The sequence below is a fragment of the Misgurnus anguillicaudatus genome, chromosome 22 (assembly GCF_027580225.2).
Source record: "Misgurnus anguillicaudatus chromosome 22, ASM2758022v2, whole genome shotgun sequence".
Lineage (NCBI taxonomy): Eukaryota > Metazoa > Chordata > Actinopteri > Cypriniformes > Cobitidae > Misgurnus > Misgurnus anguillicaudatus.
This window is the reverse complement of record NC_073358.2, coordinates 40,140,279-40,198,656: the sequence shown is the minus strand read 5'-3', so window position 1 is coordinate 40,198,656 and position 58,378 is coordinate 40,140,279. Positions and strand designations below refer to the sequence as shown.

At 37.5% G+C, this 58,378-nt stretch overlaps 3 protein-coding genes across 9 annotated transcripts; all 3 read right to left on the bottom strand.

Moving 5' to 3' along the window:
- Positions 1-789: 789 nt before the first annotated feature.
- Positions 790-53,700, bottom strand: arhgef9a (Cdc42 guanine nucleotide exchange factor (GEF) 9a). Of its 5 annotated transcripts, none has more exons than XM_055198834.2 (11): positions 53,593-53,700; positions 27,236-27,415; positions 26,522-26,605; positions 14,879-15,094; positions 11,317-11,496; positions 11,003-11,235; positions 10,724-10,853; positions 8,327-8,458; positions 5,028-5,271; positions 4,836-4,904; positions 790-2,678 (listed from the first exon to the last, which is right to left on the bottom strand). In XM_055198834.2, the coding sequence occupies exons 2-11, from the start codon at positions 27,359-27,361 to the stop codon at positions 2,512-2,514; spliced, it is 1,581 nt and encodes a 526-aa protein (XP_055054809.1). In that variant the 5' UTR covers positions 27,362-27,415; positions 53,593-53,700; the 3' UTR covers positions 790-2,511. The 5 variants fall into 5 exon arrangements, with proteins under 5 accessions (XP_055054809.1, XP_055054806.1, XP_055054805.1 ...); XM_055198831.2 differs by lacking the exon at positions 53,593-53,700 and adding an exon at positions 42,292-42,480; XM_055198830.2 differs by lacking the exon at positions 53,593-53,700 and adding an exon at positions 41,917-42,012.
- On the bottom strand, positions 47,470-53,729 carry amer1 (APC membrane recruitment protein 1). The gene is made up of 2 exons (XM_055198829.2): positions 53,593-53,729; positions 47,470-51,024 (listed from the first exon to the last, which is right to left on the bottom strand). The coding sequence occupies exon 2, from the start codon at positions 50,917-50,919 to the stop codon at positions 48,088-48,090; it is 2,832 nt and encodes a 943-aa protein (XP_055054804.2). The 5' UTR covers positions 50,920-51,024; positions 53,593-53,729; the 3' UTR covers positions 47,470-48,087.
- Positions 53,730-55,458: 1,729 nt separating this feature from the next.
- asb12a (ankyrin repeat and SOCS box-containing 12a) lies at positions 55,459-58,079 on the bottom strand. Of its 3 annotated transcripts, XM_055198836.2 has the most exons (5): positions 57,938-58,032; positions 57,159-57,210; positions 56,832-57,030; positions 56,180-56,752; positions 55,459-56,095 (listed from the first exon to the last, which is right to left on the bottom strand). In XM_055198836.2, the coding sequence occupies exons 3-5, from the start codon at positions 57,019-57,021 to the stop codon at positions 55,941-55,943; spliced, it is 918 nt and encodes a 305-aa protein (XP_055054811.2). In that variant the 5' UTR covers positions 57,022-57,030; positions 57,159-57,210; positions 57,938-58,032; the 3' UTR covers positions 55,459-55,940. The 3 variants fall into 3 exon arrangements, with proteins under 3 accessions (XP_055054811.2, XP_055054813.2, XP_073716956.1); XM_055198838.2 differs by lacking the exon at positions 57,159-57,210 and having other exon boundaries at positions 57,938-58,079; XM_073860855.1 differs by lacking the exon at positions 57,938-58,032 and having other exon boundaries at positions 57,159-57,237.
- Between the last annotated feature and the right edge of the window lie 299 nt (positions 58,080-58,378).

The window sequence follows — 58,378 nt, the reverse complement described above, 5'->3', positions numbered from 1 at the left end:
CTGAGTCTCAAAACACAAGGTCTGTTTACGCACACACAGAGCTACTGAACTGAACTGCTCTGAGAAACAGCCAATCAGAGCAGAGCTCAACATTATTATTCATGACTCTTTCAAATACGGTAAATTTTTGCACTTAATAAAGCCACAAACCTTCTATGTAGATTATTTTTAAAATATTGTAGGGTGGGGTCCCGGACAGGGATTAGCATAAACCAGGACTAGGCCTTAGTTTAATTAGGAAATAAAACTAGTTTTAACAAACATGCCTTACTAAAAACATTACCTGTGTGCGTTTTAAGGCTAAACAAAGGGTACCGGTGTAAGATATGTCAGTGCAAGGTGTTTTCAGTATGGACAGCTCTTACATTTATTTTAGTCTATGACTAGTCTAATCCCTGTCCGGGAAACCACCCCTATATCAATGCATTCTTTGGCACCCTTAAGGGACAGTCGATTAACAGTATCAAAGGTCTCTCCTTTAATTCAAGACAATGTTCCTAATTTATCACCTAACAGGTGAAAATTGTAGGTCTTATGGCTTAGACAGCATACCATGCCTCAACAAGCCATATGATCTACAACCCGTTTCATTGGCAATTCAGGTTTTTATGCTCTCCTTAATGTGAACATTACTGCAATCAAACTTTAGTTAGACATTTTTATTGTAAATGATTCAGTTAAAGTATCCCCTAAATATATTCATACATAATACCGGCATGATATCCCATTCATTCTGCAAATAGACAGCAGCAATACGATCCGAGAAAGCATATATTCAGTACAACTCTGTTGTATCCATAATGAAGTTTATTATGAAATAATGATATAATGTTCTTATTTTAATCAGATCACCGAATCAAAAATATTAAACTGATATTTTCCTTTGTAACATAATAATAGTTTCATGTGGCACTTAGTACACACGTGTGACATATTTCTTCCATACGGTCCTCTTACATTTTTTTTCTTGCCCTAAAGGGTCTTTAACATCTCAGCAGAAACTCTAAAATATATAAAGAGGATCAAGATGGAAAAAATATCACACTTTAATAGAATAAATAATGTTTTATAGCAATACTTTAAATATTGTGATTGGACTAAATACTATCTTGAATCAGACAAAACCGGAATATACCATAAATTAAATTTTGCACAAAGTCCCTTAAATAAAGTCCCTTAAATAAATACTATATATATATATATATATATATATATATATATAAACCAAACAAAAAAAAATAAACGTTATGTCATGCTAATCTTAGCAGCGATAACCAAATTTGCTGATTTAATTTTCGCCTGAGAAGTCACATGGCGGGGTACCAGCTCATGGGGTTGGCATTAGCACATGCCAGTGTACCTGTTAGAGGACAATTTGGCAACCAGACTATTTTGGCACATTAGAGATTGGCACATCACTAAGAGGTTGATCGGCGGGATTACAGTCATCCTGTTCAATGGATCGTTCCTCGTCCAAACAGCAGATATCCGGAAAAGACAGGGCTTGTTTTCACATTGCCAGAAATAAAATGTAGTACCAGTCATGTAAATGTAAAAAGTAGTACCAGTCTGATCAGGTTCTCAGACTGTACTCCTGATGTCAGTGCGAGAAAGCGGTGGTGACGGAAAGATTAACAAGGGCTCAGTGGTCCGCAACAGGCTACAGTGGTCCACGATCCAATCGACCGTTCTCTTTCCAAGGTGTCTCCAAAGACGTTAAAGCTCTTGGGGACCGAATGACTTTAAGGTTGATTGATTAAAACGGATTGTAAGTTGTTGTGTTAAAATCTCCATATTTCCAGTAGACCGCGATCAGCGTGAGCAACTTGTATTTGTAAAGACTTTGCAGACCGTGATACACTTTGACCCGTACAGATAGAGTAACACAAATAAAAATACCTGTAATGATGACCTGTGCAGAATTACATGCAAAACTCAAGAATGCAGCAAGAGAAATCATCCAGGAAAATGACGACTCGAGGGTTTGCCCAGGCTTGAAATGTAGGAAAATCACATGGAGCATGAGAGAAAAGAGAGATTGGGTGAGACAGAATGCCCTGAATAGTCACAGTGCACGGAGGAACACCAGGGCGGCGCAAGAGAGAGAGCAGAGTCGTTACGGTGTTGTAGTGCTTTGAAAGGTGAAAATTCTCTTTCCGTCGATTTGTGTGTACAGAAGAAGAAACAACAGAAGATTATCCTTATTTTATCATTTAAAACCTCTCTATAAGAAGAGTGCTGAGGAATAAAATATCGGGTTTTCCGCGTGTGTGTGTTTTATTTTTAGTGAATTACAGTATACAGTGTGCAGAATTCAGTGCAACCAGCCCAGCAAGATGTCCTTTGAACCCCAAATACAACTGGTAAACCCCGAGGAAAGCGAGGTCCATCCTCTCTCCGGTAGTTTGTGTCGTGTCGGTCCTCCTAACGTCCGTAGATATAACTTAAGTAGAATAGTGCTTTTTCAGATATACAGAGGCTGGTGTCTTTAACCCCTGGTGGATGTGTGGTCTATTTTTTAAAGGGAGCTAACCGACTGAAGTTCTGCCAAAAGGGAGATGTGCTGCGTTTGGGCTCGTATTCGTATCCGTCGGCCTGTCCGTAGCCGTCAGGGAGGAGGAACTGCCCGGGGTTCATGGGGTCCACAGGAGGGGGGTATGCTGGAGGTACTGACCGACCTGCACCTCAGAAGACAAAAACACACAAGAGCGATGCTTGTGAATTAACACTTTTACAACATGTGTTCATGTAGCTCAATTGGTACAGCAGTGCAAAAGGTCATGGGTTTGATCTCATGCTGATAAAATATGTAAGCACTGGATAAAAACGCCTGCCAAATTGACAAAACGTAATTTAAATCAAAACTCAGATTGTTATGGTCAAGTTTATTATCGACCAAATATACAGAAAAAACTGATTCATTCAATTTACTCATTTTTTTAAGGTAAGTGGTCGCAATCAATTTATTTAAGCTACATTTAAACAAAAAAAGAAGAAAAAAACAACACAAAAAACGTTTGTTTAAATGCAGCTTAAATAAATTGATTGTCATGAGCCCCCAAGGTGACATTGGAGCAAAAAAAATCTAAAGTTTAGTTTTGTGTGCTCACGTGAAACTTTCATGTGCTCACGTGAAACTTTCATGTGCATAATTTTTTTTAAAAGTTTAGTTTCGCGTGCGCACGTGAAACTATTGCGCGCACAAGTGAAACTTTCGAAAACACAAGTTTTACGTGAGCACGCAAAAGTTTCACGTGAGCATGTGAAACTTGTGTTTTCTAAACTAAACTTTATTTAATTTTTGATCCATGTCCCCTTAGAGGCTTCGTATGATTGCAATCACTTACCTTAAAAAATTTTAGTAAATTGAATGAATCACAACTTTCATGGGCTCACGTGAAACTTTCATGTGCTCACGCAAAACCTTCATGTGCATAATTTTTTTTTAAGTTTAGTTTTGCGTGCGCACATGAAACTTTCACGTGAGCACGCAAATGTTTCACGTGAGCACGCGATAGTTTCACGTGCGCATGTGAAACTAAACTTTATTTAATTTTTGCTCCATGTCCCCTTATGGGCTTCATATGATTGCAACCACTTACCTTAAAAAATGTTAGTAAATTGAATGAATAATTTTTTTAAGTGTATCATTTGTGTTTAAGTGTATCATAATGTTGCTGATATATTTCTTTGTGATTTGTGTCATTTTAGAAAAACCTATAAGGAAGACGGTATCATCTTTAGGCAATGACTTTTAAATGCACCATTTACATAAAAAACAAAACTATTTAAATTGAAATCTCACAACTACCGTATTTTTCGGTTTATAAGCCGCGTTTTTTTTCATGACTTGGCTGGTGCTGCGTCTTATAGTCAGGTGCGCCTTGTAAGTCAGTATGAATTCATTTTGACATTTATGAGGCAAGAGACAACATTTTCGTCTACAGCCGTGAGAGTCCACTATATGCTGCTCCTGTATTTATGTAATTCAATGGATTCAGTAATGTAGAATGACGAGTATGCGAACTTCACGCTAGTTGGCTTGTTTGGTTAATTTAGCCTATTCAACCTTCCAGGTAAGTTCTGTATGCTATGGTTTATCGTTTAAATAACTGATAATATTACTTTAACAAACAGACATCTATTCAGCCTGCTGTTCTGTCTGCTATTGTTTAGTTGAATAACTTGCCTTTCCAGATTAAATGTTGGTTCTTCGGCTTGAACTTTGTGAAATAATTTTCGGAATAAACGCGACGTATAGTCTACTGTGACTCATATATGTTATTTGCGGCTTATACTCCGGTGCGGCTTATAGTCCGGGAAGTAGGGTATAAAAGCTTTATTCTAGTTGGCAAGCATGTAGCAACATGGTGCATTAATGTAGAATATGAGAACATAGGTGTGTTTTAGGCACTTTACAATACATCATCCAACCAGGGTGAGTTTAAAACTATCTGTTTTATTATTACCCTTACTGGTTATACTTTGTTTTGATAGTCCACTTTAGACATTTTCCTAACTTTGCATCTACATGTTAACTAACTGTCATTGCAGTATTAGTAGATTGAAATAAGTAAGGTTAGGAAAGGGGTTAAAATTAGTAGAATAAGTTGACATGAAGTTGCAAAGATGCTTATAGTTAATAATAATTTGTTACATTTATATGGCGCTTTTCTGCAGCACTCATATGAATGGGGTAATCTTAACCACCACCATGTGGTTAGTCAAAAGTTAGTCAAATCTATCGAAATAAAGTGTTACCCAATTTTTCGTCAACTGGAATCCACTGCTGTATCATATCAGGTGAAAAGCAACAGGCTTAAAAGATCTCACACCTTTCTGTTTGGTCGCTCTTCTGACGGTCATAGCAGCTTGCCTCTTCTGATACTCCGAGATTTCAAAACCTATTGTGATAAATTGACAGACAAAATTGAAAAAATAAAAAAATTCTGAAGTGGAAAACAAGATTTGGCTATTTCTTGATGACCATGTAATGAAAAAAGAGTTTGTAATATGAAAGTTCTTACCAATCTTCTCATCTTCCTGAACCATTTTCCTTTCCTCCTGGAACGCTCGAAGCCAGCGGATCTTCTCCTCCAGCTTTTTGGGCAGGAACAGATGTATTTCGTCCGTGTCTTTGTTGGCCAGTTTGAAGGCGTTCTTTACGCTGACGTTAAAATCATCATCTCGACCGTCGATTGCGTCGATGACCTCATACCGATCCATTTCAATCCGGCCTTTATAATACAGAATATCACGTCGAATGAGATCCTGTGGAAGGCAGAGACATAGTGAGTAAATGCTCCCTGCCCTGACAAATAATCCAGACAAATTACTACTAATATAGATTAAAGGTGCAGTGTGTACATTTTAGCAGCATCTAGTGGTGGTGAGGCTGCAAATTGCAACCAACGGCTCAGTCCACTGCTGACCCCTTGCTTTTTTAACGCATAGAGAAGCTACGTTAGCCGCCACCGGAAAAACATGTAATCGTCGGAGACAACTTAGTAAAAAAGTTTGTCCGAAAAGGGCTTCTGTAGAAACATGCCGTCACAATGGGGCTGTTTACACTTGGTATTAAGATGTGTTTTCATCGATCGGATCACAAGTGGACGAGAGAGACACATTATGTTTACACCTGGTATTTAAATCCGTCTCTTTTGTCCACTTTCGACCGCTTCTGTGCTGAATACTATGAGGGGGTGGTCCGTGAGACGGTGGGCGAGTCTCTCTGCCGTCATTCAAACCCGAACGGGAGTAATTATGAGTTTATATGGACGCAAACTAATATTATGTCGGAGTGCACTGCTTGTTTAGCAAGTAAACATGCTGCACAGTGTTTTGCACATGAGTATGTAAGAGCTTTCTTTGAATTTTCAGCGCAATTGATGAAATAGGATCGCGTAACTTTCACGCTTTCAAAGCGAAACTACGGAGATCAGCCGCTTAGTTTTATCAAGGCTAAAAATAGCGCTGTTCACCGAATGTTCACGCCAGATGTCAAAGAAGACGTAAAACTTGTGTTTAATACCTCAGATTAGATAAATGGGCGGAGAGAAGGCGGTCGCGTGTGGCTGTTCAAACGCATTCAACCACATGTGCATTCCGCAACTCCAAAGCGATCTGATCGAAAGTGGTTTCGACCACCTCTGGATGTGGTTGAAAGTGGTCGAAAGTGGACGAGCTCAAAACGTTTTGAACACCGTTTACACCTGGCATTAACGTCGTCCACTTGTGATCCGATCGACGAAAACACATGTTAATGCCAAGTGTAAACAGCCTCAAAATGGCGACTTCCACATAAGGGTGGATGTAGATAAAAACGTCTCATTCTAATGTAATAAACACATAATGGTTCATTATAAAAAGGTCTTTATCCACACCTGATAATATAGTTTTATATATTACTTTGCATTTCTGTCAAGAGATCCTTCTAAAAATTACACACTGCACTTTTAATTGATTTTTAATACAATCTCAGATACAAGCTACGGTGCCTTCACTACCTTCACTATATCACAAACAATGACAATCGCTGCACCAACCCAAACTCACCCTGACCTCTTTAACCCTCTTTGTACATCAAAGGCATTTCAGACCGTGTTAAAGTCTGGATGGTCGTGATCAAAAGATACACACATAAACACAATGTGTGTATATCTATAAATGAACAGTTTGGTTCCAAAACGCAATTAATCCATTTTGACTAATTTGGGTAAAGATATGTTTTCTATACCAAGAAAGTGACAAGATAAAAAACACTTTTTTCCGTTACAAACTTGTACATAGCATCTTTAGGTCATACTAACATTAAAAATTCAAATTCATAATTTGATTTTCGAAGATTTATTATAAAAACAAATTTTTTTTTTCCGCAAAATGCAATAAATCCATGACAAGTGGTTTTTTTTTTCAAAATGCTATAAATTTATTGAATCAATATATAAATGTGCTTTCCTCTTTGCCATGTTATATTCATTTAGTTGACTAGTGGTATACACTGATAAAAAAATAAACAAACATAAATTGCATTAATCAAACACTTACTTTGTCAAATTAAGAACACTGTCATTGCTGTTATCATCCTTGGGACGTCGTCACTTAACCTTTTTGACAGTGATCAGCTGTAAAATGTTTTGGTCCTGCTCGATTTTCGTTCACTTTGCGTAAAATAATGGAAATTTTTCATAAGATCCTCTGGGGTCAATGTGTTAGCATGAGAGAAGCTTAATGTTTTCGTGTGTGAACAAGCAACAGATGACCTGATACAATACTGTTTTTGGTGGTAACGAATTTTTTTAAATGGCGTTTATTGCATTTTGGAACCATATATTTCTATTTATCGCTATATGGCATGGACTGCACAAGCTGATGAAAAATGTTTTCCACCAAGATCTGAAACGCTATTCTAGAACATCTTATGTGCATCAATAAAAGCAAGATAATCAGTGTCAAAACTGTACATATTGTACAAAATAATACAGAATTTTAGTTTTTTTACCTAATTTGTGTATCCTATATTTGTTTTGATATATATTTTAATATATTTTTCTTTCTTTTTTTTACTTATGTGTCTTTAGCTTTTAGTGTGATTTTAAATCATTCCCTGGTAAAGATCTCTGAATTTTACTGTATCTCTATATTGATTTTTTCTGTAAATCATTTCTATGTAAAGCACTCTGAATTACCTTTTGTGTATAAAATGTGCTATAAACTACATAAACCTGCCTTGCCTAATTAGCAGTGTTGTAGTCAAGTCCATCTTATTCGAGTCTGTGTTAAGACCAAGATTTAAAGGTGCAATGTGGGACTTGTAGACAGAAATTCAATATAGTATACATACAGTAACTATATTATCAGTGGTGTAAAAAGAACGTTTGGTCTTGTTCTGGACATAGACTGGAATAAGAAAAACTTGACTACAACACTGCTAATTTGTGTTATGTGATTCCAACATTATGTTCATTACAGAATGTTATGAAACATTTAGCAACCAAGACAAAAATGGGTCACATGCTATGAGGTTAGGGATGTTTAGAGACAAAAACAACCAAGTTATACAGTACTTCCAAATTAAATCTTACACAACATGAATCTCTCTCTCTCTCTCTCTCTCTCTCTCTCTCTCTCTCTCTCTCTCTCTCTCTCTCTCTCTCTCTCTCTCTCTCTCTCTCTCTCTCTCTCTCTCCTTTCTTTTTGCTTTGAGGCTTTACATCACTTATTTCTATTCCCATGTGTCCCACTTAAAACACTCCTGCTTTATCACTTTACCAGCAGTTGTATCTTACAGCACTGCTCCTGCCGTCTCTCTCTCTCTCTCTCTTACCTTCTTGCAGAGTACCATCTGATGATCAAACAGAAAGAAAATTCTGCTTTGGCTGCGCCCGTATGGTTGATATATCCAGGACATCTCCCCAGTGTACACAAGCTCTGAGCTCCTGTCCAGAATATCCTCACCCTGCACGAACACAAACACAGGTGATAACACATTAATCATAACTGAAATCTAAGACCACATACAACAAAATCGTATAAAAGAAACACTTATAAGGTTGTATTTGTTAACATTAGTTAATGCATTAGCTAACATGAATAATGAACAATATAGTTTTCAGCATTTATTAATCTATGTTAAAGAGTTAATGCCAATACCAATTGTTCATGTTAGTTCAGTGTGCGGAAAATTTCAATTTATGTTTCAATTTAACTTTTATGTTTCAAATAACATTAAAGGCAGGGTGCATGATCTCTGAAAGCCAATGTTGATATGACCTTCTATTGATAGACCCACCCCATACATACGCAACCCAGACAACAATGTCAGTTAGTAGACACGCCCCTTACTGCTGATTGGCTACAAGTGTGTTTTGGTACTCAGCTGACTCCCTTTTTCAAAGTGTTTTTCAAAAATCATGCACCCCGCCTTTAACTAATAAATTATATATAATTGGAGTTCATTGTTAACTCATGCAAGCTAATACACTGCAAAAAATGCCTTTTCTTATTTAGTATTTTTTGTCTTGTTTTCAGTAGAAATATCTGAAAATTCTTAAATCAAGATGTATTTTCTTGATGAGCAAATTACCTTAGAAAATAAGTTTCGTTTTCAGACAAAACATATCAAATTTAAGCCAATTTGTGCTTAAAACAAGCAAAAAAAAACTGCCAATGGAATAAGACATTTTTTGCTGAATTTTTCTTGTATTAAGTAAATGTAAGAAAAAATGTCTTATCCAAACACTTATTTTGAATTTGCGCCCCTCGGATGAGCAGTCACGAGCCGCCACTGCTTTTCAGCAATCTCATGAGGTTTCTCCTACCTTATTGGTTGTTGTAAACAACAACGTGTGTTGCTTATTATGTCATCTGGTATAGAAAAGAGACATTAAGATGGTGGGGGCACCGGCCGAAAACATAACTATTTCACATCGTGGAAGCTGACATTTACTTGGGTAAAACACGATGAAAGAAACAGTTTGCCGTCAGTTTACAGGTAAAGCAGAAAAGTCGGGGGCCTTTTTCGTTGGAACATGTCTGTTGTATATGTATACAATTATATTTGACTTTTTAATTATTATTATTTTTTAATAAGTGACAGACACTGAAATCTTTTTTTTAGTGGGGCCAGTGAAAATTTTGGCAGGGCAAGTGAAAACCGACTGGGCCAGTATAAAAAATTCTTTGCGTTGAGCCCTGCAGTACCATATATAACCTGCAGTCCATCCAGATTTAATAACAATTAGCCTAGGTTGTCCATGTCATTGTGGAAAAACACATTATTAATAATTACATAATATCACATTATTATTAAAAACACAGCCTGTTAATATTTCACTAATATTTACATTTTTTAAGTAGTCTGCCTTACTGTAAACGACTGTAGTTTATCAGTTTGCTTCAGTCCGGTGAACTTGTTTGTGTGTATTTGGAGCAACCTACCACACTGGTGTTTTTTATTGACGTAATCGTATATAGAGCTTGAATATAACACGACATTGTTTACTATGAGAGGGATTTCTGTAAAAAAAAATCTTATATTTGGGAAAATACCATACTTAAAGGGACACTCTTTTTTAAAATATGCTCATTTTCCAGCTCCCCTAGAGTTAAACATTTGATTTTTACCGTTTTGGAACTCATTCAGCCGATCTCCGGGGCTGGCGCTACTACTTTTAGCATAGCTTAGCACAATTGCTGTGTAATATCAATGCACCTCCTGCAGCCATGTTACAGCAGCAAAGTCCTTGATTATTACGCCAGAATGAGAGTATAGTTCCTAGCCATATCTGACTAGAAAATCGCAAGTTTTAATTTTCCTTCGGTCTTGGCACACGATGTAACTACAGAAGAGTAAAGTTTTAAATAGGAAAAATATGGAAAACTCTTTTCTTATTTTTGACCGCGATGCTAATGGTCTAATCAGATTCAATGGATTATGCTAAAAGTGGAGATCAGTTGAATGGATTCCAAATATATAAATATTTCAAATAATATTTGAAAAATCAAATATTTAATTCTAGGGGAGCTGGAAAATGAGTATATTTTCAAAAAAAGTGGAGTGTCACTTTAATATCAGCACTGCTGTAAATACCTGTGCCACTCGCATCTCTAAATTGAATACAACAGCTCAATTACAGGTGTGATATTGCTTAATAGTAATCTGTTATTAAACCGACGTTCAATTTTTTCTTGTCTGTTTTATTCTAAAACACCAATTGCATACCTCCCAGTCCAGTACGGAGGCCTGCCACTGGGCGATTTTGTCGATGTTCTCAAGTCTTCGTTTACGTTCGTTGATTTGCTGAGTGACATTTCTCATTACAGCCAGAGCTGCGGCCACATACCGATAATCGCTAAAAGAGACAGAGGAAACAAGGATAAGTGGAAAGCAGATATGTCATGCTATACAAAATTTGTCATTTGTGAAACTACGCCTTATTATCGGATACATCTGGTGTTGTGTATCTGTGTGTCGTGTAGCTGAGCATTTACATGTGTGTACCTGTGTTCTTGTACTGTGTACTTCAGTAACTCCGCCAACTGTAGAGGGTATTTGCAGATTTTCTGGACAGGTGTGAGCAGGTAGCCATCGATGGCGATGTCGATCATTTGCTGGACCAATCGACACGCTTCAAAGAAGTGCTGGTATCGTGCATCTCTCATGAGACGTGTGAGCTCCATGCAGGCGTCGATGTGGTTGTTACAGTATTCCGAGTAGATCCAGAATCCGTCTTGCTGCAAACACACAAAATGTTAAACGTTGACTACGAGATGGTGCTTGTTGAAATTTCTGAACAAGTGCGTTTTTGTACTAACGTGTTCTAAGAAGCAGGGTCCGATCTCGCTGAGATGAGGCTCCTCCGTGTTAAACTGTTTCTCTAGATCTCTGACGAAGCTCAACTGGAATCTGTAAATGTCTTCGATGTTCCCGAAAATCACCTTTAGCTGATCATCATTAAACATGTCTCTTCTTTTTTTACACTGACGGAGATACCCCTAAAACACACACACACACACACACACACACACATAGAGTTGAACTATAAGTCATATTTGACACCATACATCTAATCCATTACGTTTATATGTGCCTTCCCAGGGACCCATCTCATCCAAATTATTAGATTAGATGGACATTAGTTGTATTTGATGTAATAAAAAAATCACAAATAAGATCTCTTAAATATTTTGACAGGAGTGAGATTAAATAGAGGGCAAATTGAAACATTTGTCTTTCGCCTCTTAAAGATCTTTGTAACCTCACAAGCCTCTTCTAGTTTCAAAAGATCACATAACAGCATGTGCTCACGTTTGCAAAGATAAAATCTCATCTGAGAACAAATGAAGAGTTTGGTTCCAAAACGCAATAAATCCATTTTGACAAATTTCGGTAAAAACGTGTTTTCTATACCAAGAAAGTGACAAGATGAAAACCACTATTTTCTGTTACAAACTTTCACATAGCATCTTTAGGTTATAAAAACATAAAAAATTCAAATCCATAACTTGATTTTCAAAGATTTATTATAAAAACGGATTATTTTTTCCACAAAATGCAATAAATTCCATGACAAGTTTTTATTAAAAATGCTATAAATCTATTGAATCAATCGCCTATATAAATGTGCTTTCATCTTTGCCCATGTTATATTCATTTAGTTGACTAGTTGTACACACTAATTAAAAATATAAACATTATTGTCATTAATCAAAATACTTACTTTGTGATATTAAGAAGTCATCGGTTATACTGACGTCCTCGCTTAACGTTTTTCAAAGCGATCAGCCTGTAAAATGTTTTGGTCCTGCTCGATTTTCGTTGACTTTGAGTAAAATTATGGAAAGTTTTTCATAAGATCCCCTGGGGGTCAATGTGTTATCATGACAGTAACTTGATGCTGTCAGCCCGGCCAAACAAGCACCCGTTCTCCCGAGTTCCTCTGCGTAAATTATTACATGTTGATGGCTTACGTTTCTTTCACGTCACAGAAAACCATCACAGGTTTATCAATGCTATTAAAGTATTATTTTGTTTTGTTTGTTTGGTAATCACGAAGTACAAAAGTAGATGAGGAAAACTAGGATTCCGTGTACTCAGCGCACCGCCATTCTTTGTTTACATTGCGTGAGGTGCGCTGTAATCTGTGGAGGAGTGGATTTATGGCATTCTGTAGAAAAGGGGGAGTGGCGTTTATTGCATTTTGGGAAAAAAGGGAGAAAAGATGACAGAATAACACTGCGGAAATTGGATTTTGCATAAAATTAAGAATTTACTTTATAATACTGACCTGATATAATACTGATTCTGGCAGTAACTCATTTTTTTCAAAATGGGCGTTTATTGCGTTTTGGAACCAAACTCTTCAAATATTTCTCATAAATTTTTTCTAGGGCATCACTGACAAACCAACTCCATATAAGGGCTTTCCATTTTGTTTTGCATTTTTTATTTGGGGGGTTTTGCTGTCGCTGGAGGAAGGAAACCAGTGCTGTACATCGACCGGAGTAACATTAAATAGGTATTGGATGCGTTAACAAGTATGACATTTAATTAATATGACAGAGACGCTCATCTGAAATAAAATAAAACAGACAGGAGATCAAGTGATTGACGTTTGGACTTCTCATTACATTTACATGATTTTACATTAGGTATTAAGCAGACGCTTTCATTTAGAGATTTAAATAGTGAGGAAGGAAAGTGTGAAGATTTGTCATTACGCGCATCTTTATATGTGTAGAAAAAATATGTAGGCTATAGTAATGTGTAATATAATGTATATGATTATAATATAAATCATGTATAATAATATATAATACAGAAAATATTATAATATAAAATATAATCATGTAACTTTTATATATCAACATTATAACAGCCTTGTATTTGATTATAGCATACGTAATTGATGCGTACGAGTGGTTTTAGGTTTTCTTGAATTTTTGCGTACATTTAGGAGACATTTTGATATGAAAATTTTTGTTGAATTACGATTTGTTTGTGAAAACATCCGTACGCACATCTCGCGCACAAATTTGTGCGTACGCTGCTGAGTGAATGAGACCTAATGTATAAAAAAACTGAAACGTTTTTCCTATGCATTTTTGACCAATTTCACATACACACAACAATGCTGTCAAATACATCCACATTTACACGGATTCAAAAAACGACTAAAAATGCTGCATTACATGTGCCAGGCAGGTAGATGGCGATGTAACTTCGTAAAGAAGCACTAAACATCTGCACACATATTCTACTACAGAGTGTTAAGTACAAACATTCAAGATGGGAAAGCATCAAGCATTTTTTTAATTAGATAAACAAAGAAATAGGTTTCTTACTACAAATCACCCTGGACCATAAAGTGGCAAAATTTCGTAAAGGTTGTTGAACCTTAAAAAAGTCTCTTGAGCAACACAAACATAGTCCTGTAGGACACTATTTTTGTTTTGGTTATACTTAAGCCTCCTTATCGACTGAATTATTTGGTAATATTGAAGGAAGTTTGAGCGAGAGGGGGAGTAGTCAGAAGTGATGATGTTACTGCGCGCTGAGGTTGAAGTGCTGCAAACTAAGTGCTCTTCCACCATACAATATAGTTCTCATTTTTTATCCATTTAAAAATCGCTTTATCACGTTTTATTTTGTGTCACCATACTTACTCGTGTAACTACTCATGTAACAGTCTTTAAATAGGGAAAACATGGAAGTGTTTGGTGGTTTTTAAATTCATCCCTGTTTGGATCCTATAAGGAATTAATGGGGCTAGCCTAAATGCTAACACATTCAAGACGCGCTGTATAAAGATTAAGTGCACGCATTTAAAAAGAGAGATATGTATTAAATTTGTCTAAGTTAAGGCAAGAACATAGTAAACTATTGAAAAACAGTGGTGTTTTCCTTTAAATGAACCACAAGTGAGAAATCCATCAAATCTCCTAAGCTATGAAACAGCAACAACATCTTCCTCTGGATTGGTTCAAAAATTCCTCATCAAACTTGTGATGGGACATTTTTGTCTTTCTTTTACCAACAGAGATCAGTCTGTTCCTCACACAAAGCTATCATACTGGCCTTGCATCACTTGAAACAGTGACATATGGCTCTCACTCATATGAATCTCTCTATTCCATTTGAAGCTTGAAATCTTCATGCCTTATTCATTACATGTGCTTGAAAAACAGCATCCAGTTTTTGGAATTTCCCCTTCGTGTGTTCCACAGACGAAATGAAGTCAAACAAGTTTGAAATAATATTTCATTTTTGGGCCAACTATTCCGTTAAATGAACCATAACTAAGAACCGATGTCTCCAGAGCTATTACAGGAAAAATATTTCTTCAGATATGCGTGCGTGTGCATGCGAGCTTGTTACCTCACAGATGTCCTTTAAGTGTTTGATGTAATGCCGTTCTGTGCTCATGATCTCATTGATGACATTGGCTCTCATCTGATCTCGGTTCTGGGTGGATTGGCCCAGACACAGGCAGTCGGTGCTGGGGTTCGGACTGGCCTCCGCGTGGCCGTTCTGCACCTCGCTGGAGCTTTCGGCAGCCTCGACCGCGTTGTTTTCCTCTTGATTTACCCATAACTAAAACACAGATTAGGACAAAGATGATTTGATCCACGAGCCCTGCTATTATCAATTCAAGTAATCACAATAATTGTGCTCTCATCTAATGATCATTTGGCTCAGAGCACACCGAGTTAACAGCTTGACTTCATTCATAAAAGGTTATTAAAGTTGAGGTTAAGGCTACATTGCTCTCAACTATAAAGAGTCACAGTGCGCCCTCTGGTGGCCCCAATATGAACTGCGTTTTACCACTTGAGAGGTTTTGCACTTCAATAAATGGTTTTCATACATTAATCTGGGTTTAGACTTGTTATATAGCTGGCAAGATACACACAAATAATCCAGGAGCGCGATACAGATGTGTGTAGTTGCGAGCACAGATTGCATGTATGTATGGTTGGAAGAATCTTATGATTATACTGTTACTGTTGAAGAGCAGATCATTTGCTTTCCCAGGTGACTCAACTGATGTGAGCACACATGCATGCACTAACAGACACTCGCTCAGTCTCTCTCTCTCTCATACACAGCAGCCTTGCGTGTCACGACATAAATACTAAAAGATTAACATGCCCGCAGACCTATACACACAATAAAACACAATAACACACATTAAAATACACATTTGGACTTAGATACGCTGTTGACTAATGTTGTATAATGAGTTATATGAATCTGTTATATATATATTATTAAAGGTGCCAAAGAATGCATTGAGATTATATGTTAAATTGTTTTGTCTATTAAGTAGGGCTTTATTAAGTGCAAAAAAAATCCAGAAATGTTTTTACATGTCCATTTACAACCCTAGGATTTGCCTTTAGAGTGAAATTGTCTATTATTACCTTATTTGAAAGGGTCATGAATAATAATGTTAAGCTCTGCTCTGATTGGCTGTTTATCAAAGCAGTTCATTAAGTAGCTCTGATTGGATGTTTCTTAAAGCAGTTCAGTTGAGTAGCTCTGTGTGTGTGTAAACAGACCTTATATGTTTGAGCCTATTTTAAGAGATACATAAGATACATGATTTGAGGAATAATTAATTGTTTGGAGATTGTTAACTCATTCCCCGCCAGCCCTTTTTTTTTTTAAAGTTGCCCGCTAACATTTTTTTGTGATTTTCATTGTGAATATCATTTTTTGTGATATTCAAACATACACGGAGTGTAAAATTAATTAAAAAAAATTTGCTTCAGTTTTTTATAAATTGGGTAAGTTCGCCATCTAGTAGATAATCATATAATAAGTCAATTGCAGGGAAAGAGTTAAAGTATAAAAATGTTAAGGGCATCTAGTGGTGAGGTTGCGAATTGCAACCAATGGCTCAGTCCACTGCTCATTCCTCGCTTTTGAAACGCATAGAGAAGCTATGGTAGCCCACCACCAAAAAAAAAAGTCATTGACAGAGGCAACTTAGTAAAAAAAGTTTGTCCGTTAAGGGCTTCTGTAGAAACATGGCAGTACAAAATGGCGACTTCCCACGTAAGGGACCCTCGGTGTATGTAGATAAAAAAATGTGTTCATGATAAAAAGGTCTTTATACACCCCTGATGATATAGTTTTGGATATTAGTTTGCATTTCTATCAAGAGATCCTTTTAAAAATTACACACTGCACCTTTAATGGATATTTCTGAGTGGTAAGTCTGTGTTTTTTCAGTAATGACCTGCAAAACAACATCAATAGTTATACTCAGGGCTCTCAAGTCTCCACGCATTCACCGTGAGACTCACGCATTTCAGTCAGTTCACACGCTCACACGCCACACCTTGTATTTCTCACGCTGAAAAAATAAGAAAACTTTTCCCACCTCTATACAATTAATGAACGAGGCACAGGAGAGAAGTTCTCTGCCGAGTTCATATCTGTCGAGCCGCGGACACGGTCACACTAGACATCCTGATATAATTGTCACCTACCAGCCAATCAGAAATCAGAATTTGTTGTTTCTGGGTAAATTTCGTGAATCCTGCTGCAAGCACATTCGTTACTAGGCAACATAGATTCTCACGTCACACAGACGAAGTGGCAGTTGGAAGAGAAGAATCCGATGAAAGCGGTAGGTAACGCATTCTTTTTTATAGGCAATTTGATTTTACGATTCTTAGGATGACATCACAAAAATGTGATCAAAGATAATAAAAACTGTTGTTGGGAAATATAGCCGAGGTAAATTATTATTGATTAAAAAAATCGAACTGCTTTGCAATCAGAATTAGCTTTAACTTTAGGAAAGTACTAAACACTAGAGGCTACCTGAAACAATCCCAGGTGAAAAATATTATAGGAAATTACTATAGTGTTTTTGAACCATACTAATAGTATAGTAAATTTTTAGTATATTATAGTATTTACAACACTTTGTTAATGATTGCTACAGCATACTCTGTATTAACTATAGTAGTGAACTGATAAACTGTAATAAATACTCTAACGTTAGTATTCTTTAGTTTATACTACAGTAATCTGTAGTGTATATTCTAGTATATTATACCCTATAGTTGTAGACAATGTAGTACAGTATTGGATAAAGTAATACGTTTTATATTACTATAGTTTGATGTTATCACAGCAACTATAGAATTACCACAACAAATTAATTCAAGTACATTACTATAGTATGGGTCAAAAACACTATAGTATTTACTAATAAATTACTATAGTATTTTTTTCACCTGGGAATGGAAAGGACAAGATATTTCATTTTCATTTATTTCATTATTTTCAAATTATACTTTATTCATACTCTTTTTAGCTATTCAGCTATACTCTGGCTTTTATTTTAGTAATGTTTATATCCTGCCAATGGTATACACTTAATCATTGCATTTATCTGTTTAAAAGATGTCACACAAACACACCTTGTATTGTAAGTATGCTCAGGGCAAGTTCTGCAATGTTGCTGTTCAGTTGGCTCATTTGGGGCAATTTTTTATATATTTGTATTTTTGAAATAAAACAATGTATTTAATTTCTATGACTTTGTCTTTAATTAGATTTTCCCAACTGTTATAATTTCTATTTGTGCTAATCAATTATAAACAATATATTAAATTTAACTGCTACCAAAAACCTGAGAGAATTGGTTGGGGCCGAGGGGTCGCTGCTGCAAATATTTAAGTGGCTCCTCCCCTAACAGATGGAAATCTCACTCCAAACTTTTGATAAAACTTGAGAGCCCTGGTTATACTTTAGCCTAAACGCTAGCATATAGCATTAACTAGCATATAGCGCTAACTCTGCAGTCACAACTTTGTTTTTAGCATTGTAACCACATTGTCCTTATTTTAATGTGTAATTTAATGTTGGGGTGTACATCGCGACTGTAACATCACAGTCGGTGTTATGTTGAGATTGGCACATGTGTTTTTTGCATGCAAGGTGTACATAAGAACCTTACCTACGAAAATTAACCATGGGTTTTACTACAGTTAAAACCAAAAAAAAACATGGTTACTGTAGTAAAACCATGGTAACCACAAAATAATAATGGTTTTACAAAAAACATAGTTAAACCATGGTTAGTGTAGTAAAACTCAATGCATCAAAAAACCATGGTTACTACAGTTTTTACCACAATAAAACAGTTTTTTCCATTATTTTCATAAGGGAAGAAGGAAACAGTCGTGTTTCAGGCTCACGATAATGTCATTACCATGTACAGAAATCGTATTATTTATCTATGCCTACATAAATACAGTTTTACATTTTACGGAACCTTTAATATATTCTATCTCCAAACCTATTGCTACACCTCAAACAAACCTTTGCATTTTTTATATGAGAAATATGATTTATGTGACATATATTCAAATGAGATGGAAATGGGTTACTGTGGCTTAGTTGGTTGAACAATGACTTGCAACTCAAAGGCTGTGGGTTCGATATGCATAAAATGTAGCCATTGTAAGTCTATTTAAATACAGACATCTGGGTGATTCTCACAAAATTAGACTTATGATGTGTCATGCAACATTTTGATAAAAAAAGTAAATGCAAAGTAAGAGTATCAAAATAAGAAGCATACAGTTACAAACATCTCTTCACATACTGTTTTGATCATACAAACCAATTTTGTTGTTTTTTCCACAGTTAACTTTCATTACCGCAACGTGTCCACTGTCCATGACTGGATTTGGTTTCTTTGACATGGAAATATTTATAATTATAAACCTCTCAAAAATAAAAAGCTTCAGTGCATGTATATACTATAAACATTTACAGTAAAGAAACATGTGGGATTTGGTGATCATTGGTAAATGTAGAGACAATAATAAGGAATATAAATGTGTCCAAAAAAAAAAGTTTCTCATCCTCCACAACAATTTTCAATCATTGTTTTAGCAAACAATGAAACTAACATTTAAAAAAAATATTGCTGGAAGATGGCTACCAGGCAAGCAGTATTTTTTTCTCTCCAGATAAAAGTTGAAATTTTGGTTTTTGTCATAGTACCTAGACAACTTTTTAGTTCTCATTACCGAAACATGAGTTTATAAATGCATATATTTAATGTAATATCATGTTGCGGTAATGATAATTTTTTATAATGATAATCAAAAATGTTTAATAATTCTATACACTATAAAAAATACTTTGCTGCCTCAAAATCCTTCGTTGAATCAACTTGGATTTACAAGTCATTTCAACTTACTCTTATTTATCTTGACTACAGATGAGTTGTTATAACTACAGGTGAGTTGTTATAACTTATAAATTTAAGTTGACTTTTCTCAACTATATTTTATAAGTTGTGACGACTAATTTCTGTTGACATGACTTGTGAATCTGAGTTGATTCAACAAAAAATTTTAAGGCAGGAAAGTTTTTTTACAGTGTAGGAAATATTTTTTAAATCCTAAATTACAGTAAGTTCAGACCTTAATCTTATATGTGCAAAAAAAATTGGCTTCAATGGCTTTTTAAAAAAAATATGATGCTGGACACCTTCTAAGTCTGGATTTCGTGCGAATCACCCATCTGTCAAAAGCATAAATGTAAATGGCCGTTTTGGTAAACCCCCATTACAATTTTGCATACAGAATAAGTTGATAATGGTTGACCATTAACAGCACATTTGCACAACTGTATCAATAAAGGAAAGATATTTGCTTGATGTTACATCTAAGCTGCGAGATGTCAGTGTATGTCCAAGTTGACCGTATTAGTCAAAGCAACATAAACCAAAAATTACATCAAATCAAAATGATTTTGTAAGTTTGTTAAGCCATTTTTTGTTGTTGTTGCAATTTTCATGCTCTTCCTGTTGGTACATTTCACAATGTACCAAATGGCACAAATGCTTGCAAAAAATCATATATACTCTAAATCTCCTCCTCCTCCTCCTCTCTCAGACGCACAGTGTGACTCTCTGTTACTAAATAAAGTGATGGATATGATGTCTAACCTCTTGTAGGATGTTCCTCATATTAAGATCTCATTAAAATCTCAAGTTATAATTGTACACTCAGAAATCTTTGCCTCAGTTGAACTTCTCAGTGCATTAGCCCTGGGCTAGCTGTCCTTCCTCATCCTCATCAAAACAAAGGCTTTGTGCAGTGATCCCGCTCTCCAGGTACACAACGGAGCGTGTGTTTGTGCGCGAGATGCCACGGTTGTCTGTTTCAAGTAGTTGAGGGATTACAAGAACAATAATGACGCAGATGTTGCACAAACGCGCACCTGCGCACACACATATACACACGGATATACACTTCCATCTTCTATTCCCTTCCTCTTAGTGTCCAATCTATTTTAGCCTCTCTCTCTCTCTCTCACCCTCTCTCTGAGAGCAATCTGCTTTTTTGTCTGTTCTTGTCTTCTGTCCCCTAATGAAAAGTGACGTCTCATTTTATGCTTCGTGACTCAACCTCGCAGAGCAGTGAAGAGAAACACAGGACGCAGTGGAAGAGTTTACAGTGTTAAGGTGTCAGTATCTTACAGCAACAATCAGATATCCTCTTGTAGGTTACATAAATACAGCATTTCCTCAACTCTTTTCCTCAACACTGTCAATTTTTTAGGATTGACAAACGCATTTGCTTACAGTATGAGTCTGGAAATGTTAATTCGCAGCTCTTATACTGTCTATATGAAAGTGTATCTGTGTTATATTATTATATAATATATTATACAATTATAACTGTAGTAAAACCTGCATTTTATTTGCATGTCACCTCTGTAACCATAGCAACGGATGTAATGATGAAAAATTGTGCTTTTCTTATCGAAAGAAAGTACTATTTTCACAATAGACTTAATGCTGTACAACAACAAAATGCAGTATTTCTACACAAGAGCGCTGGCGTTGCACTACGGTGTCTATGAACACGTATAAATTATTGCATTACAGTGCAGCCGTCTTGTGTAAGAAGAGCGACTGTGCATAACATTACGAAGCAATTCTGTACTATGGTTTGCCGTCATCTTCATGCACTCTGTATGTTAACACAGTGACAGAAAGTGAACTGTGATGTCACAGACAGTTTCGTTCACACTGCAAGGCTTCTCCATAAATGCGGTCGTGAGACACAACATTTTAGTCTGGGACTAGGATAAGCCCTGTCCGTGAAACAGCACCATACAGTTTTATTTTATAGAAAGTGCAGCATTACATTGAGAGAGGTCAAAACCCACAACCCCTAATGTTACACCATTGTGAAAAAAATTAGTTGCCTTAAATAATAAGTTAAATCAAATTGGCTGTGCAAGTAATTTTTTTACTTACTATTATACATTTTGAGTTTCTGTAGATAAGCAATTTTAAGTATAAGCAATTTTAGCTTGTTTTTATATGTTACAGCAACTCAGAAAACAAGTTAAAATAGCTTACTTTAACCTGACAGGTTAAATTGTAGTTAAAATTTTAAATAAGAAGTTAAAATGAGTCCGACCAATTTGATTAAACTTAAAAAAATGTATATTTTAATTAAGTCAATGTTAAAGAGCAACTATGGTCCGATTCACAATTTTACATTTCCTTTGGTGTGTAAGTGTGTATTAGTACATGTTAACGATATGCAAATGGTTTTTCCCAAAGTAAACGATGATGCGAGTCATCATCTCCAACGTAAAATTATTTTCTTGGACTACAACAAACACACGTATTGGGGATGTAGTAAAGACCGACATTATCATAATTCCTCCCGCTTTGACTCATAGCCTGTAAGTTAACTCCTGTTAGCATTGCATTATAAACAAATCTTTCAAACATGGTAAGGAGAGTCACATTTCCGGGTAACGTCAGAGGTATTCAAGCCAATGATAAATGAAGTACAGATTAGCTGGCCAATCAGGGAAACAGCGTTTTTTTGTACAAATCAGAGCGTTTTAAGGGAGGCAGGATATCTGGAGCTACCAAAATGTACGGTATGTGGAAAATAATGTTTTTTAACCATTAACCACGCGAAATAGTGATGCGCGGGTCGTCTCGTAACCCGCGGGCCCCACGGGTATCCCGCGGGTCGGGTTGGGTCGGGTAAAGAAATTGTAACTTTAACGCGGGGCGGGTTGGGGCGGTTCATTAAAACACTAAAAACTAAATTAAAAAACTGTAGCATATATATTAAATATTTGGGAATATATATTTTTATATTTTATTACGTTCTTTGATAAGGTTAAATTACGTAGGCCTACGTGGCAATGTAACTTCCGCAATGTAAATTGCGCAACGTAACTTGCGCAACATAACTTGATATCCCCAAACCTTTGGCGTCACGTCACGGAAGCGCCAAGCAGCTCCCGCTGCCAGCCACAACAACAAAACACACGGAGAAATAAAAGATGAAAGACAATCTGCGGGAGAAATTAAGTTAGGGAATTTGTGAATAGATAATACAAACGCTGCTTTGTAAATGTTGAAAATGTTTATCATTATCCTATCTATATATTAATATGACCACGCTGGTTTCAATGGTTCATTCGCGTATGTCGTTGCCACTTTACAGGACGATGTAATCTAATGACTGTTTCCAAACACTTTTAGGCTAAAATAAAGCCTCTTTTTATTTACATTACAAATGCCTAGTATGTCTATTTTAATGGTCGCAGACGCGGGGCGGGTTGTAAAAATATAAACAGTGTTGCGGGGCGGTTGGGATGGGCCAAATATTTCATAAAAGCGAGGCCCGCGGGTTGGAAAAAACACAGACCTGCGCATCACTAACGTGAAGACATTGTATTATAGAAAATAAACAAAATAACATTTTTTAGCCATGAAATAGGTGCTCTTTAATGTTAAAAACAGCAACTCACTTTATGTTTACGTCATGTGTGTGGTTCGTAATCTCAAAATATGTGTTTGGCGCGTCGTGTGAACCTGTGTGCATCACGTGTCAAAATAAGTACCTGCTGCAGATGCGTCTAAAAGGTTTATGATAAAAGAGACGCTCATGTTTGCCAGATACTCACATAATTTTATGCGTAATCAGAGTTTACTGTTAAGGGAGTGTCTTGCGTGTATTTTGTGAATGTGAGCGTCTCTTTTATCATAAACGATTTTGACGCGTGTGCAGCAGGCATTTATTTTGAGAAAACACGTGATCCACATGGTTCACATGACGCAACAAACACATATTTTGAAAACACGAGCAACACACATGACACTCCGTACACATATTTGCGCCCCTCGGAAGAGCAGTCACGAGCCGCCACTGTAGTCTACTACCTCTGTATCAATACATTACATAGACTATTAATCCAACGCCAAGCATTAAAAGATCACGTTAAATTATTTGTGCATAATTTAATCCTTTCCATTTCGTAAACCAACAAAGTTACTCAAACAAAGTGATTCCCATAATGACAACTATGTTAACTAGAAATATTTCTAGCTTGCTAGCTGTATCTATGCCGTGTGATGTACCACATTCTCAACAAGATTATCTTGTTTAGGGTTTCCCGCAAGACTGCACCACTACTAAATCTACAACACCCTGCAAGAAATTCAATTTTTCTTGGGGAAGCCTGGGAACTGTGAAATAATACAACAGTAAGGAAACATCCAAATGTGTCGTCTTCACTGGCTGCAAGTAAAAACAACATATAGTCTAATTTACAGACAGACGGCATTGGAATTAGTGGCATAAGTGGCACAAAGTCACTTTGGATGAAAAGAGCGTCAATCTAAATTGTTTACTATTACTCAAGATTCTGTAGCTTTTCATTATAAAAACACCATCGGTCCCGCCGTACGTTGCTGTGTTTCCTGTGTGGGCACAGTTTGTGCTTTGCGTGTGTACTGCGAGTAAACAGTGAGCAATGATTTCTGATGACACGAGAGCTCCACGTCTCAGCAGGAGAGAGATGCCAAACCTGCAGGCCAGCGCCACCAACTGGTGTGACATAACACCCTCAGACACTACTGCTCTCTCTCTCTCTCTCTCTCTCTCTCTCTCTCTCTCTCTCTCTCTCTCTCTCTCTCTCTCTCTTCACACACACACACACACACACACATTGTTTTTCTGACTATTTCCCAAGATACATATTTATACTGACTGTGTATGTGTATGTTAGAGAGAGAGAAAGAGAGAGAGGTGTGGACTGTGTGGACACAGGTGATGTGGACACAGGAGACTTTCTCACACCTGTCATGCCCGAGAGGCTTACACAACCTGTGTGAGTGCGTTTGGAGAGGGACGGAGGAAAGATGACACTTAGCAAAGAAAAAAGTAAATAGAAAAAGCAAAAGAACTGAGGAATGCACTTAGGAAAGCTATATGTATATAACTAAAAGTTACCAAGTTACATAAAAGTCCCATTAAAAAGCACTCCACCTTTACCAACACACTCCTTTCATACACACATCTCTATCTGCTTCTATCTGTGCACCTGTGACCCCAACTAAAAGGGTTTATCTTCATATTTCAATGCTGAAAGTTGGATATATCAGAGAGGAGCAAACTGATGGACCACACAGACTCTATAGCTATTTGCTATTAAAATACTAATATAGATACCTTAACATCCGAAAAAATAACACATAACACCTTTAAAGGGGACATTTCACAAGACTTTTTTAAGATGTCAAATAAATCTTTGGTGTCCCCAGAGTACATATGTGAAGATTTAGCTCAAAATACCATATAGATAATTTATTATAGCATGTTAAAATTGTCACTTTGTAGATGTGAGCAAAAAATCAGGTGTGTCCTTTAACATGCAAATGAGCTGAAATCTGTAATAAATGGCAGTGGCGAGGTTGGATAGTGCCGATTAAGGGGCGGTATTATCCCCCTCTGACATCACAATGGGAGCCAAATTTCAATTAGTTACTTTTCACATGCTTGCAGAGAATTGTTTATCAAAACTAAGTTACTGGGTTGATCTTTTTCACATTGTGTAGGTTGATAAAAGCACCTAGGACTCAATTATATCACTTAAACATGGAAAAAGTCAAATTTTCATGGTATGTCCCCTTTAACAATGTGATAGCGGTTTTAATTCTTAGTTATGTGCAGGGAGTCACCCCAGGTGGCTTGTGGCATATTGCACATAAAAATATTATTACCTGTTCTCACATGATGTTAAAGGTGCAGTGTTACAATTTTTGCAATTTTTAGAACGATCTCTTGACAGAAATCCAAAATAATATAGAAAACTATATTATCAATGGTGTATAAAGACCTTTTATAATGAACCCTTATGTTTTTATTACTTTAAAATGAGACATTTTTATCTACATACTGAGGGTACCCTTACATGGAAGTTGCCATTTTGTGCCGCCATGTTTCTACAGAAGCCCTTAACGAATATGACATGTTTGTCTGGTGGCAGCTACCGTAGCTTCTCTATGCATTTTAAAAGCGAGAGGTGAGCTGTTAACTGAGCCATTGGTTGTGATTCGCAACCTCACCACTAGATGCCACTAAAATTTACACACTGCACCTTTAATATAATGTATTTTTACTGCGCAGTATGTCGATAAAGGTTGTATTACTAATATTTCTAAGCATTTTGATAATTTCATGTCTCTGTTTTGTTAGAATTACAGCATTAATATTCAAAATAGACAGACAATCTTTTCACATGTTTATGTATAAGACAAGCTTCTATCCCACTATTAATTATTGTTATTTTTATAATCGCACAAAACATTTTCATCATATCAATTCATAAAAATTATCCACCTTGTATTATAGAATGAACTCCCGTAAGATCACGCTGTCCCACCACAAACAGTACATCAACATGTCAACAAATACTATCATTGCATGGAAATGCTTATTATTTTATGATTATAAAGAAAGAGTCGTTACATAAATAAATTCAGAATTTTCAGACAGACCTAAACTGTCATCGGCATAGAGAAAAGTTGGCATGGATGCGAAGCTTTGCGACTGTGGCGGGTACGAAACGTTTGAACACAGCGACAGCATGTGAGCAGTAAGCGATGGGATGCATTCGACGGTCAAACGGTAAGCAGTGGTTTTGAAATAAACGCACCTTAGCCGTGGCGTTTGTGAGGCGTGATGCGGCGACAGGGTTGATATAAAAAAGCTGTTTGGTTTGAGGGGGGTGGGACTTCACCTTAGAGAAACAACAACATTAACACAAAAAAGAGTTTGGGTTTAAGCTGAAGAGTTAAAGGGAAGAATGTGACCTCTTCTGACTGATGTGTGAGAATATAAAAGCAACATCTGTTTTAAAAGTGTATTATTAATGTGTCAACTTGAGTATTATTCTTTAACTATAATTGACCTGTATGTCTTATTCATATCAGACTACTATTTAGTTCCTTGGAGACAGTACTACATATAAACAGCTACAGGTGTGATCATGTAGGTGCAGATGTTATACAGGTGAGCATGTTTGTTAGACAGGTATGTGGAGCAGGTGTTTGTTAGACAGGTGGCATATGTTAGATAGGTAAATGTTAAAGGGATAGTTCACCCAAAAAATGAAAATTCTGTCATCATTTACTCACCCTCGCGTTGTTCTTCAATCCATTGACTTCCATAGTATTTGTTTTTCCTATCATGGAAGTCAATGGGTACCGTCAACTGTGTAGTTACCATCATTTATCAAACTACAGTATCTTCTTCTGTGTTCAACAGCATAAAGAAACTTATACAGGTTAAGAACAACATGAGGGTAAGTAAAATTACAAAATTTTTATTTTTGTGTGAACTATCCCTTTAATGCCGAAACTGGACTCACCCTGACAAAGCTGGCAGGAAACCAGCCTTCCTCATCATCGATTTGACCCCACCACCAGTCCTTATTAGAGGCGTCCAAAACCTTGATGACATCACCAGCCTTGAAGGCCAGCTCCCGGTCAGCCATGGTCACATGGTCCCATACTGCCTCAGCATTCACTATAGAGCCCCCACTGACCAACTACAGAAAGAGAGAAGACACGGATAAGATACAGTAAGACATCTGAAACATTTTGAATTAACATCAAATGGTCACATACTGCTTTTAACTTTAGAATCAACTCTCTTAAACCGAAACCGACAGGGGTGTTGAGATATATCACTGCTACGATGCTACAGCGCATTTGGGTTCGCCTTGTTTGTTTAATTGATTTGACTTGGACTTCGGTTTTGAAAATGGCGCAAAAACACTTTGGCACTGTGTAGGCAATGATAAATATTCATTCATTTAGCCCCGCCCCCTGCAGAAGGACATGTTCCAGTTTGGAAAGTCCAGTTCCACGTCCCGGATCTGTGGCTCAGATATTCACTCTTACAGTATTCAAGACAATTGACCAAATTCGAATGCAAATATCAACCTTAGCTAAGTTTTAACCAATTTTTTTTTAACTATACTAATATCTCAAATGTCAATATTTGGTGGCGTAAATACACTGTAAAAAATTATTCACTCAATTTACTCAATTTTTTATGTAAGTGGTTGCAATCAATTTATTTAAGCTACATTCAAACAAAAGTTTTTTATTTTATTTTATTTTACTAATTGTTTTTGTTTAAATGTGGCTTAAATAAATTGATTGCAACCACTTACCTTAAAAAATTAAATTGTAAATTAAATGAATCATTGTCCAAACCAGAGAAATGTCCCATCCAAAGTGCTGTTTTTCCTCATAAATGCACAAACAAAAATGTAAAAAAAAAATATTTTTGTTCTTTAAAGAGTTAACACTTCTCCATTTGTTGAGTATAATTGCTTATGGTTTGTGCATTTTAATTCACAGAATTATTACAAAAATGTCTAAACAGATGGTTCAATATATTGGTAATAAAAACATTCTTTGATTCTCTAATTATATTAGAATTTTTTTGACTAAAAAGCATCACATCCATAACGCTGAATTGCTCAATTGTATTTAGCAAATTACAAAGATGTTTAAATGTCTACCAATATGCTTCTTTTTTAATAACTAAATATCTGTTCCACATACGCAGTCACTAAAATCATCTTCTGAGTAAACATTCATCATTTCTAATGACATGTTTTCATACTGACACGCCCCCAACTCAAAGAAAAGTTTCCCATTCGTAATTACAACTTTGTGCTGGCATTCATGTGCACTCAACTCGTAAATATAATATTACCGACATGACTCGAACGCACTTGAACGCATCACTATAAAAATGTTGCTAAATAGCACTAAAAGTGGTTAATTGGTTCGTAATCAGAGGACACTTTAATTGCTATATTAGCATCACTATAGCACGACTTATGGTTCTACATAGCACTGTGTGACCTAAGATAGGTGCTTATGTGGCCCTGAACCACAAAACCAGTCATAGGGGTAAATTTTCTGAAATTGAGATTTATACATCATATGAAAGCTGAATAAATGTTTTCCATTGATGTATGGTTTGTTAGGATAGGATCATATTTGGCAGATATACAACTATTTAAATATCTGAGTGCAAAATTTTCAAAGTTGTCCAAATGAAGACCTTAGCAAAGACATATTACTAATAAATATATTTTTGATATATTAACGGTAGGAAATTTACAAAAGTTCTTAAAGGAACATGCTGATTTTTGGCACAAATATACCCATGCCACTTATGACCTTTTTTTGGTCCAGGTTCACATATAGCACTTAAAATGGTTCCCTTATGATTACAAGCCAATGAACCACTTTTAGTGCTATTTTGATTCTGATTTTTATATTGAATATATATTAAGTGTATACATGGTTCAACCAACTGAAATCAACATGGTTTCAATGTTTGGTAAGTCAATTAGATTAATTTTATACTGAATATGTCTTGATTCTATAACGTTGTTCTACCTAGCTGAAATCAACATCATTCCTAGTTAGGTACACAAACCAGATGAGAAACATTGATTCTTCACTGATACTATGTCAGTTTGCTTTGGGCAGCTATTAGATATATATCGCCGTTCTTATACAGTATGTGACCCTGGACCACAAAAGCAGTCATAAGTAGCAAGGGTTTATTTGAAGATTTGGTTCCAAAACGCCAAAAACGGCAATTAAAAAAAAATTGTTACCACCAAAATCAGTATTGAATCAGGTCAGTATTAAAAAGTAAATTCTTAATTTTAAACAAAATCCGATATCAACCATGTTATTCTGTCATCTTTTCTCCATTTTTTTACAAAATGAAAAAAATACAAGTCCTCCTTATATGCAGAATGCAATAAATCCGCTCAACAAAACACAGCGCACCATTCTAAAGGTGCATTCATCTTTGCCATGTTATATTCATTTAGTTGACTGGTATACACTGATTAAAAAATAAACATTAATAGCATTAATCAAAACATTTATTAAGAACACTGTCATTGCTGCTGTCATCCTTGGGACGTCGTCGCTGAACTTTTTTGACAGCAATCAGCTGTAAAATGTTTTTGTCCTGCTCTATTTTCATTGACTTTCAGTAAAATAATGTTAGATTTTTCAAAAGATCCCCTGGGGTCAACGTGTTAGCATTTTCTTTCGCCCGAGTGGCTTACGTTTCTTCCCCGTCACAGAAAACCACCACAGGTTTCTCAATTCCATCAAAAGTATTGTTTGTTTGTTGATCACGAAGTACAAAGTAGATGAGGAAAACTGGGATTTCGTATGTATTCAAAGTGCCGCCATTGTTGTTTACATATTGATTCAATAGATTTATAGCACTTTGGAAAAAAAACATGTCATGAATTTATTGCATTTTGCGGAAAAAATAATCAATTTTTATAATAAATCTTTGAAAATCAAATTATGGATTTAAATTTCTAATGTTTTTATAAAAGATGCTATGTGAAAGTTTGTAACAGAAAATAGTGGTTTTCATCTTGTCACTTTCTTTGTATAGAAAACACATCTTTACCGAAATTACTAAAAATGGATTTATGCGTTTTGGAACCAAACTCTTCATTTGTAACAATAGCAAACAATACACTGAATGCAAAATTATATTTTTTTCTGCCAAAAATCATTAGGATATTAAGTAAAGATCTATTTTCTACCGTTAAAAATATAGTTATCATTAGTAATGTGTTGTAAGGACTACATTTGGACAACTTTGAAGGTGATTTTCTTCATTTTCCACCTTCAGATTCCGAATTTACAAATAATTGTATCTGGGCCAAATATTGTCCTATCCTAACCAACCCTACGCCACTAAAAAGATGTATAAAATACAGTTATTGTACTACACAATGATCTATAAAATTATTCATAGCTTGATTTTGATGATTGATTCACCCAACTTTAACAAGAAAGATTCAGAAGAAAGTGCCACGGCTAAGGATGAAGTCACAGAGCGATAGTGAATCTGTGCTCGAGTAACCATATCTTCTACACTCGAGTAATGATGAGCTGTCTTGCTGTGTTGTTTCTTGCTGACTTACACATTCACAAGCCCATGATGGCCGGGTAATCCTCTTCAAAGAAACACTCATACATAATCACTTCCAAGGTTTTACCCCCACAATTTCACACACTCTCTTTCTCTTTACCTCATTCTCTCTAACGTGCTCTTTCTTTCTTGCATTGAAAGGAAAACCCAAAATTTGTTATTTTGAAGAGGCCAATCTGTTCGATTTAAATAAAACAAGTGCCTGTTTTGCACACACTGTGTTGTTATCTTGTCGACTCTGGGAAAACAGAGGACTTTTCTGGCGAACTGATATCTGGACTCAACCTAACATAAACATTTGTGTATGTACATGCTGCCTTAAAGCTTTAAATTATCAATATATCACTGCTTCACTTGTCTACTGTACAGAATCTACACCAGGGGCCATGTGTATCTCAGTGTATAAAATGCATTATCGTTGTGCTGGACACAGATCTGTGTCACTGTAAAAAAAACAGTTTGCCAGAAATGAAAATAGTTCTCTGTGACTTGTAATCTAAAATTGGTTCGCTCAGTGCCCAAGGGCAGGTGAACTTGTGAAAGGTATGTAAGGAATAATTGACGACGGGCCATTGAATTATAAGAAAATAATGCACACCAAGGTGGTAATGCGGCACGACGCGAAGCGGAGTGCCGTTACACCGCAGGTGTGCATTATTTTCAAATAATTCAAAGGACCGGAGTCAATTATTCCGCTTATACCACGGTTACCACAAACATTGCTCTGGTGCCTATTTTTAAGACATTTGAAAAGATAGGTGTGCGGTTTACAGAAAAATAATCAACACCCATAGAACATTTCTCAGCCAATCAGAATGCAGCATGCAACAGACCCGTGGTATAACGTAAAAGTAATCCACATGATCATGTGTGAATGCAATACTGATAAAATGTATACTTTGTAATGTAATTTAATGTAATGTAAGTTCCTTTAGATAAAAGTGTCTGCCAAATGCATACATTTATAAGTAGTATTCAAAAGTTCAAAGCAATTTCGGAAGAGCTAGTAACAGCAAGCTAGCTTTAAAATCATAGGATGTGAACTCTGACCTGCCAATTTGCATCACGTAGAGATACACTCGTAGAAAGGATGTGTCAATTTTTTACACATCATTGTGTGGTAAGCTTTTAACACATAATGTGTAATTTTAACACATAATGTGTCATTTTGTGTTGATTTTGTGTTAAAATATAACACATGTTGTGTTAAAAGTAACACAAAATGTGTTGTTTCAATAATAACACAGAGATGGGTGAGTTCTGGGACAACGCAGTTAATGTGTTGTCCCAGAATCAACACTAATGTGTTGTTATTAACATATTCGTTCTAAGAGTGTATGTGACCGGTAGAAAACCAGTATTTCACGGCGTGACCTTTCACATTTAAAAGAAAAAATGGTCAAGCCAACAAACTTATATTGACAAAGTTCTTCCTGAACATATTCACAATAAAGTCCATAAAATATTTGCATGCCCTAAGTCTAGTGTGACCGCCACTTGATGCCAATACATAGTTGTTACAGACATTAGGATATGAAGATATGAAGGGTTTGGTTCCAAAACGCGATAAACACCTTTTTTTTAAATGAGTTATTACCAAAAACAGTATTGTATCAAGTCAGTATTTCAAAGTAATTTTTTTATTTTACAGAAAATACAATATCCGCCGTGTTATTCTGTCATCTTCTCTCCCTTTTTCCCCAAACGCAATAAATGCCAGTCTTCCTTTTCTGCAGAATGCAATAAATCCGCTCAACAAATCACAGCGCACCATTCCACGCATTGTAAACAAACAATGGCGGCGCGTTGAGTACACGGAATGCTAGTTTTCCTCATCTTGTACTTCGAGATCAACAAACAAACAAAAACAAAATAATACTTTGATGGTATTGATAAACCTGTGGTGGTTTTCTGTGACGGGAAAGAAACGTAAGCCATCAACATCTAATAATTTACGCGAAAATTGCGTTGCTTGTTCCCCTGACAGCATGAAGCTTCTGTCATGCTAACACGTTGACCCCAGAGGATCTTATGAAAAACTTTACATTATTTTACGCGAAGCCAACGAAAATCGAGCAGGACCAAAACATTTTAAAGCTGATCGCTGTGAAAAATGTTAAGCGACGGCATCAAGTATAACCGCAGCAATGACAGTGATCTTAATATGACAAAGTAAGTGTTTTGATTAATGCCATTAACGTTTATTTTTTAATCAGTGTATACTATTAGTCAACTAAATGAATATAACATGGCAAAGATGAATGTACATTTATATATTGATTTAATAGATTTATAGCATTTTGAAAAAAAACTTGTCATGGATTTATTGCATTTTGTGGAAAAATAATTTGTTTTTATAATAAATCTTTTTAAAAGTGTTTAGAACCTAAAGATGCTATGTGAAAGTTTTTAACAGAAAATAGTGTTTTTTATCTTGTCACTTTCATGGTATAGAAAAAAACATTAATACCGAAATTGGTCAAAATGGATTTATTGCGTCATATATATTTATATAAATATGTTTAAAACCACTTTACTTAGTAATTGCTATCAGGATGTGAAGAGATTTTCTGAGAAAAAACACTTACTCTGCCTTTAACATGGCCCTAAGACGCAACCCTCTCTATGAAATATTATTACACTACTCCTATATCGTCCAGAGTCATCATTCAACAAACATATTTCAAAGAACAACTTTTTTGTGAAAACTTTTAATGAGGAAAAATCACTGAGCGGACCTTTAAGGCAGTCTCTCTCTCTCTCTCTCTCTCTCTCTCTCTCTCTCTCTCTCTCTCTCTCTCTCTCTCTCTCTCAGTGTTGCAATGTGCTTCTCTTTCTCTCTCTAAAGGGAACAGTAGGCAGTAGGATTATGCAAATCAGTCAGAAAAACTGCAGTGAAAAACCTGTGTTCCTGTCCCATCCACATCAGATCACACCGAAACAGAAAACACCTGATGAGGATCATGTGCAACCCTTAAACATCACAATTCATCCGCGGCTAATTCTTGTGTGAGACATTAATGCTGAAGGTGGCACTGGATGTACATGAGCTGCAGGCTATCAAGCACAAACTGAAATGATTATACACCACACAAACACAGTTAAAATGATGTAACAGCCCGTGAGATTATCTGATTGGATAAAGATGAATTTAGCGGGATGAAAATGTGTCTCTACCAGCTAAACCAAACCAATCTGTTCATGAACAACAATGTGGTAACACTAGCACTAGAGGTCTGTGCGTGCGTGCGTGTGTGTGTGTGTGTGTGTGTGTGTGTGTGTGTGTGTGTGCGTGTGTGTGCTCCTGCGTATCATTCTTTTTCTTGCCTTTATTCCTGCATGAATGAGCTCATGTACTCAGGAACATTCTTTCTTTTCCTAGTGCTCTTTTGGCTCAGTCACTCTTTCTCCATGTGAATGCCTTGATGCACACATCTACACCACTCTTCTCCTTCAGCCAACAGGCAGATCTCATACTCATTAAATTGATTATGTCTTCTAACAGGTTAATTGAGTGGGCAGCTCTTAAACCTTTGACCCAAATCATTTAGATTTCACTTAAACAGTCATTTGACCAGATTTGACAGGGTTTGAGACTAGATGGACATCTAGAATTAAGGAGCTCGGATGCAAAAGTCATCAAAAATGAGATAATGATATTAACCGAATACTCATGACACCTATTATGCATTTCTTCAAATACTTTAGCTTCAAATCCACTTAATCGCGGCCTCAGGCCATTCAGAGGTACCAGATTGCATGAAACTACCGTGTTTCACATTCAAACGGTGGTCCCTTGAGAGTACTTGGACCTGAATACAACCAGAATGTAGCAGTCACATGCATCACGTGCCCCCTAATGTGTGGTTCAATTTCTTAGTTTTTACATTCTGAATTTCATTATTTGAATTTTTTATAAAGGCGCTCTAAGCGAATCTGTGTGACGTTATACTTTTTGTTGATGTTTGAACTGTTTTTAAACAAACGGAGCGTAGCTAACTCCTCCCCCTCCCTGCCGTGCTTTCATGAACGCCCCCAAATCCTTCTTGTCGTTTATAGGCTAGAACACTTTGTTATCATTTCGTGTTGGTAGGTTTGGACACTTTTTTATTGCAGTTTGTGGAGCCTAGGCTGTCTACAGAGATCGCGTTTTTTTACAGTTTGATCAGCGGACAGGCAGCAAGCAGATAGCAAGGAGATGTTTGCTGTATGTAACAAAAAATGTTTATGGTCTAAAACGCGTGAATTCGCTTAGAGCACCTTTAAGTAGAGGTTTTTGCCAAAAAGGCTTGCATGCACTTAACTCATTCACTGCCAGCCAGTTTTTTTAAAAGTTGCCCGCCATCATTTTTGTGATTTTCACAAACGTTTCACAAAATGCCTTCCAGGAAAATTTTCTTCTAAAGATATATAAACATACAAATATATCAAATGAAAGAACAGACCATCTGCTTTCAAACAAACAATAAACAAACAAACAAAACTGGGGAAAATTTTTTCATCCTATTTATATTTTTTCCTCTGCTTATAAACTCTTAAATATGGGTATTTTTTTTAAAATACCAATTTTTTAGCAAAAAGCTGAAATAATTGCATTTTTATGAAGGAATTTTGTTAGAGATCAGATTCAGAACGATTATCAAAACATATACAGAGTTTAAAATTACTAAATGTTTTGGCTTCAGTTTTATATAAATTGGGTACGTGCATCTAGTGGATAATCACGGTTTTGCAGATTAACATAAAAATTAATCAGGAACACGTTTTTTATGCAAAGGTTTCTTTTAATTGACGAGATAACTTGTCAATGGCGGGGAAAGAGTTAAGAGGGTTTTGCAGAGAAAGAGACAAATATGTTAAATACCAATGAAATGACATTTGTAAAAAATAAGGCATTTTTAGTTAATGACTAATAACCTTTTCATTGCAGTAAAGTGAAATAACTGAAGCTATCTAAGAGCCTGATAAAAAGGCTCATTTACAAGAAAACCTTGCGGACGCACTTAGTGGGTTTTGCATCTGAACTTTTCAATTACACACTGGTACACCATCATGTATGCTCTCAAAGCCCCTAAGATTCTCTTGCAATTTACTCACCCTTGTGCCATCTCAGATGTATATGACTTCCTTTCTTCAGTTGAACACAAATGAATCATTTTATATTGAATTATTTCATTGTTATTTGAAAGCCAACGTGCACATGCATTCATCATTAAAGTAATCCATTTGACTCTATTTGCTTAATAAATGTCTTCTGAGGTGAAGCTTATTTAGCTATCAATATGTCCCGTATCTATGGAAAAATACCTTACATGCCAATTCGCTTAATATATCCTAAAAGTATGTAGCCTGCTGTTTTTGTTATGGGAAAGTATTGACATTTGAGTTCTTCGAAAGAGATGAGACATGCTAAATCTAATTTCGACTACTATTTAGTACTGATAATAAGCAGGATACAGATCAGCAGCACGATAAGTTCAAATAAGGCATGAGATTGACTTGATCAACAAGTACGTCCTGTACACGCCACAACAGCGACATGGCAAAAAAAGTTGAGGCAGAGCGCGAAAGCTATACCATCAATATATCGGCGAACTTATCAACAAGGACGTACCAGCAACAATGAGCAAACTACAAAAAGTTGCCAAAAATCGCAAGGAATGGACAAAATTAGTGACCGACTGTCAACCTACCCTGTTTGCAGCTGATTGATGATGATGATGATAAGTTCAAATATGTAAGCACATCGATAACACTGAATCCCATTGGTTCTCATGACTACCGTATTTTCCAGACTATAAGTCGCTCCGGAGCATAAGTCGCATCAATCAAATATGCATCATGTCATAAAGATGACATAATATATATAAGTCGCAGTGGACTATACGTCGCATTTATTTAGAAAATTATTTCACAAAATCCAACCCAAAGAACAGACATTTAATCTATTCAACTAACAATAGCACACAGAACAGCAGGCTAAATAGGTGTCCGTAAGTTAACGTAATACAAACAGTTATTTACACGATACACAATAGCATACAGAATATACGACTGAATGAACAGAACAAGCCAACGCGCATCAAGTTCGCAGGCTCATCATTTCACATCACTGAATTCATTGAATTACATAAATACAGGAGCAGCATATATCCGACCCTCGCGACTGTAGGCGATAATGTTGTCTCTTGGTTCATATATCTCAAAATTAATTCCTACTGACTTACAAGTTGCACCTGACTATAAGTCGCAGGACCAGCCAAACTATGATAAAAAGTGTGACATATAGTCCAGAAAATACCGTAGTGGCGTTTCATCACAATATATGCAAGAACCAATGAGATTTGACATTATTTACTTATTTAAATATACTGATTAAGTCAATTGGATATGCAAAGTATCTGTTACATAAATGCATTTTAAAATAAAATTTAGAAAATGAAGTCATATATCTGAGATGGCATTATGGTAAATGCTTTGTGCTTTAGGAAAGGGCAATCTTCTGGCCAAACAACAATAGTCTTCCCTGCACGTGCCCTGATGTAGAAAATACCTAAGGTAATTCTCAGGGCAAACAAAGCAGTTTTCACCTAAGCGTCTGGCCTAAAACACCCAGTAGGCCCCCAAACAGGCTTTGATGTCCAATAATTCCTTGACCCACCCAACAGAACAGCTGCTGTAGGTCAGCACCCCACTTCATGCTGACCGCCATCACTCCATCCAGGTGCCGCTACACGCTGGAGGTGGCCCACTTGAGTTCCCATTAACAAAGAGCTTCGGATGTCTAGACAGAAAGGTGTGACACAAATGAATCGCCTGCTTCTTTCAGGATCTTCATTGCTGTTGCACCGACATACAACTACAGCACGGCATTCTTCTCCAACGAGAGGGGGAAATAGAGAGACCCGAGGATGCCGCCTCACCATAGGCACACACGCACACACACCTGACTGGGGAGGACGATTATGTAATCGCAATACAGTGGGCTAGGAGTCTAGGAGAGAGCACGTGGAGAGAGAGAAAGAGATCGAGAGCGCATAATAACCACACACGCTAACTCGTATAACCATTAATTCTCATAATATCTTGCAGGAGGACATGATAAAGAAAAAACGAGCCGGATGTTTTAAGGAACTATCCGAGCCTGAGCTGCTTAGCGGTACGATGCCGCTTAAGCCTGTTATTCTCTCCACGTTCTGATATGAATCATCTCGATAAAACATTTTGCGCTTTCTTGAGATCTAATTTTAGATCATAAATGCTTTAAATCCATGCAGCATCGCCTGCCCACACGGTCCCTAAAACAAACACAAGCAGAGAAAAAGCACAAAAGCCTTTCAGGCATAAAAGATGCAAAAGATACGTGTGTGTGTGTGTGTGTGTGTGTGTGATACAGCTCATATCAAGACACTCCGTGTCTATGTGTGCATGTGTGTGGGTGAGTGGATTCCCAGCCTATGCTCCATGTGCAGATGTTTCTAAATCTAGCCATTCTCTTGGTTTTCCCACACTTACGTAGTCATATTTTTGGATGCACATGCCTCTCCATGTGAATGTACACAAGCGCGGTGGAACAGTCCCGAAACTTCACCCCCTTCACCACCAGATCGAAACCTTTGTATAATCTACAGAACCGCTGTACGTCACTTGGTCACTTGTTCTGCAGTCATCTTTTAAGTTTCAGAGCTGAATAGTGCATTTTTGAATATATACTGCCTGTACATAGAGTCAATGATGGAAAATCAATCCGTAACCTGATATTTAAAGCACATACCGACATACATATTCAGACTATTTTAGTGCATCCATCTATCTATCATAAGGGGTTTTAGAGTCTAAAAAACTTTGAATATACGAATAATGTTTTGTGCAATGGTTTCTTGCATGTTACATGTTCTTCTTCTGTAGTAGCACACAGCTTCACAAACGGGCACTTTATTTACTTTATAAGGAAAGGCTTTATTTTAACCAACACTTTAAAGGAAAACACAGCCGTTTTTTAATATTTGCTATGTTCTTACCACAACTTAGATGAATTAATACATACCTATCTTTTTTTAATGCATGCACCTTTAATTTTTGTACAGCGCTCCTTGAATGTGTTAGCATTTAGCCTAGCCCCATTAATTCCTATGGCTCCAAACAAACATTTTATTTTGTGCACCATACTTACTCTTGTAACTACTCATGTAACAGTCTTTAAATAGGGAAAACATGGAAGTGTTTGGTGGCTTCTAAATTCATCCCTGTTTGGAGCCATATGAATGAATGGGGCTAGGCTAAATGCTAACACATTCACGAGACACTGTACAAGGATTAAAAGTGCACGGACGCATTGAAAAAAGATAGGTATGTATTAATTTGTCTAAGTTGAGGTAAGAACATAGTAAAATATTGAAAAACTTTATTTTAAAATATTGTGGTGTTTTCCTTAAAAATTTCCAAAACTATTTACAAGCACAAGCAGCTCAGGATGCTTTGCTTTTTATAATACCATACTGTACATATATAACTTGTTGGTAGATAATAAGTACTGTGGACAACAGCAATATTGAATGTCAGCATTTACAGTTTTCCCAGTCGCTTCGGAGCATTCTCTGATCAGAAATGACATTTTCAAAACATCTCGTTTAACCTCCACATATGTTGTGCACAACATAAAAGCAAATTCTCATTGTTTTGGACAAATTGGTACATTCATGGGGTCGATTATGTACAATTGTCTGCCATTTACAACATTTCAATTGTAAAAAAAAATATTAAGTTTCATCAAAATACATTATACTGGTTTTCTGTTGAATAGTCTGCCTTGCCGCTCAAAACATCTAGGAACTAGTTTATTGCATAAGTCAGCAAATGTAAAATGTTTGACATTTTGCATTAAACTCTTAAGCACATTTTCTTTTAGACTTTTGTCAATATGAACTGAATTGATAAATTGCTCTTAAGTGAATCTTTTTCTTATCCTATTAAAGGGGAATGAAAAGTTTTTTTAGTGCATGCTTGCGGAACCTTTCTAATTTTGTCAATTTTATTTGTATTGTAAAATAGGCTTCGCATCACAGTGTCACTTTTGTTTACAGAAGAAAAGTAAATGTGTATTTGTGAATTCTGTTCAATCTCCTGCAAACAATATTTCATGTGCACTAATGTAAAAACTGTTAAAAATGAAAACGTGCAACCTTGTTCATTTACAATCAACATTATTAAACTAGTTCACATCAGAAAATACTCACATTTAGAATTGTGTACTCTTGTTATATTGACAACATGGTTAAACATTTTGACTTGACTTTTTCTTGTTCATGAACAATGATGCAAGGACTTTTTTGATAGCACTGATGTAAAAATTTACTTTTGGGAGATTTTGAACAGGTTATAGGCTTATGCATTGCAAGATGATTTGCTGTTTGCATGAATTATTTTAGAAACTTTGCACATTTTATGGATATTTTGAAAAATGCTTCAAAGCGACAAAACTGTAACATCCCACACCGGTGCAAACTGATGTCTCAATGCTAAATTTGTTCATATAACTTCTTCCCATGTGACAATCTGTTAAAATTGTCCGTCTGGTATTTTTAATTTTGTTAGAATTCAGAAGAAAGACGTGACGTAACATAGCACATGTTCGGAATATGTGTGCTAAAGGTTTCATATCAAATACAGAAGCAATCCCAGCCAAATGCAATGCTTGCTTTGCTTCGACGGAAAACAGAGCTGCTAATGTGTAACAAGCATTAACAGGGTCACTGGTACTGCAGTACTTTTTCTTTCAAAAGCAATACCCTTGTTACTTCTAAAACATTCAAGAGAGGTTGCCATATGCATAAAGATCATATACTGTTAGCAACTTTATGCTGGTCAGCTGGCAAAAACATGAAAAGTGGTTTTGAGTGTCCACGTTTCATAAGCTGTACAACATCAGTGCAGTTTCAGGGCTAAAATTGTTTCTCCGTAGAGACAGTGAGTCAACGGCTTCTGCACTTCAATGTGATGCATCCAAACCATTATGCTCCAACGCACAACCAAAATCCCAGACCTGCAAATATGTGCGCCCAGCGTGAACATGCAACACACCAAAGACATGAGTTCAAGTGGCTGATTCATTTTAAATTCAGCTGATTCATGTTTTAGCTGATGGCAATACTTTCAAAATCATCTTTATAAGAGAAACCAAATGTCTGTGTTCTTAAGGGGGTCCCGTTAATGTGTGCGCTTAAATTAAAAATGAAGCACACACACAAATTCTTTAGTTACCTTGAAAGTCTATGTTTGTATTGTGCCTACATATATTCCATGGGTTGTCCACAAGGAAACTATTTAAGTTAGGAGAAATCCAAAATATAGAGTGATGGTGCATTGGAAACGTCAAAGGCACATAGAGTACCCAGAGTGAGTAAACATAGTGCCCCCTGTCTCCAATCACCTGTGATCACCTGCAATCAACTCCGCCGAAATGAAAACGTGAACAATGTGAAAAGAAAACAAAATACGCGAGTGTCCTTTCACGTGCGCATGCTGGACGCTGCACAAGGCCTCGAGTGCGTTGTGCGCGAGCTTCACCGTCAACGCATCTACATCCAAAATGAAATGTTTGTACGGCCTCCGTCGCATCTCTTCTCCGTTTCAACGTTTTCTGTCCTATCAAACGCTTGACATACGCCAAAGACGCGTAATCGCCGGCCTAAGGTAGAAGTGTCGTTGTCGACCGCGAACGAATGAGACAAAAACGGCGCTTGCGTTTTGGCACAGATAAACTGCGTACGATCGTGTGTGTAAAATAAATAAAGGGACGCAGGCGCGCGCTCCGGCAATTGACTACAGAATGCCGGTGCGCTCCGGTCGTTCATAATCAATAAACGAGAAAACGCTTTGGAATTAACCTCGAAGCGTTGGACGCGAGTTAAAACCTGCTTTCTGCAGCGAACCCAACGAATTTTACGCAAACCCAAAAACCTTTTAAATGAAATGTGAACGGTTTCTAAGGGGTCGCGTCAAAGTAACGGACACCGTGACACATTTAGGAGCTCAAAATACACCAACGTCATTGACGTGCCCGAGGCAGCGCGGAGATGCTGGGTATCCCCCTCTGTCGCGCGCTCGCTCCTTGTCTCCCGTTTCCATAGCACTGGAACGGTGCGAGTCTCTCTGTGCGCGCGGGCGTACGGGCAGCGAGCATCCATTCGCCGTTCACGCAACCTCTCCAGTGTACAGGTAAATAAACGTCAATACTTCTCAATGCGGAGATGTCATCCTCGCGCCTTGGCGTTGATAGCGACCTCGTTTCAGAATGTGCACATCCATCATCGCAAAAATATGACTTAACACCCCCCAGCACCCCCTCCCCCTTTTTTCTAGCCGTTAACGGAGACCGTCGGTGAGCATGAAGAATGGCGCTCGTGGGAGCATCACCCTCACCTTCATCATCCTCAGGGTCAGTCCCGGTACTGGATCCGTGTCCTTTCCGCAGGTTCGAGCCCCCGATGCCAGCTGCGCCCCTGGATCCGCGCCCCCGTGAGCAACGCGCGGCGTATGGAAGAGAAACGCACGTCCGGTTAAGCACTGTTCTGTTCTCACGGCGAGGTGGGAGTCTGCGTCTCTCTCTCTCTCTCTCTCTCTCTCTCTCACTCTCTCTGAATAGAAGAGAGCTGAAACATGGGCGGCGCTTACTGCACACGCAGGTGTGTTCGACTTCATACAGTGCCGCGCAGACAGATCAGCCTATGACGCCAAAGTCCCGCGAGAGCGATTTTAAATCCGCTGTTCTTTTAAATCTCTCTCGCGGTATCTTGACATCATAACATGGTCTGTCTGCGCATCACCACATTAAGTCGAACACACCTACATTCACGTAGGACCCAACCATCAGTTAACCGAAGGGGTGCTCTGCTATTGAGGCTACAAACATTACATAATCATAAAAAACAGCAGAGGATACAAAATAATGGTGAACTATTGGCTCTCAGGGACTCGCATCATCATCCCAGTGCTGAAAAGAAAATGTCTAATAAGCAGAAAACAAAGACCTGTACAAAAATTGCATAGTGCTTTACATCATCCAAAGGGCAAGCAGGAAGAACAATAAACAATATCTGTTTAACACAACCTGACAAAATATACAACCCACTATTGTGTTTAGGAAAAGACTATATTGGGATATGCCTAAAATAGCCATTAATAAAAGGCCTTAGTACTTGCAGGAACTTAAAGTGGGTTTCTCGAAGGACTAAATAAGCACCGTGGTTCTTCAGGTTTTTGCTCGTGTGACATCTGAGGAACCCTAAATTAGTCTTAGAAATAATTTTACAGTGTATATTAAGACAAAGGCAGCTGACAAACAATATATCCCTAAACTTGGCTTTGAAAATTTTGAGTCAAGATTTAAGGTGAAATCTTGATTTCCAGTTCAGAGGCACTGTGCTTTGGTTTCTCTAGTTGACTTTCACATATATTTTGGAAACATTATGCAATAAGGCATGATGATGTAACATGCATTCTGTGTCCTGAGGTTTTCTGTGATGTACTGTAGCTCTTCCATATGTAAGAAGTGTATTCTTAGCTTAAAAACAAGACAGGACAGAGTGTGTGAGAGTGGGAAAGTCACTAATGGATGAATGTTTGGGGGCATCTATCTATGTGTGTGTGCGTGTCGAAGAAAGAGAAATTTAGAGTGGGTGTGTAAAGGTATAAAAGCTTTTTGAGACAATGTGTTCATGCAGTTTTAACCTTTGGGCATCTTATGCACACACTATCCTCCTTTAAGGTATACAGTTTTCCCAAGGCAGTATTTAGATTAGGGACAGCAGAATAGGGAATTTTTGGCGTATGTGTTTTAAAACATGAATAAATAAGGAGTAGAAAGCATGTACTCGTACAAATAAAACATGCTGCTATATTTGCTATTATTATACGTGAGTCCTTCCATACACAGAAAGAGGAGGATGAAAGAAGGTTTTAAGCTCCTGAGTAAGTTTTACTCCTAAAATATAATGCAGATGAGTACACAACTATTAAAAAGAAACTACACTAGCGTATATCATGATGATATGCCACTGTGATTTATATTACGCTACTGAATGTTTACATGGTTATTTGCATTTAAATGGCTCTCCAAACAACTTCAAAGAATGCAGGAATTGTTAACAATCTTGCATGCAAACTATATAAAAATGTATCATATTCAAATAGAGTTTTTGGGCAACAGACCTCTATTCAAAATTTGGTACATCAGCATGAGAGTCGTTCCCTCTCAAAGCATAGAGAAAAAAACGCTGAGCTGGGTATTAAATAAAAATATTGCTAAGCACACCTGTGTGTGCATCCTGCAGTAATCCAATGGAATGCAGTGTGCTGATTGGTTGATGCAAAAAGTCAATAAAGGGGTCCAAAGCTGGATACTCATGTAGTCTGTTTCCATCAGAGCGTATAAAACAGAGGATGGGTCTTTATTTAAAGGTTTTTTAGTTTTAACATTGTTTATTCTACATAAGCTAGTTGCTGTCGGCACTGTGGTGCACCTGCTTTCATTGGTCATTATAGGTCACCAGTAAACACATTAGTAATAAAGCCCATCTTAATAATAACCTTATTTCATTTTTTTTTCATTTCAGGGATATGGCAATAGGAACTCTGTATAGTTTGATCTGTATTTCATGATGAAAGTGCCCCCTGGTGGCTTGGCAGTCTAGCAAGGGAATATCGGGAGGTCTATGATGTCTATTTTAAGCATCATTTGTTTGGCATGCTTTCCTCCAAAGGCTAACATAGCTTATTGTATGTTGTATATATATTTTTTGTAATAAAAGCATATGCTAAACTACAGCATGTAAACTATAGATTATAGTGTTACTGCACAGTAGTCTCAACTCAACTTATGAATTATAAAACAAGGAATATTTTTAGTTTTAGGATTGCTGTATTGTAGTTAAACACATTTAACCAGCAGATGGAGACAAAACTGAGATTTACAGTATCGGACTAGTTTACAAGCACAGATCAGCTAAAGTGATGGACGGCTGATTAATTCCTATTTATGATGTAGGTGTATACTGACAAGTATGCGGGGGAAGAAAAGAGAACCAGTGGGTGGAGAAAAACAATGACATTCCCAATTGCTGTCAATCACGAATTGCTCGCATTTATTTTGTTCTCCACCGCTTATGATGGCAAGATGTGCAACGACAGCCTAAACCAGTTTCCATGACAACTGGAGCCTCCTTGACTTTAGAGTGGAGACCACCTGTCAATCAAATAAAAGTATCAGCACCACTAACCGGGTGATGCTGTACAGATCAGAAACTAATGGACAATATGTTGTCTCCTATACGAGTATCAGATAGCATATACATAACGTGTTACAAAAAATGTACCTTAAAACATATATCACTACATTACACCTATAAGTCCACACAGACATGCCTAATGTTTCCCGTCTTTAAAGCAAATAATGGTGAAACAAAGGTCCAGATAAGGTTTTGAACTATCACAAAGTTTAAGCTTTTCTTGCAAAAGATGAATGCAAATGTACATAAAGAAAAACGTCTATAGCAGAATATAAGAACAAAGTTGTTTAATACTTAAAGTATAAACATCAGTGTAAATGGTTGTAAGGGTTTGCGTACAAGAAAACAGGTCAATACATCAAATAACTGATCTGTATGCTCATAAACCAAAGACAGAAATCTACAAAGCTTCAGATGGCATTAAAAAAACTTCACAAACATCCAATACTGATGTCTCTGAGATTTATTTCCAGTTAAGGATCGACTGATTCTTGTGTGTGTTTGATATGCGTTTTAACCCTGTTGTCAAGTGATTACAATAACATTGAGGGTAAAGACTCTCAGTCAAGTTTTGATGAAGACATTTAACATTCTCTGTGTATGCTTTTACTAATGTCTGTAAAAAAGGACATTCATTTCCAATCACACAAATGCAATACCTAAAAAAAGGACAACACAGCACTGATTCATCTGTAGGGATACGCAAAAGTTGATTCATTCTTAAGAACTGAATCTAAGCATTGGCGAAAACAGTAAAAGCATAAATCAGACTTTGGCATTGTGATGGGGGTAAATGATTGTGACTGTAACAAAACAGCAGAGACAATCACATGTCATCATTTAAGGCTTTTCTGATTATTTTGTCTCAAATGACTCAATACACTACTTTCTGATTATCAACTACATGGATGATATTCACTAAAGACTACAGCAAATTTGACTTGACCGTATATGGAGACCACTTTAATATAGGGTTAATACTTGTAGTAAGCAGTGTACCTTCAACCAATCCCATACACTCTAAAAAATGGGTCAAAAACTCAAAACCCATTGAGTTGTAATTTTAACTTATGCTGGGTTGTTTTAACCCATTGATAGATCAAATATAAACACAGTGTCTGGGTTTGTCCTTTTGGAGCCAACGCTGGGTTGACAATAACCCAGCATTTTTTAAAGAGTGTACTGTTTGGCAGCAAGTGACAGCACTTTATAAGTCATTCCTTTTTAAAGATGAATTGCAAAACGCTTTGTTTCTCTACCATTATGTTTATAGCATAGTGATTCACAAATAAGGTAGTCTTCAGCAAATAGTGTGTACACAAGTATATCAAGGTTTTGACATTTAAAAAAAAATTATGAAGACTTTCCTCTGAATGTAGTGTCTTGTCTATGGTGAGAAAAACTAGTGATAAGCTAGCTGAACAATGCTTAAAGGAATAGTCAATTTTCTTAAAAGAAAAATCCAGACAATTCACTCACCACCATGTCATCCAAAATGCCGATGTCCCCCCCTGCTCAGTCGAGAAGAAACTATGTTTTTTGAGGAAAACATTGCAGAATCCTCCTCACTCTAATGGACTCCAATGGACACCAACACTTAACACGTAACAGTTTTTTTCAACGGAGTCTCAAAGGACTACAAACGATCCCAAACGAGGCACAAGGGTCCCATCCAGCAAAACGGCCGTCATTTTTGACAAGAAAAACAAAAAAATATGCACTTTTAAACCACAACTTTTCGTAAGTCCGGTCCAGCGCGACCTAACGTAAATGCATAGTGACGTGGGGAGGTCACGTGTTACATATATAAAACACACATTTGTGGACCGTTGTAAACAATAAACTGACACAAAGACATTAATTAGTATCATTCCACATACAACAACGTCGGAACGGTCCTCTTTCAACACACTTGTAAACACTGGGGCGGAGTTTAGCGTTCGTCTTCTGTGACCTCTTGACGTCATGACGTATTGCGTGAGGTCACGCTGACGCTTTCAGGACCAGAGGAATATGAGAAGTTGTAGTTTAAAAGTGCACATTCTCCATTTTTCCTGTCAAAAATGACAATCGTCTTGCCAGACAAGACCCCTATGCCCCGTCTGGGATCGCCCAGAGTCCTTTGATACTCCGTTGAAAAAAACTGTTACGTGTTGAGTTAAGTGTTAAGTGTTGGTTTCCATTAAAGTCCATAAAAATTATAAAAATCCTGCAATGTTTTCCTCAAAAACAATATTTCGTCTGGACTGAACAAAGAAAGACGTCAACATTCTGGATGACATGGTGGTGAGCAAACCATCTGGATTTTTCCCCCAAGAAAATGGACTATTCCTTTAAAACATTTCAATATGTAAACATTGAAAGCTTGAAATGTACAATACGGTATCATTTGCAAAAATGTGGTGTATTTAAAGGGTTTGTTCATCAAACAAAATATGATATTTTAACAGGGTCACCAGATATGCTGTTTTGATCTTTGCTCTTTTGATCTTTGCTCTTTTGATGTGCTAATACATTTTTACAATTTTTAGCCCAAAATATGTCAATTATAGGATTGTTGTCACGTTGCAAATACAATTAAAACCTATTCGAAACATCTTGGATTAATTTTGGATGGCAATACCTGGCAACATTTATGCAAAGCAATATGGCATCTGTATATGGACAGCACCAACTGAGTAATGCTGCAACACACAAGATACGAATACAAATCCTCCTAAAGTCACAGAAACTAGAACGCATCTCAAAAACTACACAGTACATCACAAAATAATACAATAGCTTATCCGGCAGTAACAGCAACTATAGTGAAAGTGTATGTGTGATACAATTCAAGCGTGTCAGTAAACATCCAGCATCGTCTTTGGTGACGAGACGTATCTATCTGTATTATTTTAGTTTATAATGAGCAGGAGAGTTTTTTTTGTGGAGCTTATTGTTTAGGCGGTGCAGTGGCAAAGCCCCCGTCAAGCTCCGCCCTCCTGTTTTTCACTGTAATTTCTCTCTGCTCTGTTGATTGGTCCGATCGAGGATGCGGCACACCCAGAGTGACCCCAACAGGTCGATTCTTCCAATGCGCGCCTGCAGGAGGGTAACTGCAGGGGTAAAGCGCATCCCCTCCACCAAATAAAATCTCCCCCTCGCCTTCCACTCGAGTGACACCATCAAGGCGGCAGTTGTTTTGTAGGGGGAGATGTGAAGGTCTGAGAGCCGATTGGCTCACATGCGGCAACTTCGAGTTAGGGTGCTGGGAGGAGCTGTTGCCCCAACCGTAAGCCCGCCTCCAACCGTCCCCAGTAACTCTGCAGGGTTGTCGTGGTAATGCCATGTCATTGCAGTCCGCAGTCCTGTGCTTTAAAAATGAAGTTCCCTTTGAGTCATAAGTAGTTGCGGTTGTGTAAATCTCACTAGTTTGAAATTCCAGACTGTCTGTGTCAAGAGAGCGGCTACGCCGATTTAGTGCTAACGGAGCAGGGACCGGTGGACAAGGCCGACCCAAACTGAGATGCCGTGGAAGGCTTGCAATGCCCCATGCATTACTGAGCAACAGACTCTGTTCGTAGGCATCAAAAGTACGTTGGTCACACTCCGCAAAGGCATCCTGCTGCAAATAACAGCCATCGTCCTCAAAAGGCTCGTAAGGGGACGCCAACACCTCCTCTTCCTCAACAAGCTCGGTCTGGTGCTCACATTCACCCTCGTTCTCCATGTCGACCACATCGAATGTGACAATTGCAGGCAGGGCACTCAGACTCGGGCCGAAAGGAGAACTCGACTCGGAGCCGTCAAGACTCTCGGTTGAGTTACAGTAAAGCCGGGAGTTCTTAGTAAAATCTACCAGCGCTTGGGAAAAACAGACCATCAGCTCTTCCTGAGTCTGGCTGTGGCCTCTGGTGGGTACTGAAAAACGTTGATCCTCAGGTTGATGCTCGTTGTATACTGCTGACTGCTGCGATCTGGGTGTATCTGGGACACGTGGGCTAAACCCTGAATCCTGTATTTGACCCCTGTTGACAGGTTTGTCTTTTAAAGCCTGGGATCTCTGTGGTGACTGGGGATAACGCTGACTAATAACTTCTGCGGACGTCTTAAAATTGGCTTCAGTAAGGCTTGAATCATCGTAGAAGCAGTCAGTATGAAACAGAAGCTGATCTTTAGATGGGCTTCTGAGATTTTGAAGCTCACAGCACAGAAGGGCATGCTGGATCTTGCTCAGCCGCTCCTCCTCCGTCTCCATGGAGCCTGTCTCTGGGGCAGTGGATGCCAAGGCATAAACAGGGTTTGTTGGACTCTTATCGCCAACAAATGGATGGCCATCCTTGGTTGGAAGACCAGGACTCAGCAAGTGATCATCAGGTTCAAAAAGTTCATAAAGGGCATCGCCACTGTAGCTGTCCCTTGGAAGCCTTTCCTGGTGTGGACGTTCCCTATTCTCGTCCTCCATTCCTGGCGTGGTGGAGTCGTAGTATCCTTCATCGCTGTTGGGCACAGATTCTTGCCGATCGCTCTGTGGGCTTAAAAGTTCAGCAGGGGTAAGGGCTGTTTCCGTGACTCCCAGTGTGCTGCTGTTGGAATGTGCAAGTATAGAGCTGATTTGCTGATCAGGAGTGAGTGAAAGGCTATCCGAGCCTCGGTCTGAGGGTAGGTAGCAGACTTCATTACTAGTTTCAGATTCCCATAAGCTCTGCAGGTAATCAGTGTCTACCTCATCAGGTGTTGCCATCTCTTCCCCTCCTCCTTGATATGTGACAAAACAGGAGCTCCTTTTTCCTGCATTTCGGCTGCCTCTTTCAGCAGACGCCGAACTTTCTGCGACACTGTCATCGTCCTGGTCTGCAATGATGTCTCCACAACCTGTCAGCGAATCAAAGCTCTTCAATGATGAAACGTCCCCAAACATCATGTTCACACTGTCAGATGTGCAGGATACAGCAGGAAGCTCTCCATCGTTTATGTCAATATTTTGCTCAGCCAATCGATCCAGTTCAGACTCTGCAGACAAGGGCTGATGATATGTAGTCAACCCTTCCTGTCTCTTATTTTGGTTCTCTTCTCCATTCTCCTCTTCTTCTCCTCTCGTCCTCTTATCAGTCTCTATCCTGCTTCTCTGTTTCTCAGGCACTAGCGATGGATCTTTTGTACATTCATGGGCAGCCAATGGCTGTTCACATTTACGGTCTACGGTTTGATTAGGCACATCTGGCACCAACTCTTCGCCCTGACTATCGCCATGGTTATCGCTACGGTCACTGATGCTTGACAGGTTACCAGGCACTGTTTGGGCACGAAGGCTCGAGGACATTTCAAGTGTCTCGCGTTTCTCCAGTTCAACATTTTTGTTTTTCCTGTGTCTTCGTATGCTGCTAAACAGACCACGAAGACCCCTCCGCTGTCTTGGTAGTGACTGAAACTTCCCATGGTCCTCTGGTGTTTTCTGAGTGTCACAAGGGCTGCAGAACTCAAAGTCTCCTGAAGCTGCTTCACTGCTGCCTTTGCCCAAATCTTCCCAGCATGCTCTGCTTACCCCATCATATGTTTGGCTCTTTGTTACCCCTGATTTAGATGACCCCTTGCTTTGATTTTTGCCACGGCCACCAAAAAAGCTCGGAAGAACACAAATGCTCTTCCGACCACCAAAAAACTTGAAAGCGGACCTCCGTGTTTTTACAGAGGGGGGTGACTGAGGTTGTGGAGGATCATGGGTAGCAGAGATTGATTGTTGCCCTCCTGTTGCACCAACAGCATCACTTCCTCTGGTCTCCATGGTGTCACGGATGACTGTAGCTAATGCAGCATGCTTGTGGCAAGTAAGCCACCCTGTGCGACAGGCTGGAAGGTTCGGGGACTGTGTTTATCAGGCATGTTATATCTGTATAAGAAACAGAAATTAGGACACACCATTAGGAACTATGAAAATTAACTTATATTTGCATACTTCAGGAATTTCTCTTCACTATCAAGTCAGGAAGGTACTAGTACATTCTCTTCACTATCAAGTCAGGAAGGTACTAGTACAAAGGACACATAATAGACATAATTTTAATAGATGAGTGACATTGAATATCGACATTATTTTTAGAGATGCTCCGATAAGCATTTTTGGGGCCGATCACCGATTACCGATCACCAAAATCATGATCGCCGATCAGTGCCGATCACAGAATGGCAGTGGAATGGGAATATTTTATCTATAATCTAGCAGAGTTTGCACCATTTGCAGAAATGAAACTAACTATAAATTCGGTATATTATTGTTTATACGCATTCGTATGAAATACAACAGTTCTTCACTGATAAGCAGAGAGTAATTTTATTGAGAGATGAATTAGGATACTGCAGCTTTAAGACGTGAGGGAGACTGTTCTCTTCACGTGCACTGATGACCGGCTGCTGTGTATGCGTGCAGCGGGTGTCCGCAAACAAGAGCAGCTTTGAGGAAAATGGAAGTTTATACCTTCAAAACTTTAAAACGAATGCAAGTAATAAACTTTCGGCATGAGGATGCAATTGTCTGCAATAGATATGTGTAGTATACGCTGTTTGATAGGGATGTGAAGACGCATCGCGCTGAGGAACGGAGCGCATCGTCATAGAAAATACGCATATCTCTGTAAAGGCAGAGAGAGAAATCCAAATCTGCACGTCACACATGAGCAACGGTTTACAAAATGCTCGCACTGTGTAAAATGGTCTCTAATTGCAGCCGCACCAGAAACGCTATGATGACAAAAGTAAACAGAAAGATTGGCTCATGAGATCGGCAAATTTAGCGAGTGCCGATTGCGTCATTTAATGCCGTTATCGGTCGATTACGATCGGCGGCCGATCGATTGGAGCATCCCTAATTATTTCACAGGTTTGTAACACAAAATCCACAATCTTAAATTATGTGATGGTACAGTTTATGTTATGGTACAAGTCATCAGATCAAATTACACCAACACTAAAAAAATAAATAGTCTAGCATTAAAATCATAGCCGACACCTTTTCAAATTATATTGCATCAAGCCAAAATAAACAAATACTCTAATAAATCATCTCAAAACACAATAAGCTCTAAGGATATCTGTATTAGTATTTGTTAAATTTAATCTTAAAAGCATTAAGGGGGATTGACTGACATGAAATAAAGTAAATAAAGAAAAAAATTTCAGTGTGGGCAAAACTATTGCAGTTTTGTATTTTTCTTACTACTTTGTGCGCACTTTTTTTGTACTTATGTAAATTTGTAACAATTAATGTTCAATGCATTTCCAACTCCCATTATTTGCATTTACTCTTTTTCGCATAAGTCAAAAACCGCCTCAAGCGAGCGTAAAAACTTTTTTGCGAATTAAGGGATTTTATTCGAATTTTGGCGTTACGATCACTCGATACTTCAAAATGCACATAAAATCAATGTGATGGAAACCCAGCTAGTGACCATTGGTAACCGGATGGGTCGTGAAGAACAACGCAATAAAGTTGAAAAACTTTTGAAACTTTTCGAAACTGACTACCAATGGGATTAAAGCGTGAAGTTTACGCCATCCGTCTTTCGTCAGTTACTGCAGTGGATAGTTACTCATTTGTATATAATTGTTACTAGGACAACAAGAATTAGGAACGCCTCCTAACGACCTTATTGAAACAGATGGGCGACACACAGAAACAAAGCCACTGGTAGTGTGCATGCAGCATAACTCCTAAACCATAAACATAATTTTGCCTTTTTCTTTACATCTACAGATACAAAACGATGACAAGACCACAAACTCATGACAGGGATGAATTTTGTACAGTAACTCACATTATTTTAAACCAGTGTTTTTTAAACAGGGGACTGGGGCCCACTAGAGGGCCTCGTGATGACTCGTGATAATTGGGAAAAACAAGCATTAAAATTAACTAAAACAACAACAACAAAATCCAGGTATTTCTTAGTGTTTGTATATTTTGCAACAAATGTGCATCTCTAGAGTATTTAATTTTGTTGAAATTGTAAGCAAGGGCTTAAAATATTGTCGAGGACAAAAGGGGGACCTGAAGACAAAACGGTTAAGATCCACTGGATCTAAAATGAAGATCAAATCAAAACAAAACAAAAGCTGACTGAACCCAACGGGCCTCAATACTTACTGCCCTTACCACATAAACAAAGAAAAGGCGGACACATGTCATGCGTTTAAAATGAACTACAAGCCGTAGACAAACTGCACCCAAAACTGTATATAAAAACAATTCAAGTAAACACTACAAAAAACTTGTATCAACAGATTGCACACAGTGTCCCCAGCTGGACACCATCTCTGGCGCGCGTTAGCCCAGACGCTAACCAGCTGTCCAGCTTGCTATCGCTTTACGCATACTCAAATACCTACAACAGCGGTTTACTCTGTGCCATTGTTTTACGCACACTCTTAGAAAATAAGCAAATAATACAGGTAAGATGCTTACGTGAGGTGACGCGACTTATTTTTGCATCTTTTATGTCCGCACGTGCAGTGATCCGCTTTCTCCTGACGCAGCGCTGCAGGAGCTCGCGACTGATTCACTTTGTTCACAGAACGCTGGATCGACTGTCGACTTTCCGCTCCAAGTGCATTTCGGGAAGCGTAGTACCGTAGTGTTTGGATTGTGTCAGTTATTTCTATAAAGTAATACTATACAATTAATTCAGTTTGCTATCCATTACGAAAATTAACCATGGTTTTACTAATAGTTATCAATACACCAAAAAAACAACAACAACATGGTGACTACAATTTAACCACAAAAAAACATGGTTAATTTTTGTAAGGGATATTTTAATACTTTTTCATAAAGAAGTAAATAAACTCCCTCGATGTAGTCATTTGTTGTACAGTAGAAGCCAAAACTGACTAACTTTGGAAGTTGACGTATTTGGTATTTATTAAAAATATATTATTAAAGATATATTAAAGATTTTGTATGCATGTTGCATAGCTTAGTGTAAACTGAAACTCAGCTTTCTGAAGGATTTAAAGGGATAGTTCACCCAAAAATAAAAATTCTGTCATCATTTACTCACCCTCATGTTGTTACAAACCTGTATAAATTTCTTTGTTCTGATGAACACAAAAGAAGATATTTTGAGAAATGTTTGTAACCAAACCATTCGTGGACCCCATTTACTTCCATAGTATTCTTTTTTCCTACGAATACCATAGTATTCGTTTTTACTACAAGAGAGGATCATTAAAGTATTGATAACTGATTAAACCGATTAAACAGTAGTTAGTTCATGGTTTATTTCCCGTGAGCTTTTTGTTTTTCTGTGCATTTTTTATATATTGTAATAAATATATAAAATGTATAAAATTTCATTTAATACTTCATTATATACTAAAGTAAAATTAATTAAAAATCTTAAAAGAGTATACTTAAGTACATTAAAAATGTAGTACTTTCTTAAGTATTAAATGTAAAAAAAACAACTTGAAGTACAATACAATACAGTACAATATTATGCAACATAATGTAGCGAAGTAAAAATTCACCAAAGTAAAAAACGTTCCTAAATTACAGATACTCGAGTAGTGAGTACAATTTTTTACGCCACTTTACACCTCTGTCTTAAACCTAATACGCTGTCATTTCCTTTGTTTTGTTACAATATTTGTTAACAAATAGTTAAATGCATTAGCTAACATGAACATTCATTAATCTTATTTCATGTTAATTTCCACATTTACTAATGCATTTATGAAATCAAGCTTATAGGATCTGTTAATATTAATTATGCCACATGCTTTGGTTAAGAAATCTTCCACGTGTTGAGTATTTTTCTGTAAAACGCAAACATAACTTGTCAAATGTCTTGAAATAACCATCAGAGCAATGTTTGTGGTAACCGTATATGCAGAATAATTGACTCCGGTCATCTAAATTATTTAAAAAAATGCACATCCACAGTGTAACGGCACCGCTTCTTGGGTGTGCATTATTTTCGAATAATTCAACGTCTAGTCGTCAATTATTCCTTACATATTGTAGAAATATGCCCTCTGTTAATCACTTTTGGCCAGTAATGTATACCTTACATTAGCCTATAAATGAAAACAATAAGGGATAAACATTATAGTGTTCTGCTGTTTGATTTTATGACCAAAAAAACCTGCATAGGCATGTATAAACTGATGTTTTGCAATAGTCAAATGGTTATGCTTTTATTTCATATATACTTCAATTTGTGTGCAAAAACTTTTTGAAAATATGTTTTTTTTTAAGAACTTTCATAACTTTATGGTTATATTAAAGCTGCTCGAGAGACTTATAGACACAAATACATTACAACAGAGATTTCATACGATATTAAGATTTTAATGTTACATCCTTTATCATGCTAATACTATTTTACAAAACACTTCTGGTTATTGCATGATGTTATAAAAGGCCTCTATTGATCACACTGACTTACAAGAAACCATCTAAAAACAATTTACAACTGTTTTATTTAGTATGAGAATTAAATCTCAAAAACAATGCATAGTTTCAGAACATTAATTACAACAACACTTCTGGCAATGTTCTATATTACACACTTTGTGTAATTTAAATCACATTCAAGCAAATTAACGTAAAATGTTTTTTTCCACAGAGGTAAACTGGGCTTGACAGCATAGTATATCGGTCTTTGATATATTGCATACACGTGAGTTCACATCTGTCTAACTGTACTGTTGTATGCAGGTCTCATCATGGGTCTGTAAGTCTGTCTGAATCCATATAGAAGTGTGCGTTTGAGCCCGTCCTTTGATATAGGCACAGTTGAGTATGCACCATCAGTCAACCAATGCACTATACATAGGCTTGTGTTTAAGATAGCTGATGAGCCTGGGTGGAATATCCAGCGTATCTATAAACTGCATCCTGTTCACTTGTTTCAGATGTCTACGGATGATCAGCCTACACTGAGATGCCAAAGGCTTCGGACACCCTGTGAGACAAAAAAAGGCAAAATAATTCTGTTAAAAGGTTTATAATATTAACATCCTCCCTAAAAAAAACCCTCTCTCCTTACCTCGTTCTTTTAGTAGCAGCTCGACAGCTTCATTCTGTTTGGTGCTCTTCTCTATAATGAGGGTGGGCAGGTAGACATTGGCCCCAAAGTCAATAAGCAGTTGGATGTATTCGACTCCACAGCCGTGTCTCAAACACAATTCCAGCACCGTCTTCTGCTGCGTGGCTTTGCCGATGACTTTTTCATCCGGGCTGTTATAGTTCGGCTCTGCTCCGTACAACAGCAACATTTTAAAACAATCCAAGTGTCCATATATTGCAGACATGTAAAGCGGCCCGCTGCACACAGCAACCCCCGATGCCCACAGCGTCACGTTTGATCTGGCGTTGACCTCTGCTCCATGCCGAAGCAGCTGCTGGAGGATCTCTGGGTCGCCCTCCCGGGCGGCGGTGAGCACAGGTGAGCTGTTGTTCAAGTGACTTCCATTAGGGTTAGCCCCAGCGCGAAGCAGGGCAAGCACACAACTCAAATACCGCCCGCACACAGCGGTAAAAAGAGGTGTCTGGGCCTTCACATCCAGGCGATCCACCTCTGCTCCATGGGCCAGGAGCACCTGCAGGCACTTTAGGTGACCTGCGAGGGAAAACAGCTGCATTGCTGTGCTGATGATACTGGTGACGTCAGAGGGTGTGTGCAAGGGTGTCGCTCATACCTTTGGATGCAGCCATGCGTAAAGGGGTAACTGGGATGCCCCAGCCACTCTGCTGATTGATGCACTTCCTGTAGCGTTCTTGTGACAGCAGCTCGGCCAATAGGAAGCTGTCATTATCTGCCACCGCTCGGTTCAGCCCCAGACTCTCAGAAGCTGATTCATCCTCTTCCACCGGCCGCAGCTGGAGCATAGAGGAAAACTGCAGGGAAGGGAAAGATGATTGTGCATGGATTTTTGTTGTAATGAGTTCTTCCCAAATATATGAGTGTATTTAATACACATACAGAACAAGCAACAAGCTGTGTATTAAAACAGTTAACTTCCTACCTAAAGAAAGACTCCTGCTATGTCTCAAAAAGTTGTCTGGGCAGGTAGTCAACTAGGATTTGAACCACATTTCTGTAAACTGTCAGTTAACATTTGCTAAACATCAAAAGCATGCACAGGACAGCCCACAGTACAAAAATAATGTAGTATAATGCATTTACTGTAGTAAAATGTAGTTTTCTAGACACTATAATGCATATAATAAAAATGTAAATATTCTACTGTATTTACTACAGTTTATTAATTCACTATACTGTAGTACACGTTAGAAAAGTGTGGTAGTTCCTACAGTACATACTACAATTTATTAGTAAACACTACTTTAATTATTATATTTTTTTTATTGAGACCTGTTTCTATTACAGCAATTAATTCATTTTAAACAAGACACTTAAAGGATTTCATATCTCACTTTTACTTTCATCAGGAACGTATTATTTAGCTTTTGAACACCGCTAGCATACACGGCTAGTTAACTTAGCTGACTGGCAAAACAGTTCAAAATCACAAAAAATTCAGTAAAAAAACAACATTTTTAAAGGCATTTACAAGGGAATAAAGTAAGCAGACAGTAAAAATGATCGCATATGTACATAACAGTATTCTAGCTCATGTACATCTAGCTCTTAGCGGTTGGTAATGTTTGTAAATAAAGCAGTTTAGAATCGCAGACTTATTTTTATCACTATGCTGTCAAACAAGCACACATTTAACGGCAAAAACAAACGTGTAACATCAGTGTAAGATAAAGATATTTAAAGCTTGTCAAGGACACTTACCTTACTGTAAAAATAAGCCCCAACAGAAGCCAGCAGCAATAATAAGCAAATGATGTTCCGCGAGTTTCCAAAGGGGGCGCTGTGGGCGCTCGCACCACCACACACGACACTTGTGTTTATAAAAAACCTGTTAGTTTACATTGAGTTTAAAGGGATAGTTCACCCAAAAATGAAAATTTGTCTTCATTTACTCACTCTTATGTTGTTAGAATAGAAATGTATACATTTCTTTGTTCTGATGAACACGAAGGAAGATATTTTAAAGAATGTTTGTAACCAAACCGATGGGAAGCCCCAATAACTTCCATTGTAGGAATAAAGAATAGGCCTACTACTATGGAAGTCAAAGGGGCGCCTGATTGGTTTGGTTACAAACATTTCTCAATCTTATATACAGTACAGGCCAAAAGTTTGGACACACTGCCTCGTTCTTTATTTATA

Bases quoted from the DNA above. Each gene is read 5' to 3' on its own strand.
- arhgef9a (XM_055198830.2), bottom strand. From the start codon at position 41,997: ATGGAAACGGGAGACAAGGAGCGAGCGCGCGACAGAGGGGGATACCCA. The intron at 10,854-11,002 runs GTACACACATGT...TGTCTCTTTTAG, and splicing joins TACACAGTACAAGAACACAG to CGATTATCGGTATGTGGCCG. The intron at 5,272-8,326 runs GTAAGAGAGAGA...TGCCTTCCACAG, and splicing joins AGATGGTACTCTGCAAGAAG to GATCTCATTCGACGTGATAT.
- asb12a (XM_055198838.2), bottom strand. From the start codon at position 57,021: ATGCTCCAGCTGCGGCCGGTGGAAGAGGATGAATCAGCTTCTGAGAGT. The intron at 56,753-56,831 runs GTATGAGCGACA...TTTCCCTCGCAG, and splicing joins ACGCATGGCTGCATCCAAAG to GTCACCTAAAGTGCCTGCAG. The intron at 56,096-56,179 runs GTAAGGAGAGAG...TTTGTCTCACAG, and splicing joins GCTGCTACTAAAAGAACGAG to GGTGTCCGAAGCCTTTGGCA.
- amer1 (XM_055198829.2), bottom strand. From the start codon at position 50,919: ATGGAGACCAGAGGAAGTGATGCTGTTGGTGCAACAGGAGGGCAACAA.